This window comes from Pinus tabuliformis, chromosome 9 (assembly GCF_031772625.1).
Source record: "Pinus tabuliformis cultivar Carrire ecotype Pingquan chromosome 9, CPIR1, whole genome shotgun sequence".
NCBI classification, from domain to species: Eukaryota; Viridiplantae; Streptophyta; class Pinopsida; order Pinales; family Pinaceae; genus Pinus; species Pinus tabuliformis.
In genome coordinates this window covers 1,708,438,247-1,708,510,335 of record NC_142307.1, presented here as the reverse complement: position 1 = coordinate 1,708,510,335, position 72,089 = coordinate 1,708,438,247, and the positions used below count along the sequence as shown (strand labels likewise).

General features: G+C 39.3%; 2 protein-coding genes across 2 annotated transcripts; one reads left to right on the top strand and one right to left on the bottom strand.

The window, feature by feature from the left end:
- Positions 1-37,139: 37,139 nt before the first annotated feature.
- LOC149155494 (uncharacterized) lies at positions 37,140-68,556 on the top strand. The gene is made up of 9 exons (XM_089445650.1): positions 37,140-37,384; positions 37,794-37,936; positions 59,371-59,454; positions 59,642-59,730; positions 59,914-59,988; positions 60,092-60,153; positions 60,267-60,329; positions 60,414-60,551; positions 68,212-68,556. The coding sequence occupies exons 2-9, from the start codon at positions 37,814-37,816 to the stop codon at positions 68,307-68,309; spliced, it is 732 nt and encodes a 243-aa protein (XP_089301776.1). The 5' UTR covers positions 37,140-37,384; positions 37,794-37,813; the 3' UTR covers positions 68,310-68,556.
- On the bottom strand, positions 62,620-65,638 carry LOC149155495 (uncharacterized). Its single transcript, XM_089445649.1, has 2 exons — positions 63,047-65,638; positions 62,620-62,922 (listed from the first exon to the last, which is right to left on the bottom strand). Exons 1-2 carry the CDS (start codon positions 65,249-65,251, stop codon positions 62,728-62,730), a joined length of 2,400 nt encoding a protein of 799 aa, XP_089301775.1. The 5' UTR covers positions 65,252-65,638; the 3' UTR covers positions 62,620-62,727.
- Positions 68,557-72,089: the final 3,533 nt, after the last annotated feature.

Genomic DNA, 72,089 nt, shown 5'->3' with positions numbered 1-72,089 from the left:
AAAGGATGTCTATGCTTGATGGTTTCTCAGGGTACAATCAGATCCTTGTTCATCCAGATGATCAAGAGAAAACAGCCTTCACAATGCCATGGGGAACATTCATGTATGCCAAGATGCCTTTTGGTCTCATGAATGCAAGAGCCACTTTCCAGAGAGCAATGGATATTGCTTTTGCTGAAGAAAAGGACAAATCAGTGGTGGTTTATCTTGATGACATCACAGTTTTTTCAAAGAGAGAAGAAGATCATTTGAAGCACCTTGAAAGAGTTTTGCTGAAATGTAGAAGGTTTGGTATTTCTCTTAATCCAACTAAAAGTATTTTTGCTTTAACCTCTGGCAAACTTCTTGGTCATGTTATTTCTAAAGAAGGAATTAGAATTGATCCTAATAGAGTTAGTGCAATTCAAAATTTAGATCTGCCAAGAAGTAGGAAAGAAATTCAATCCTTCCTTGGAAAAGTCAATTTTGTTAGACGATTCATTCCTAACTTTGCTAAAGTTATCAAGAATATAACAAAGATGTTGAAAAAGGGAGTGGACTTTAAGTGGACAGCTGAAGCAAAGAAATCATTTGAGGAGATCAAGAAGGAACTCACACAAGCACCAGTACTTATCAGCCCAGATTTTACCAAAGAATTCCTTATTTTTACATTTGCTTCTGAGGATACAATTGTTGGAGTTCTGCTGCAAAAGGGAATTCAAGGTACTGAACAACCTATTTCTTTCTTTAGCAAGACATTAGAAAATGTTGAAGTGAAGTATAATATCCTTGAGAAGCAAGCCTATGCCTTGGTGAAAGCAATAAAGGATTTCAGGATCTATGTTTTTCATTCTCACATTGTTGCCTATGTTCCAAATACTGTTATAAAGGATATTCTAACACAAGCTGATCCACATGGAAAAAGGGGCAAGTGGATAGCAAAATTGTTAGAGTATGACATTGAGATTAAACCGACAAAGTTGGTAAAGGGTCAAGGATTAGCCAAGCTACTGACACAATCAAATTTGGACTGTCTTGACATTAACTTGAGTACAGAGATCTCAGAAATTTCTAAAAATGAAGAAGAGTTGGTCCAAATAAATGAAAATTTCTTGGTTTCAGAATGGTACAAGGATGTAGCATTTGTTTTTCAGCATAATAAAGCCCCTGCTAATCTTTCAAAATCCAAAGCCCGATTTGTCAAGCTGAAATCTTTAAGATATTATGTGTATGACCAAAATTTGTTTTGGAAAGATGCAGGAGGGATATTGTTAAATTGTCTCCTTGAAGAAGAAGTTGATAAAGTAATTGATGAATTTCACAAGGGAGATTGTGGAGGACATCACTATTGGAAAGCTACTGCAAACAAGATCTTGAGGGCTGGATATTTTTGGCCAACTATGTTTAGAGATATCTACAAAAAGGTAGCTACATGTCATGAATGTCAAATGTTTGAAAGAAAGAGGAAGCTTGTGCCATTGCCTTTGGTTCCTATATATGTTGAAGCGCCCTTCCAGCAATGGGTATTGGATTTTATAGGGGAAATTCATCCTCCTTCATCAAGTCAGCATCGCTGGATTCTCACAGCCATTGATTACTTTACCAAATGGATAGAAGCAATCCCAATAAGGCAAGCAAATGACTCAATGATTATCTCTTTCTTAGAAAATAATATATTATCAAGTTTTGGTTGCCCAATGAAGATTATAACTGACAATGCTCAAGCTTTTAAGTCCAAGAAGATGATTAATTTTTGCCATCAATATCACATTTCTCTTGGACACTCTACTGCTTATTATCCGCAAGGAAATGGCCTTGCTGAATCATCAAATAAAAGCCTTGTGAGGATCATCAAGAAGCTGCTGCAGGAAAATAAGAAAGCTTGGCATTTGAAATTGAAATATGCTTTGTGGGCTGACCGAATTTGTACAAAGAGATCCATTGGGACATTTCCATATGAGTTAGTATACGGTGCTGAAGCCATATTTCCAACATCCCTTGGAGTACCTGTAATGAAGCTGATTCAAGGATTAGAGGAGGAACCAAACGTTGTACAAAGAAGGATCAATCAGCTGATAGCCTTGCAGGAGAAAAGAAATGAGGTGTATGACAGTCATCAACAAAGTCAGAACAGAATCAAGAGAACATTTGATAAGAAGATCAAAGAAGTTACTTTTCAGATCCATGATAGAGTGTTGAAATGGGAAGCTAGAATTGAAGAAAAAGGTAAGCATGGAAAATTTTGAAAATTTGTGGAAAGGGCCATATCAAATTTCTGCTTTTCATGGAAACAACACTTACATTATGCAAGAGATTGATGGAAAACCATATGCTGGAGGACCTGTCAATGGCAGGTTTCTAAAGCATTATTATTGATCAAAATTCTGCCAGTTTCTCACAACATTGTATATACTCGTTTTATAAGTTTTTCTTTTGTTGCAAGTAATGACAAGCTGAACAGAAAGCTTAAGCCCGAGGTGAAGACCCAAGAAGCTGGAAAGAAATGCTCGTCAAGCAAATCTATGTTTATCATAAAATGGATAAAGCACTGGACCTGCGAGTTCTTAGTGTACTATAGGAGCACACTATTCCAAGTGGAGCCACTGTTATCACTTAAGAATTCTAAATCCAAAAGTTCTCACATTAGTTTGATGCTAAAGGTCGGTGCTAGGCTAAGTTTGATTTTTGTTTGCCTTAGAGTCTGAGTCTTAGGAGTCTTGAGTCAACTATGCATTCTCATTCATCACCGGTCATTCTCATTCATCACCGGTCTCATAACCATGTGTCAGTTTTGTTCAAAAGGTCAACTATGTGCCACAAAACTCTTTAGGTGATTTCGTAGCGCATGTAATTATTTTGAAGTGTTTTTGCAGCGCGTAAATCCTTTTTAGCAGTTTCGCAGCGCAACATGTTTTAGGTGATTTCATAGCGCATAATTCAAATTTTACACTGACTGCACTACGAAATCGGAGATTCGTGCAATCCGCAGCAAATCTTTCCTAACTGTCAAATCTGTCAAGTTCAGTTATGGTTACATCATTCACTGTCAGCTTATACACTCCACATATCATGTCCAACCTCTTATCTCCATCATTACAGCCGCTAGGTACATTGGTACACACGGATTGCAAGTTCCAAGAAAAGTTAGGTATTTACAGTCTTAATGATGATTGTATTCGTTGCATGAGGAACAATACTGCAAGTTTTCAATTTGAATCCATTGTTATCAAGCGAGGCAGTTATCAAGCGAGGCAGCCATTCAAGCGAGGTAGAAATTGAAGTTTGAGCAGCGCTAGCATTTCAAACCTCCATTACACTGAACCTTCATGGAGGGATCGGCAGAAAGAAAAGACCACAGATCAGGCAGGTGTTTGAGAAATGAACCTGAAGGAGTAGACATTATCTTGAAACACAAAGAAGTTGAGCATGCATTCAAGCAGGTTGGATGTTGGAATTTTTGTGAGAAACTACAGGGAGGTCATGCACAAATCACCAAGGAATTTGCTTTGAATTTCACAGGGCTGAATTCAAAGGTTGGGATGCTTGAATTGCAAGTCTCACCAGAGGTAATATCCACAGTTACTGAGATTCCAAGGGGACAAGAAAATTGGTTTAAGAATTTCAAATTTGATATGACTCCCTGCAAGGAGTTTCTGAAGCCAGAATACATTGACTCATATTTAAACAAGTCTGTGCCTAGAAATTATGTCAAAGACCCATATGCCAATCTACTTACCTGTATACAGAGGTACCTTACCTGTGAAGGCAGATATAACAAGGTGTATTCATATCATTTCAAGCTTCTGCTACATTTCACAAGAAAGATATCCATTGACCTACCTTTTTACTTATTCTGTAGCTTAAGTAAAATGTGTGATAAGGTGCAGCTAAGAAAAGAAGCCTGTGAGACTTCATTGTTTCACCACGGTTTAATTAAGTTGATTGTTTCGCATGAACTCCAGAGAGTAGGTAGGGACTGGCCCACATTCATATTCATGTCTGGTTTCAAGAACGAGACTGGTCTCAGTCCTCAAGCTGCAAAAGATTTTCCAACAACAACTGGTCATTAGGCAGAAACAAGATCCAGGAGGTTTTCAAAGTTGAAGGCTAGGGAACAAGTAAGAGAATCCACAAGCCACTAGCTATCCAGGATACACCCCAGCAATCCCTTAAAGAGAAAGCTCAGGTCAAAGAAGGTGCACATGAATCAAGCACAGGTGAAGGAGTTCAAAGAAGAAGGACTAGGAGCCAGGTAGCTAAAGAAAAAGGCAAGTCAGTGATTATTGAAGAAAGCCCTGTTTCAAAGGGAGACTTAAATGACTTATTGCAAGCCATTGACATTGAAGAATCTCCACTAGTTCAAGCAGATTTGATAGAGTCAGGAAAAGACAAGGCTAAGAGAGTCAAAGCCTCGAAAAAACTCAAGTTTGATGATCAAGTTGATCAATTTGTCTTTAAGCCCAGGAGACCCATAACGAGGAAGTTTAAACAAATACAGGAGGTACTGCCAAGAACGGATGAAATAGGGGAGGTGACACAGCCTCATGAAAGAAAGGATAAAGGCAAAGCAGTTACCATTCAAGAAGAAGATAGTGTGGAAGACTTGAAAAGGAGATTGGAATTGGCAAACTTTGAAATTGCTAGATTGAAGAAGGCCTCCAGGAAATTTGCAGTTAAGGAGGCTTATTTTAACCAAATGCAAGCTCGGTGGGAGGACAAAACATTTCAAATACTCGAGGTGGTTGATTTTAATGTTCAATTCCATCGCTGGACTGTCCCTGCGATAAAGGAAGCACAATTTATCAGAAAGGTCAATACAAACCTGATATCTAGGATCAAAGTCATGAAGAAACAAATTGAAGACTTAAAGATATAGTTAAGCCAGCAGAAAGAATTTTCTTAAGGCAGTCACGCATCAAGTAAGGTTTTGTTTCAAATTTTGATGGTTTTCCTTGTTATAATCCTTCTTGAAGAATCATACCTTTCCATTCAGTTTTGAAAAGCTTTGGAGCAATTGAAAAGGATGTTTAAATATCAAGAGGCTCAAAATAGCAAAATTTTGGTTGAAACTGTGTTTTTTGGAATTACACAGCAGTTTCGTAGCGTGCTATGAAACTGCTAAAGATGATGACTAACGCACAGCAGTTTCGTAGCGCGCTACGAAATTGCTGAAGCTACATAATATAAACTCAGTCAACTAATTTTGAAATACAAAGGGAAATTTTTTGAAAAGGAAATATCTTCAAGGGATCATCTAAAGGTATCAACTTTCAACAAGGTCAAGACAGGTGGAGGAAACATATATTCGAATCCAACTCTAAACTTTTTGTCACAAAGTGATCACATTTACTACAATCCAAGATATGTCAGACAGCTTGGAGGGGCTTTTGTCTTCACACATGGAAGTGATTGACAACACATCAAGGACGTGGCATTCTGATATATTTTGTATAATCAAAGATGAAGGGAATGGTTCATTGGATTTGAACATATTTGAGGAAAACCAAAGGCCGATAAACAGGGGTAGTTTCCTATTTTTCAGAGGCAATGGAGAAGATGTGACACTGAGGACCAGTATGGAGCTTTGAACATCCACCACAGCCAAACTAAAAAAGACCACTTGTCAAAGAACGAGAATCATTGTAATTAAGGCTATTATTAGCATAATATGGAGTTAGACTCCTATTTGACTTAGATCTCTAGAAAGTCTAGTAGCAGTTTGTTACATTTAATAGGCTAGGCAATTAAAATTTGAATAGGTGTCATTAGAAGTAGATTTCGAGTTCCCCTCATGCTTGAGGAGGAATCTTAGTTAGGTAAAAGAGCTCTATATATAGGAGAAAGAGCAATGCAAAGAGGGTTGGAAATTTATGAAAAAAAAGCTCTGATATTTGGCTTATGTAAAGACTCTGTTTTTTGGTAATACAGTACTGGCTTATGCTTCTCAAGAATCATAGAGAGTTCAATGTATGAGTTTCTTTTGCTGTCTTTTCATGTTATCTACAGTGTTATGAGTATTTGATTACTTAGAAATCGCTTACAGTGTTCTAATTTCCTTCATATACTCATAAACTGCCTTCTATGTGTTTGGTGTGTTCCACATATGTTGAAATCTGAATGCCTTGACTTTTATGCAAATCCAACCCTACTGTTAATATTGAATCTTATGTGACTCCATAAGCCCAATGGATACTTGTTAGTTGTGTTTCCACCATTTTCATTTTTCTTTGTTTCACAAGAGTTAGCCATCTTGATCATAATCAAAAACCTTTAATCCTTTGAGAGAGCCCTCTCAGGCTAAGGAGGCTAAGCCTTAGCTAAAAGATTGGTTTGAAACAGTTACTTGAAGTCTTCCTGGTCTGCAGCCTTCCAGGGCCTGATTTTGAGATAACACAACCAATCCTTAACGAGACCCCTACTAGTCATGACATGCATTTCATCAAACATATCATCAACATGTAACCTACAGGTGTAAATACCATATCTGAGCATGGGGGTCTCATACTTATCTAAGATTCTCTATGAGGCATTGTCTCCTTGTCACATTCGCTACATTTCAACCATTAGGTCATAGATACACTGATCATTCCATAAGAAGTAAGAACATGATGAGAGCCACTCATGGTTGTTGTCATAAAACATGTAAATAACCAACATAATAGGGACATAAATACCAATGAAATCACAACCATATAAACCACATATAATCCATCATAATGCTCATAGAGATACAAGGAGAAATAACCTTTCATTAATGATGCAAAATCCAAACCCGGGATGGGACTTCCACGTTCCACCCGACCATAGAATGGTTGAGCCAAATATCTCTTCAGCCATTCACCCCCGTGCCATATTCCAAGCATGAATGTGGGATCTCATAGAACACATCAATCAAAACTCATCCAGGGCTTCCAGAGGCCATCCACCTCAACCCATCAAATAGTGATTCCACCTCACGGTCAGACATCACAAAACCATCATCAAATCGATCTCTATCCCAACCTTTCAAGGCTCTAGAGTGTTTGTTCCAACCCAGCTCCCAGGACTAGTAACTCAACCCAAAGCTGTTGCTGGTCTCCAAAGCGTTTTTCCAACCAAGCCTCCAGGACTAGTAACTCAACCCATAACTTTTACCAGGCTCTAGAGCGTTTGTCCAACCAAGGCTACGAGACTAGTAACTCAACCCACCAAGGGCTCCAGAGCGTTTGTCCAACCAAGGCTCCACAATTAATAACTCAACCCAAGTTATTCCAAGGCTCCACAATTAATAACTCAACCCAAGTTATTCCAAGGCTCCAAAGTGTTTGTCCAACCAAGGCTACGGGACTAGTAACTCAACCCAAGCCATTACATGGCTCTAAAGCATTTGTCCAACCAAGGCTTCCAGGAACTAATAGCTCAACCCAAGCTAAGGAAACATGAGAACCAACCAAAACAAAGCAATGAAAGTAAACCCACAATAACCATGGCTATCCAGGAAATGACAAGGCTAGGCAATCCACTGTCAATCACGGCAATCCTCCATGCCAATGATAGATCACAACCAAGAAACCACATGCATGTGCCATGCACACCAAAACTAGGGAAGAAATCATACATGCAACTCGGTACCTGCAAGAAAATATGATGTAACTACTGATCTCGATGCCCTCTTACACTTTCCTTCTCTTCCTTTGCCTTCTTGCTCCAAGAATCCAAATATGCCACACCCTCCAAGAGTGCTCTAAGAAAACTCTAAGTATCCAAGAGTATGAGAGAGAGAGAGAAAGAATAATGAGATAGCTCCAAAACTGAACTGACTAAGTCCTGCCCACTGATCCTCAAAAGCCTTTTTATTAATGAGGCCTCTATTTTCTTCATTTTCCATTATTTTCCTTCAATTTCCTTCTCACATGCAACCTATGACCTTTCATCTTCCTTTTCTCCTAATTTCCATTATTTTCATAAATAAATGTGCCAAAATACCTTTTTGCCTCTTTAATGCCTTAGGCATTGCCTTTGCCAATTTCCTTATCCATAAACAACCAAATGAACACCCACTAGGATGTATTTCCCATCATTCAGCTTGGAATATGTGTCCCATCACCGTGGCCTTATATATTTTTACATGCGTTTTTAACCAAGGTTGTTACATAACCCTCCCCCTTGGGGGAACACCGTCTTCGGTGTCCAATCACACATATGCCTCAACAACCTGCTGAAACAAGACATATGGATTGTGGATCTTTATAACACAGATCATTACAATATTTACAATAACCACATTTGCACATACACATTTGCTTCAACTAGCAAATAATCATATTGTCTATGGAGCTTTATAAATCTAGCTCGATACAATATTTACAACAATATACGCATATACACATTTGCTCAATGAGCAAATAAAAAGATACGATGCCCACATCTGCAATAAGGGAATCCAGAGGTTCACATCTCCACCCTCAAGTAATACCAGGATTCACCTCCTTCCCAGGAAGTCTAGAATCCATTGCAAAGTCAGATATTCATCCAACGTCCAGCGTTATAATCTCGCACCACTTGTCCTCTCAATGAACAATTACCGACTCATTATTCTAGGGCACACTCCCAATATGCATCTAATTCCATATGGCAATGCTAATGACCAAAAAAAATCCATTTGTGACCTTCCCTTCTCTGCTACACAGTCCCTCGAGAATCCAGTCACCCCTTCCGTGTAGTCACTCACCTTCCAAGTTTCGTTGGCACCCCCATATCGGGAAGTCCATCCCTTGGCAAGGCTTCCTCACATCGGAACATACAAAAACCAGGGCATATACCTGCCTCAAAACCATCATACCGGTTGTAGCATGCTCATGGAAATAAATGGACACTATTAGGTATGAGTGTCCCACAATGGCCCTGCTCCTGAAGTACTCTACCAACATACTACTTCACGTTCCAATTTCTTTTTCTATTGCTGCTAATTCTTGCAGTCGATTTCAACCACCCAATCGAGCATGTTTATGCATTCTTGTACCAAGCACATAACTTCCATTAGATTTAAAATAAATTGAAATAAATTCATATCATACCTCATTGGTAGTTCATCCATAAGGTACAATCGCTATCATGTTATGTTCCTGTCACACCAAGGCAAACTAGCATATTTGACCAAAACATGTATAAAAATATCACATTAGGTTAGCTCAAAACATAACCATCAAAATCATAAATCACATGTAACCATCATAAAGCAGAATAATAAATCACATATAATCATCATATACCAGAGTCATAGATCACATGTATCATAAAGCTGAAATAAAATATCGATACTTATCCTTCATCGATCCTTACTTTTGCCTTTGTTCTTATTTCGTACACACACACCAGATCGGTTGCCACACCCAGCAAACACCTAGTGCCTTCTCCTCCACTAGGTGCACATATGCATAGTGTGCATCACACACATACAACCACACAGGCCATACAACACCATGCAAAGCATGCACCTATACCTGACATACAACACATACGCTTACACCTAGTGTATGTACGTATACATGAAAAATGTACATCAGAAGACATTCATTTTGCACATAACGTGCGACACCACAAAATGCATACACATACACCCAATATACAACACAACTCATACATCTATACATGATGTACAATGCCACACAATACATGTACCCAAACAAAGTACAACACAATGAATACACATGTCACGATACGACGACTACACAATGCACATACATAGTACCGCATGTACACAACACAACATGTACGACATGCACTCAATTCCACATGTACACCAGTACCACATGTACTAAGCACTACCTGCACAACGTGTGCACAACATCACATGTACATGGCACCACCTGCACAACATGTACAAAACACCACATGTACACTACACCACTTGTATAACGTGTACAAAATACCACATGTACATAGTACCACATGCTCAACATGTACGCAACACCACTTACACAACACCACATGCACGACATGTACACAACACCACATGCACATAACACCACTTGTACAACATGTACACAACACCACATGCACACAACATCACTTGTACGATCATGCACACCACGCCATATGTACATAGAACCACATGTACAACATGCATGCAACACCACATGTACATAGCACTGCATATTCAACATGTACATAACATCATCTATACACAACAACGCATATCCAACACGTGCAGAGCACCATATGCATACAATACTGCATATCCATCATGCACATAGTACAATATGTACACAACACCATATATCCAACATGTACATAGAACCATCTATACCCCGCACTCAATATGCAACATTCGTACAACAATATCTGCACTACACCATGTACATAACATTACATAATCAACATGCACACACATTAAATATACACCACAACGCATACACACAACATCATCGGTGCAACAAGTACAACATATACGACATATGCACAACAATCGTACCACACATCCAAAACCACACTGACTCTTTACCAAGCAACCTTGCTTCCAGTGTCTTATCCATGCTTGTCCCAACATGCTGCAGACCACATTGCTTTCACTTTGCTAATGTATCCCTCGGTATAACCTGTCCATAACATAAGCATAGGCATAATACAAGCATACAATATAAATTCATATTCACATGATATTGACCTCATATGTTTGTCATGACTACTCTTCCCACTTGATTCCTCATAGACCAGGAACCTCTTCATGTCATTTGCCTGTGTAAGCAATCATTCCTCCACAAGAATGATTCCTGATGACCCTATCAGACAGTGACATAGATACATGTACACATACATACATCCTAAAATAATAATGATCTCGTCAGTCAACGTCATACATACATACATATGTACATATAAACATTAGCATAAAATAATCATGATTCATGATCACCCTGTCAGACATGACATACATACACGCCTACATGTATACATATATAAACATCAACATAATCATGATCACAACAAAATTGCCAGATATTATAAGGTCAAGGTTAAGAGAACTTCCTTTATTCATGCAACACATGTGCAATATTGAGAACAATAGTCCCAACATAGCCAAGGCATCTGACACCTCAAATCCATTTACTTTACCTTTTCTTGATTACCTTTCCCATGACTATTGTATCATCGTCCATTTACCACAATGGACCCAACCAGTCCAACCAACTGTCATAGTCTTCCTTTCTGCTGCTTTTAGTCATGCACCGAGCTTCATCCAGGTCTTACATCATCTCTTGGGCACCACACAACTCTACCTGATCTCCATTAACTTTCCTCTTTCCCAACCAATTCCCAAGACTCAAAACATAAAAGGCAATACTAGAAACAATCAAGAAGAAAACAAGAGAAAACCATGGCAAAGCAATTAACAATATGACACCACGAACAAAGTGGAATAACTATGCATCAGTCACACGCAAAACCACAAATCAAGCGCAACCATCGCAAAAAGACCAAAAGCACAAGACTAACAACAAACACCATGACTCAATCCCCATGGTTCCCAAGGAAAGCTCGACCTGAGCCTTCTTCGAGATTTCATGGCAACCTCTCTTGCCATGCAACTCCCTACATCATGTTGTCATTAACACATAATTGTTAGTGCATAAATAAACATAACAATACACCATTTACCTCATCTTGTTGTGCCAAGCACATTGCTTGCAACTGAACAAATCTACTCCATCTCTCAAGGGACTCCAATCCTTTGACAGATCCACCTGTAACCAAAGACTAGCTAATATTCCTGTCAAGTGCATGTTCATGAATATAGCATGTATCCACATAATGTCAGACAAGATTAAGGTTAATAAGACTTCCTGTATGCAAAGCACTCATTTGTTTGGAATTAGGGTTTCCAAACATAACCAAAGGAATTATTACCCTAGTCCTTTCTTTTACCATTTATCTTGTTGCAATTGAGTCTTACTATGTACATCACATCACTCAACTGTTAGTTATATAGGAAAATCACTTATTACCTTGCCACACTAATACCAAGCATGTTTCCTGCAACTGTTCACACATGTTAACCACATGTTCCAAACATCAAGACAATCATATCTATCAATTTAAAATAAATCTATACCAAGACTAACAATCATGTCATAATCCATAGTCAACTCATATTCATTAGACATAATGCTACAACTGTCACCTACTATACTCAAGTACATATCAATTGTCTCAACACATATGTGTTAGTAAAACCATCTTAAAGCAAGACCATTGGAACACATACTCATATTATGCAATTCATCAAACATTCAACCAACTTGCAAACATACCATGTTAAATGAATCAGCCAGACGACGTAATAAACACCAAACATTCGAACACCAAATAGATGACATAATCAAACAATCAAGTAACAAATATATGACATAAGCGAACTCATACCTTAATGTATATCAGGGGAGGCTATCTTGTCTACACAATAAAGCTAGGTTAGCACAATACAACTTCACAACATATCAACTCAAACATAAATCATGATATCCATAACAATAACTAACTAACATGTCCACGTCATAAGCTCACAAGCATTTGTCGTTCATGCATAACAATCACATATGTACAATCAATCTAGATTAGTATGACATTATATCACAAATATGTTGGCTCATACCTGAATATCGCAACCATAACCATCTGCATAGGTCAAACCAGGTTAACGAAATACATATAACATTAAGATCTTCAATGCAATGAACATAACTATCACGCATATGACCAATCCAAATTACAACATCTAGATCTCAATGAAATAACCATAATCATCAAGTTAACTGTCATATAGCAACAACAAATCATCAACAACATATCATATAACATAATCATCAAGTTATCTAACATAAAACAAAAATAGCAATGCATACAACCACAAGTTACTACCATTCTTGACTATCTGACACATGTGCATATAACTACACTAATCAACTAACATCTATCATGAATGTAACCATAACATCAAAAGACGTGTACATAAACCTAATGTATATAACCCTGATGCATATAACAATCCTTAACCTACATACCTACATGCCCAACATACAAACTTGTATGATGACATGCTCTCGCCTCGAGGTCTAATGTTGCAACTTCACTTTGATGATTTGCATCTCCTGCTTTACTTCATTCAACACATTGGCATCATAACAACCAACAACATCATGATGACCTAAATTGCATACAATGAATTCACAAGGTATGTTTTACCTACTATTCAAACTATAACCAAGACCATACATGCATAACAATTGTATATAGACATATAACAAATGAGTACCAAACCATATACACACCATTCTAGCTATAGTCCAGCCATCAAGGCATAACCATATTCAACTACACAAATAATGACCTCATGCATGACAATAACAACCACCCCACATGCACTTGATAACATGTGAACACTGACGTGCGAACAATGCATAATCAACCATACACACATGAAGACATACTCCATGACCACACCTTCAACCTTCACATGGCGAGATCACTACAACCATGATCAACACCATGCAAATGCAATAAGAACATGGACGACATGCATAAGGAACACATATGCAACCAACATGAAAGCATGATCAATACACAACCCAAGGAGAGTGCAACCACACTCTGATACCACTCTGTAACACCCTCCTCCTACATCTACCCAAGCAACCGACAACTGGGGCAAACATGCAGCGAGAGGCCACTATGATATGATTCTACCTCCTAAGTCACATTAAGGAAGTGGAACCGATGGAAACACACTATACAAACATCCAACATCATTAACAGAACCCTCAAAAGACAAGTCATCCACTCAGACAACCTGTCCCTGGGTCCCACTGTTGTTTTAGGTCTCTTGGGCCACAGTCGCTCTCATGCTATGGGCAAGGGAGCGACCAAAGACCCAAAGTTGCTCTCATAGACCTGCATGCGAGCGACTGTGGAACAAACTTGCCAATTTTGTGCTAGCGACCCCAAGATTTAAGCTACTTTTTCAGGCCGAAAGCCCACGCCACTGCCCAAAATGGAATGAAAGCTTGAAATCAAGTAAAGTACAGGGAAACAATGAAGCAAAAGCAAATAACTCAACCAGACCTTAACTAGACACCTACTAGCCATGGCAGGCATTTCATCAAACATATCATCAACATGTAACCTACATGTGTAAATAACAAATTTGTGCACATGGGTCTCATACTTATCTGTGATTCGCTATGAAGCATTGCCTCCTTATCACATTAATTGCCATTTCATCAATTAGGTCATAGATACATTGATCGTTCCATAACAAGTAAGAACATGATGAGAGCCACTCATGGTTGTTGTCATAAAACATGTAAATAACCAACATAATAGGGACATAAATACCAATGAAATCACAGTCATATAAACCAGATATAATCCATCATAATGCTCATAAAGATACAAGGAGAAATAACCTTTCATTAATGATGCAAAATCCAAACCCGGGATAGGATTTCCACGTTCTACCCGATCGTAGAATGATTGAGCCAAATATCTCTTTAGTCATTCACCCATGTGCCATATTCCAAGCATGAATGTGGGATCCCATAGAACACATCAATCAAAACTCATCTAGGGATTCCAAAGGCCATCCACCTCAACCAATCAAATAGTGGTTCCACCTCACAATCAGACATCACAAAACCATCATCAGATCAGTCTCTATCCCAATCTTTTAGGGCTCTAGAGTGTTTGTTCCAACCCCGCTCCCAGGATTAGTAACTCAACCCACGGCTGTTGCTGGGCTCCAGAGCGTTTGTCCAACCAAGGCTCCAGGACTAGTAACTCAACCCACAACTTTTACGGGGCTCCAGAGCATTTCTCCAACCAAGGCTCCAGGACTAATAGCTCAACCTAAGTTGTTCCAGAGCTCCAAAGAATTTGTCCAACCAACTACGAGACTAGTAACTCAACCCAAGCCGTTACAGAGCTCCAGAGTGTTTGTCCAACCAAGGCTTCCATGAACTAATAGCTCAACCCAAGCTAAGGAAACACAAGAACTAACCAAAACAAAGCAATGAAAGTAAACTCACAATCACCATGGCTATCCAGGAAATGGCAAGGCTAGGCAACCCATTGTCAATCTCGACAATCCTCCATGCTAATGACAAATCATAACAAAGAAACCACATGCATGCCAAAACTAGGGAATAAATCATACATGCAACTCGGTACATGCAATAAAATATTGTGTAACTGCTGACCTCGATGGCCTCTTGCGCTTTCCTTCTCTTCCTTTGCCTTCTTGCTCTAAGAATCCAAATATGCCACACCCTCCAAGAGTGCTCCAAGAAAACTCTAAGTATCTAAGAGTACGAGAGAGAGAGAGAGAATAATGAGAGAGCTCCAAAATTAAACTGACCAAGTCCTGCCCACTGATCCTTAGAAGCCTTTTCATTAATGAGGCCTCTATTTTCTTAATTTCCATTATTTTCCTTCAATTTCCTCCTCACATGCAACCTATGACATTTCACCTTCCTTTTCTCCTAATTTATATTATTTTCATAAATAAATGTGCCAAAATATCTTTTTGCCTCTTTAATGCCTTAACCATTTCCTTTGCCAATTTCCTTAGCTATAAACAACCAAATGAACGCCCACTAGGATGTCCTGCCCACCATTCAACGTGGAATACGTGTCCCATCACCGTGGCCTTATATATTTTTACATGAGTTTTTAACCAGGGTTGTTACAGTCCAAGAGCTGATCCCTACAAGTATTAGTTGCTGCAAATTAATTCTGAAGGTGAAGAAACCCCTACAAGGTCTTCTTCATGCTCAACACCCTTAGAAAATGCTACCAATCCTTGTTTGATCCATACATCCCTTAGCATCCAACCTGCAAAAGGCCATCTAGATGTGCTCAAAACATAAAACAAAGGTCACCAATGGATTCATAGCATCCAAAAACCCCAAGGTAGCATGTTTCTGAGCTTAAATTGGTGGAAAACTCAAAAAGTTATGAGCTACAAGCTCATCCATGCACTTCATTATTAACCATCCTACAATTTCGCCCATCTGGCTAACGATTCTACAATTCTGCCCCGAAAATCACAAACTGAGCGACAAACTCGCCCTCTGCATGTGCAATTTGTTAGGTCATTAAATTGTCCTCTAATGCCTTTGTTAGGCCCCTATACTACTAGTGTAACCCCTTATTGTTATTAGTACAACCCACTTATTATATTGATGTACCCATTTAGTGCACATATTGTTACTATTGTGCCCCATAGAAGCCCACTATTGTTATTATTGTGCCCTTACATTATTATTGTTATGTCGGCTCTGATTATGTTATGACCCCTTAGACTCCTACGTATAGAAAGGAGGTCTTTTCATTTGTATCATCCAAGAATTATTCATTTATGTAATGTAAAGGAGGTTGCCCCCTCGAAGATACTGAATTCTAAGGCGTTGATCTATCTTTTCTATCTTTTCTTGAGCTGGTTTCATAACATTTGGTATCAGAGCTTTGGATTCTAGGGTTTCGCTGCTCCAAATAGGTGATCGTGGAATTTTCGCTATAACTTTTTTTTCTACGACGTTTCAAAAGCTAAAAAAAGAACCCATTTGAGAAGAAATCGCGCTGAACCTCGGGTCTGAATTTCAGAGCTTTTCGCACTATATTTGCGGAGATATGATTTGAGGAAGTTGGTCTTTTTGCAAACTCCTGAATTACATTCCAAACAGGTGACCTGGGGAAAATCGTCATAACTTTCTCTCTGAGCATCGGATTGAAATTTTGTAAGAAGGTACAGAAAGAGGAAGGACTGCAGTTTCTTGTATTTATTTTTCAGTGCCAAAGGTCGAAATAGTGACATGTGGCACTTCATACAAGTTTGCTCTTCTAGAAAGGTCTATAATCAGGTCATCTTGGGAGATTGTGCATAACTCTTTCTTGGAGAATCCAATTTGGATCAGACTAGTGGCATTGGAAAGAGGATGCAGAGGGCTACTACAGGTCGCAATTTCAGAACTTAAAGATCTGAAAGTACATAGTTACAGTCGTTTCAAGATCGAGCTCCTAAAATCAAGAAAAAGCAAGATGAGGAAGTTTGATGGCAAGGATCTGGTAAATTGGATACTTCAGATGGAGCAATATTTTGATCTACGTGGTGTACCACTGTTACAAAAGGTATGTATTGCATCTTCATATTTAGAACTGGATCAATTTTTACGGTATGAAGGGTTTTGTTCTCGTAAATAACTTATCATATAACATAATCATCAAGTTATCTAACATAAAACAAAAATAGCAATGCATACAACCACAAGTTACTACCATTCTTGACTATCTGACACATGTGCATATAACTACACTAATCAACTAACATCTATCATGAATGTAACCATAACATCAAAAGACGTGTACATAAACCTAATATATATAACCCTGATGCATATAACAATCCTTAACCTACATACCTACATGCCCAACATACAAACTTGTATGATGACATGCTCTCACCTCGAGGTCTAATGCTGCAACTTCACTTTGATGATTTGCATCTCCTGCTTTACTTCATTCAACACATTGGCATAATAACTACCAACAACATTATGATGACCTAACTTGCATATAATGACTTCACAAGGTATGTTTTACCTACTATTCAAACTATAACCAAGACCATACATGCATAACAATTGTATATAGACATATAACAAATGAGTACCAAACCATATACACACCATTCTAGCTATAGTCCAGCCATCAAGGCATAACCATATTCAACTACACAAATAATGACCTCATGCATGACAATAACAACCACCTCATGTGCACTTGATAACATGTGAACATTGACGTGCGAACAATGCATAATCAACCATACAAACATGAAGACATACTCCACGACCACACCTTCAACCTTCACATGGCGAGATCACTACAACCATGATCAACACCATGCAAATGCAATAAGAACATGGACTACATGCATAAGGAACACATATGCAACCAACATGAAAGCATGATCAACACACAACCCAAGGAGAGTGCAACCACACTCTGATACCACTCTGTAACACCCTCCTCCCACATCTACCCAAGCAACCGACAACTGGGGCAAACATGCAGCAAGAGGCCACTATGATATGATTCTACCTCCTAAGTCACATTAAGGAAGTGGAACCGATGGAAACACACCATACAAACATCCAACATCATTAACAGAACCCTCAGAAGACAAGTCATCCACTCAGACAACCTGTCCCTGGGTCCCACTGTTGTTTTAGGTCTCTTGGGCCATAGTCGCTCTCATGCTATGGGCAAGGGAGTGACCAAAGACCCAAAGTTGCTCTCATAGGCCTGCATGTGAGCGACTGTGGACCAAACTTGCCAGTTTTGTGCCAGCGACCCCAGGATTTAAGCTACTTTTTCAGGCCGAAAGCCCATGCCACTGCCCAAAATGGAATGAAAGCTTGAAATCAAGTAAAGTATAGGGAAACAATGAAGCAAAAGCAAATAACTCAACCAGACCTTAATTAGACACCTACTAGCCATGGCAGGCATTTCATCAAACATATCATCAACATGTAACCTACATGTGTAAATAACAAATTTGTGCACCTGGGTCTCATACTTATTTGCGATTCGCTATGAAGCATTGTCTCCTTATCACATTAACTGCCATTTCATCAATTAGGTCACAGATACATTGATCATTCCATAACAAGTAAGAACATGATGAGAGCCACTCATGGTTGTTGTCATAAAACATGTAAATAACCAACATAATAGGGACATAAATACCAATGAAATCACAGTCATATAAACCAGATATAATCCATCATAATGCTCATAAAGATACAAGGAGAAATAACCTTTCATTAATGATGCAAAATCCAAACCCGGGATGGGACTTGCACGTTCTAACCGATCATAGAATGATTGAGCCAAATATCTCTTTAGTCATTCACCCATGTGCCATATTCCAAGCATGAATGTGGGATCTCATAGAACACATCAATCAAAACTCATCTAGGGATTCCAAAGGCCATCCACCTCAACCAATCAAATAGTGGTTCCACCTCACAATCAGACATCACAAAACCATCATCAGATCAGTCTCTATCCCAATATTTTAGGGCTCTAGAGTGTTTGTTCCAACCCGGCTCCTAGGATTAGTAACTCAACCCACAGCTGTTGCTGGGCTCCAGAGCGTTTGTCCAACCAAGGCTCCAGGACTAGTAACTCAACCCACAACTTTTACGGGGCTCCAGAGCATTTCTCCAACCAAGGCTCCAGGACTAATAACTCAACCTAAGTTGTTCCAGAGCTCCAAAGCATTTGTCCAACCAACTACGAGACTAGTAACTCAACCCAAGCTGTTACAGAGCTCCAGAGCGTTTGTCCAACCAAGGCTTCCATGAACTAATAGCTCAACCCAAGCTAAGGAAACACAAGAACTAACCAAAACAAAGTAATGAAAGTAAACTCACAATCACCATGGTTATCCAGGAAATGGCAAGGCTAGGCAACCCATTGTCAATCTCGACAATCCTCCATGCCAATGACAAATCATAACAAAGAAACCACATGCATGTGCCATGCATGCCAAAACTAGGGAATAAATCATACATGCAACTCGGTACATGCAATAAAATATTGTGTAACTGCTGACCTCAATGGCCTCTTGCGCTTTCCTTCTCTTCCTTTGCCTTCTTGCTCTAAGAATCCAAATATGCCATACCCTCCAAGAGTGCTCCAAGAAAACTCTAAGTATCTAAGAGTACGAGAGAGAGAGAGAATAATGAGAGAGCTCCAAAATTAAACTGACGAAGTCCTGCCCACTGATCCTTAGAAGCCTTTTCATTAATGAGGCCTCTATTTTCTTAATTTCCATTATTTTCCTTCAATTTCCTCCTCAGATGCAACCTATGACATTTCACCTTCCTTTTCTCCTAATTTATATTATTTTCATAAATAAATGTGCCAAAATATCTTTTTGCCTCTTTAATGCCTTAACCATTTCCTTTGCCAATTTCCTTAGCTATAAACAACCAAATGAACACCCACTAGGATGTCCTGCCCACCATTCAACGTGGAATACGTGTCCCATCACCGTGGCCTTATATATTTTTACATTAGTTTTTAACGAGGGTTGTTACAGTCCAAGAGCTGATCCCTGCAAGTATTAGTTGCTGCAAATTAATTCTGAAGGTGAAGAAACCCCTACAAGGTCTTCTTCATGCTCAACACCCTTAGAAAATGCTACCAATCCTTGTTTGATCCATACATCCCTTAGCATCCAACCTGCAAAAGGCCATCTAGATGTGCTCAAAACATAAAACAAAGGTCACCAATGGATTCATAGCATCCAAAACCCTAAGGTAGCATGTTTCTGAGCTTAAATTGGTGGAAAACTCAAAAAGTTATGAGCTACAAGCTCATCCATGCACTTCACTATTAACCATCCTACAATTTCGCCCATCTGGCTAACGATTCTACAATTCCACCCTGAAAATCGCAAACTGAGCGACAAAATCGCCCTTTGCATGTGCAATTTGTTAGGTCATTAAATTGTCCTCTAATGCCTTTGTTAGGCCCCTATACTACTAGTGTCACACCTTATTGTTATTAGTACAACCCACTTATTATATTGATTTACCCATGTAGTGCCCATATTGTTCCTATTGTGCCCCATAGAAGCCCACTATTTTCATTATTATGCCCTTACATTATTATTGTTATGTCGGCTCTGATTATGTTATGACCCCTTAGACTCCTATATATAGAAAGGAGGTCCTTTCATTTGTATCATCCAAGAATTGTTCATTTATGTAATGTAAAGGAGGTTTCCCCCTCGAAGAGGCTGAATTCTAAGGTGTTGATATATCTTTTCTATCTTTTCTTGAGTTGGTTTCATAACATTTGGTATGAGAGCTTTGGATTCTAGGGTTTCGCTGCTCCAAATAGGTGATCATGGAATTTTCGCTATAACTTTTTTTCTACGACGTTTCAAAAGCTAAAAAAAAAAACTTATTTGAGTAGAAATCGCACTCAACCTCAGGTACGAATTTCAGAGCTTTTCGCACTATATTTGCGGAGATATGATTTGAGTAAGTTGGTCTTTTTGTAGACTCCTGAATTACATTCCAAACAGGTCACCTGGGGGAAATCGTCATAACTTTCTCTCTGAGCATCGGATTGAAATTTTGTAAGAAGGTACAGAAAGAGGAAGGACTGTAGTTTCTTGTATTTATTTTTCAGTGCCAAAGGTCGAAACTGTGACACGTGGCACTTCATACAAGTTTGCTCTTCTATAAAGGTCTATAATCAGGTCATCTTGGGAGATTGTGCATAACTCTTTCTTGGAGAATCCAATTTGGATCAGACTAGTGGCATTGGAAAGAGGATGCAGAGGGCTACTACAGGTCGCAATTTCAGAACTTAAAGATTTGAAACTACATAGTTACAGTCGTTTCAAGATCGAGCTCCTAAAATCACGAAAAAGCAAGATGAGGAAGTTTGATGGCAAGGATCTGGTAAATTGGATACTTCAGATGGAGCAATATTTTGATCTACATGGTGTACCACTGTTACAAAAGGTATGTATTGCATCTTCATATTTAGAACTGGATCAATTTTTATGGTATGAAGGGCTTTGTTCTCGTAAACAACTTGTTACATGGTCAATTTTCACGGAGGAAATGGTAGCACATTATGAGGATACAAAGAGCAACACCTTCTTTAGAGCAACACCACAACAATTGGAAATGATAAAAGGGATTTGTGACATAGTGGAAAGCAAAATTATGGAAACCAGGAAGCATACCCCTCACAACTATAAAGATGGAAGTGTTGTTTCTCCTAGCCTTCCACAACCTACAAGGGTTACACCACAACAATTGGAAGAAAAAGAGAAAAAGGGCTTTGTTACAATTGTGATAGCAAATGCACTAAAGGTCACAAGTGTGTTGAGAATAAATTATTTTACATAGAATATGAAGAGGAGGAAGAAAAGGATCAAGAAACATCAAAAGAAGAGGATATATGCCAGGACCCCACCCCAGAGAAAGAAGAAATGAACTAGACCATATCTTGTAAAGCATTGGCAAGAATTACCGCTCCTCAAACTCTCAAGATAGAAGGACATATCAAGAAGAAAAAGGTGCAAGAAGTGAAAGATCACATCGAGAAAGAAGAAATAAATCCAACCATATCTTGTAATTCATTGGTCGAAATTACCACTCCTCAAACTATCAAGATAGAAGGGCATATCAAGAAGAAAAATGTTCAAGAAGTGAAAGATCACATCGAGCATCAAGAAATGAATCCGACCATATCTTGTAAAGGATTGGAAGAAATTGCCACTCCTCAAACTCTAGAGATAGAAGGACATATCAAGAAGAAAAAGGTTCAAGCAGTGAAAGATCACATCGAGCATCAACAACAAGTTCTCCAACTTTTAAAGGATAACGCCACTTCGGTGCAAAATCAAACGAAACAACAGGTAGATCAACATCGTAGTGAAAAATGTTTTGATGTAGGTGATTGGGTATTTTTACTGCTACATCTCAAGCAAGTTATTTATGAGAAGGAAATGTTGGCAATACTACATGCACTTAAAAAATGGCGACCTTATCAAATGGGAAGAGTCTTCAAGGATGAGGATGTGGAAGCATTGTTTTGTACTATTTCTATTATCCAACCAGATTGGATAAATGAAACAAGGGATGAATGGAAGAAGGACGAAGAAGTATGGCCACTTATTCAAAAGTTGCAAAAGATCCCAATTCAAACAATATTGCTAGAAATTGAAGAGGAAGGAAAAATCATATTGGAACCTGGAGCAGTCACAAAAACAAGAACCCGACAACTACGAAATCGATCAATTTCAGAGTATCTCATCAAGTGGAAGAACTTATCCGCTGAAGATTCCACATGGGAGGACAAGAATTTTATACAGAAGCATCAAGAACTACTCAAGCGTTGAGGACAACGCTTTTTAAAGGAGAGGGGCATGTTAGTCCCCTATACTACTAGTGTAACCCCTTATTGTTATTAGTACAACCCACTTATTATATTGATGTACCCATGTAGTGCCCATATTGTTACTATTGTGCCCCATAGAAGCCCACTATTGTTATTATTGTGCCCTTATATTATTATTGTTATGTCGGCTCTGATTATGTTATGACCCCTTAGACTCCTATATATAGAAAGGAGGTCTTTTCATTTGTATCATCCAAGAATTGTTCATTTATGTAATGTAAAGGAGGTTGCCCCCTCGAAGAGGCTGAATTCTAAGGCGTTGATCTATATTTTCTATCTTTTCTTGAGCTGGTTTCATAACAGCCTTGGGGCCGAAATTTGTGGCCATATGGAGACATAAGGCCGAGGGTTGGGCCTTAACACCTACCCCTGTTGGCCTAGCCCCTTAGAAGTCAGGCTTCAGGTCATATTGCGCCACAGGTCCATGAGTTGGGCCTTAACGCTCGCCCTACCCATCGGAGCCATTTTCTTCTGTCGCCAAGTTCACACATAGTCCACGAGACCTATGGCTGACCCCCCTTCTTTGGCGCCTTCCGCATCTGCGCGTAGGGTCATGTGAATGGTCATTTGACTTGGGCTGAGGCCTTCCCTTAGCTCCTTCGGTTTGGCACCTTTGTTAACCTCCGTCGTGGGCATATGAGAGTGGTTGTGACCTTGGGAAGGCCCTTACCTCCGCCCTCTGAACCGTTCGCGCTGAGGAATGAAACATGGTCCTGTGGTGTTTATCATGGACGTTGAGATTGTGGGTTGGTGCTAAGCCCTAGCCCTAGGCTCCCTTTGCCACGGTCTTATGGTGTGGGGTGTGGTTGGGAGTTAGGGCTTAGCCCTGGCCCCTTTCCCCAAATATGCACCACATACCCTTTAAATAAATGCGCTCCTCTATACTTTACAAGGAACATAGTGGGGTGTAATGGTTAGGCCTATGGTTGCTTGGTGGGAGGTCATGAGTTCAATTGTCGTGGGGTGGCTTAACCCTTAACCAATATTTTTAACCTGTGTGGGGAGGCCACATGGCTACCTCCCATTGGCCCACGTGGCTCCCTGTTATTGGTCCACCCAATACACAACATCCACCAATGGAAAACCTGCACAACTTTGACCAATGGAGAGAGGCCAAGTGGCAGTGTTTCACTGGTCCTCAAAAACCCAAAAAGTAGTCAAAACCTAAGTTTTGCCATTTTTTTCCCTATTTAGGAAAACGGTCAACAAGCAATAACTTGAGCTCTCGATGTCAGATTGAGGTGAAACAAACGTTGTTGGATTTAGAATGACAGACACTTCGATTTGGCGCTAGTTGCAACAAGTTTTGTGCACTTTCATTTTCGAGCATAAATTTGATCACTTGATTGCTCCTCCCCACTAGGAACTTTTGGACTCCAAAAGTTTACTTCCCTAGTTCATATAAAGAGGTTGAAACTCAAAAATACCCAAAAAATCAAACCAAATTGCAAAATTTTCAATTGGTGCCCTTCAAGCCCCAATCAAGGCACCTCACTTATCATCCTCATGAAGACTTGTTGCCCTGTCAAGAATCGAGGCAACATTCTTATTGTTGTTGCAGGAGCAAAATATTGATGAGTGGAATCTGAACATTCTCTTTAATATCATCTTTGTACGTCTCCAAAACACTTCATCTTGAAGTAAAAAATTGTTGAAGACAAACTTGATTCCATCTTGGAATTCATAAGCAAAATGAATATGCTTTAACGTCCTCAAACTAAGCTTGCACATGAAAAGTACATTGCTGCAAAAGAGTTATTATGCAAATGAATGGAAGGAGTAGTACTTGAGATACTGATTACCTCTTTAAACTTGTCATGCATCCTTTCTGCTTTTGATGATGACGATGACGACCAACTTGTAGATGAATCTAACCATCCACTCTTATCCACTGCCATAGGGTGTGCTTCTTGGAGATGCTTGCAAAACTCACATGCATCATCTTCTACATATGGTCCAAAACCACTATTTGAACCATGAGCACATACTGGCTTCATCTTAGAGGTCTCTTTTGCTGGTGCAGGAGTAGCACTTTCTGCAACTTGCTCATCAAGCACTTGTTGCAACACAAAGTGCATGTGCCTCTTCTCCTCTTTAGCTATCTCCAACATCCTTCTCAACTCTATATTCTCCATTCGAAGAGCCAAATTTTGCTCTTCAAGCTCTTGGATACTCTTTTTGTTGCCCATCTTGCAACTTGGTCAACTTGTGCTCTGATACCAAACTAATCTGAAAGTGGAATAGGTGATTTCTGCCTCTCTTTCCAAAATCAAATGAAACAAAAACTAGGATTGTGTTGACGCTTTGAAAGCATGAAAATGGGTCTTCATAAGCAACATGTTTGTTTAGTGTCCCTTCAAGCATGAATTAGTTTTTATGTGCAAGTTATTCATAATGAAAATAACACGTATAATTCATGTAGGCATAGAGAAGAGCAACACAAGGTTTGATGACGGAGTTCACCCCTCCTGGCTACATCTTTGGGTTTGTCAACATGACTAAATCACTCATATTTTACTGTTAAAATGAAGTACATAGAGTATGCTAATGACCATGTGGCTATTTCCCCTTCAAGAAAATGTTCTCCTCTAGAGAACTCTCACATAAAAACACCATGACAACCTGCAATCACCATGTAAACTACAACAATACAAGGAGTCTTATGCAAAGACCCTAGACCTCATATGAAAAAAAGCATACATGCAAAAATAAGGACATAATCCAAACTTCCCTCATCTTGACATATAGAGAAAAATGTCCAATGCTTGACCCCTGCAAGTATCATCTGCTGCAAATGAATTTTGAAGATGAAGAAACCCCTACAAAGTCTTCTTCATGCTCAACACCCTAAAAAAATGCTATCAATCCTCGTTTGATCCATACATCCCTTAGCCTCTAACCTGCAAAAAGGCCATCTAGATGTGCTCAAAACATAAAACAAAGGTCACCAATGGATTCAAAACATCCAACAACCCCCAGCTAGTCTCTTATGAGCTCAAATTGGTGAAAAACTCAAAAAGTTAGGAGCTACAAACTCATCCATGAACTTCACCGTTAACCATCCTACAATTTCGCCCTTTTGGCTAACGATTCTACAATTCCGCCCTGAAAATTGCTAACTAAGCTACAAATTCTCCCTCCACAGGTGCAATTTGTTGGGCCATTAAATTGTCCTTAACGCCTCGAGACCGAAATTTGTGGCCATATGGATGGATAAGGCCGAAGACTAGGTCTTAATTTCCGCCCTCATTGACCTAGCCCCTTAGAAGTTGGGCTTAGGGTCATACTGCGCCATGGGTCCATGGGTTGGGCCTTAATGCCCACCTAACCCGTCGGAGCCCTTTTCTTCTGTCGCTGGGGTCACATGCAGTTCATGTGTTATGGAACCAGCTCAAGAAAAGATAGAAAATATAGATCAACGCCTTAGAATTCAGCCTCTTCGAGGGGGCAACCTCCTTTACATTACATAAATGAACAATTCTTGAATGGTTCAAATGACAAAACCTCCTTTCTATATATAGGAGTCTAAGGAGTCACAATATAATCCAGCCGACCTAATAATAATATAAAGCCACAAAAATAACAATAGAGGGATTCTATGGGCACAGAAATAACAATATGGGGGTAATAGGGGCACAACAATATAAATAAGGGGTATAACTACAATAGTAATGGGGTAATCACTAGTATTATAGGGACCCAACATGCCCCTCTCCTTCAAAAAAGTGTTGTCCTCAACGCTTGAGTAGTTCTGGATACTTCTGCATAAAATTCTCATCCTCCCATGTGGAATCTTCAGCGGATAAGTTCTTCCACTTGATAAGATACTCTGAAATTGATCGATTTCGTAGCTGTCGAGTTCTTGTTTCTGTGACTGCTTCTGGTTCCAATATAATTTTTCCTTCCTCGTCAAGTTCTGGCAATATTGTTTGAATTGGGAGCTTGTCGCCTATAACCTTCTTTAAACATGAAACATGGAAAACTGGGTGCAATCGAGAAGCTGCAGGAAGCTCCAATTTGTATGCCATAGTACCAATCTTTTGCAACACCTTGTACGGACCATAATACTTTGGTGATAATTTATTATCCTTCTTAGCTTGCTTTAGGGACATTTGCTTATATGGTTGTAGCCGTAGGAATACCCAATCACCTACATCAAAACTTCTTTCACTGCGATGTTGATCTGCCTGTTGTTTCATTCTATTTTGTGCCAACACGAGGTTATCCTTTAAGAGTTGGAGGACTTGTTGTTGATGTTCGATGTGATGTTCCACTGCCTGAACCTTAGAATTTTCTCTTAAATATGATGTGATGGATGGTGGTTGATACCCATAAAGTGCCATAAATGGGGTCATTTTTGTTGCTGTATGGAAGGAAGTGTTATACCACCATTCAGCCAGAGGCAACCATTTGACCCATTGTGTCTGTTTATCAGATACAAAGCAACGAAGATATCCTTCCAAACATTTGTTTACTATCTCAGTTTGCCCATCAGATTGAGGATGATAAGATGAGCTATGAGCTAACTGAGTACCAAGACAAGAAAATAATTCTGTCCAAAAATTTCCAGTGAAAATGGGATCTCTGTCACTTACAATAATCTTTGGGTTTCCATGTAGCTTTTGAACTGTTTCCATAAATGCAGTAGAAACTGTACTGGCTTTAAATGGATGTGATAATGCACAAAAGTGTGCATACTTGGTAAGTCTGTCAACTACCACCATGATGACACTCTTTCCCTCAGACTTGGGTAAACCTGTGATAAAATCCATTGAAACCTCCTCCCAACGTTGGCTTGGAATGGATAAAGGTTGTAATAGACCCGGTGTCTTAATTGTTTCAACTTTATTTTGTTGGCAAACCAAACATTCCGCCACAAACTTTTGAATATCTGATTTAAGGCCATCCCAAAAAAATTCCTTCTTAACCCTGTGGTAAGTTTTTAAAAATCCTGAGTGCCCTCCTAAGGGAGAAGTGTGCAATTCCATAAGAATCTTTTGTTTTAGCTGGGAATTCTTACAGAGGTATAAGCGATCTTTGTACCATAACGAATCATTTTGCCAGCTAAATGTATCAGAAGTACTGGAATCTTGTTGTAGCTTTCGAATAAGTGCCCACACTTCTTCGTCATTCTTCCATTCCTCCCTTGCTTCGTTTATCCAATCTGGTTGGATAATAGAAATGGCACACAACAATGCTTCCACATCCTCATCCTTTCTTGAGAGTGCATCTGCCACCACATTTTGCTTCCCTTTTTTGTAGATGATTTCAAAGTCATAACCCAACATCTTTGTGACCCACTTTTGTTGCTCTTCAGAGGATAATCTTTGTTCTAAAAAGTATTTAAGGCTATCATGATCCGTTTTTACCTTGAAGTGTCTTCCCATTAGGTAGGGTCGCCATTTCTTAAGTGCATGGAGTATTGCCAACATTTCCTTCTCATAAATAGCTTTGCTTAAAAACTTTCCCTTGATTGGACGACTTTCAAAAGCAATGGGTCTTTCATCTTGCATTAGAACAACACCAATTCCATTTCCTGAAGCATCACATTCCACAATAAAGGTTTTTGTGAAGTCCGGTGTAGCTAAGACCGGTGCTTGGCACATTGCCTCTTTAAGATGTTCAAAGGCCTTTGTTGCTTCCGGAGTCCATGAAAATGAATCTTTCTTCAATAATGTTGTTAGAGGTGCTGCTATTCTCCCATAATTCTTAACAAACTTGCGATAATACCCTGTCAACCCAAGAAATCCTCGCAGATGCTTTATGGATGTGGGGATTTTCCATTCCTTAATGGCTTTAATTTTGCTAGGGTCTACCTTAACTCCTTCATGAGATACAATATGACCCAAATATTCCACCTCCTGGACTCCAAAGAAACATTTGGATCTTTTTGCATATAATTGTTTCTCCTCCAATAGTTGTAGCACCCTGTCAACATGTTCAACATGATCCTTCCAAGACTTGCTGTAGATTAGTATATCATCAAAAAATACTAACACAAATTTTCTAAGGAATGGTTTGAAAATTGAATTCATCAAACCTTGAAATGTTGAAGGTGCATTGGTAAGGCCAAAAGGCATGACCAAAAATTCATAATGACCCTCATGAGTTCTAAATGCCGTTTTCGGAATGTCTTCAATCTTCATTCTGATTTGATGATATCCCGAACGAAGATCCAACTTGGTGAAGTAAATTGATCCATGCAATTCATCCAGTAATTCATCAATGACAGGAATGGGGAACTTATCTTTAATAGTGAGCTTGTTGAGCTCCCTATAATCCGGACACATGCGCCATGATCCATCCTTCTTGTGCACCAATACTACTGGAGCTGAGAAAGAACTTTGACTCGGTTGAATTATACCAGCCTCTAGCATTTCTGCAACCATACGTTCAATTTCACTTTTTTGGACATAGGGATATCTGTACGGCCTGATGTTTGGAGGAACACTTCCTGGAATCAGATGAATAGCATGATCATGATCACGCATAGGTGGGAGACCTTTGGGAGTCTCAAATACCTTGGAATGATTGTCCAGGACTTTTTGGAGATCTGGAGAAATAGATGATTCCAATGTGGAAACATCTAGCGAACATAATTGTGCAATTACACCTCTTTGCTCCTTTTTTAGAAGCTTTGTCATGCCATTAGAGCTGATTATCTTTCCTGGTTTCCCTGCAATACCCCTTAATTCAACTTCCTTTCCTTCCGTAGAAAATTTGATGAAAAGTTCTTGAAAATTAAAAGCTATTGTACCCAAGGATTGTAGCCATTGGACTCCTAGTACAACATCAGCACCTCCCATTGGAATGGAAAGCATTGGGCTAGTCAATACATATTCTCCCATGGATAGCTTGATATTATGGCACTTTCCAGAGCAATTTATTGTTCCTCCATTTGCAATCATCACTTGACACTCTGGTGCTGGATATAGGAAGCAATTCAATTCTTTTGCTACCCTACAATGAATAAAATTGTGGGTGCTTCCTGAATCAATCAACACTATTACCTTTTTCTTCTTGATTTGTCCTTCTATCTTGATGGTTTGAGGAGTGGTAATTCCCGCCAATGCATTACAAGATATGGTCGGATTTATTTTTTCTTCATCTAGGCTTTGTTCCTGGAGTATATCCTCTTCTTTTGACCTTTCTTGCTCCTTTTCTTCTTCCTCTTCACAATCTATGTAGAATAATTTCTTCTCAGCACACTTATGACCTTTTGTGTATTTGCTATCACAATTGTAACAAAGCCCTTTTGCTCTTTTTTCTTCCAATTGTTGTGGTGTCAACCTTGTAGGTTGTGGAAGACTAGGGGCAACAACACTTCCGTCTTTATAGTTGTGAGTGGTATGCTTCCTAGTTGCCATAATTTTGCTTTCCATTTTTCTTGCTAACCTGAATGCCTTCTCTAATGAATCAGGTTCCCAAAGGCGAACATCATGTTGGATATTATCCTTTAAAGACCCTATGAACACATCAATCCTATGCTCCTCTGGAATATCTTTTACCCTTATGTTCAATTTTTGGAACTCCTCAATGTGCTCCATTATTGAACCCTTTTGTTTGAGACTTATCAATTGGCTAAAAAAAGTGTTGCTTTTTGTATCCTCATAATGTGCTATCAATTCTTCCGTAAAAATTGCCCAAGTGATAAATTGTTTACGAGAACAAAGCCATTGATACCATACAAACTGATTTGGTTCCAAATATACAGTTGCCATACGTACCTTTTGTGTGTTTTGCACATTATTGAGATCGAAGAATTGCTCCATCTGTAATATCCATGTGGCGGGATCCTTGCCATCAAACTTCCTCATATCGATTTTTGGAACATGGTGAGTCTTCGATCCAACATTAGAGTCTATGGAATCATGATTAACATTTCTTTTGTTCTCATCATGAGTTTCCTTTAGTACCCTTTCACCCTTAGTGACCATTTCTTGTAGCAACTTATTCATATTTATCTTCAATTCTTCCATCTTATCATCCATGCCATCAATTTTAGCGTCCATGCCACTCACCTTAGCTTCCGTGCCATCCATCTTAGCTTCTACACCTTTCTTTAAACCATCCATCTTAGCTTCTACATCTTTCCTTAAACCATCCATTTTAGATTACATTGCTTTTTGTGCAAGTGACACTCGTTGCACTTGTTCTTGTAATTTTGATATATCATATAGCATTTCTTCTTCTTCTTCATGAGTCATGCTAGAGCTTTCAGGTTCCTTACTAGGTGTTTGCATTTTCTTTCCTCGGGGCATCAGTTACCGATAATAATGCTCTACTATGCCCTTTGAATTCCTTCAAAATAAATTTTCAAACCAAGCTTAATAAAAAATTTAAGAAAATCTACACACCTTTTTTCACTTTGTAGGAGCTCAATATTGCCTCTGATGTATCTCTGTACTTTCGATCATCTAGTTCTGAATTTGTGACCTGCAGTAGCCCTCTGTGTCCTCTTTCCAATGCCACAAGTCTGACCCAAATTGGATTCTCCAAGGAAGAGTTATGCACAATCTCCCAGGATGACCTGATTATAGACCTTTCCAGAAGAGCGAACTTGTATGAAGTGCCACGTGTCACTGTTTTGACCTTTGGATCTGAAAAAGATATACAAAAAACTACAATCTGTCCTCTTTCTGTACCTTCTTACGAAATTTCAATCCGATCCCCAGAGAGAAAGTTATGACGATTTTCCCCAGGTCACCTGTTTGGAATGTAATTCAGGAGTCTGCAAAAAGACCAACTTCCTCAGATCATATCTCCACAAATATCACGCGAAAAGCTCTGAAATTCGGACCCAAGGTTCAGTGCGATTTCTTCTCAAATGGGTTTTTTTTGTGACTTCTGAAATGTCACAGCAAAAAAGTTATAGCGAAAATGCCACGATGACCTGTTTGGAGCAGCGAAACCCTAGAATCCAAAGCTCTGATACCAAATGTTATGAAACCAGCTCAAGAAAAGATAGAAAATATAGATCAACGCCTTAGAATTCAGCCTCTTCGAGGGGCAACCTCCTTTACATTACATAAATGAACAATTCTTGGATGATTCAAATGACAAAATCTCCTTTCTATATATAGGAGTCTAAGGAGTCACAATATAATCCAGCCGACCTAATAATAATATAAAGCCACAAAAATAACAATAGAGGGATTCTATGGGCACAGAAATAACAATATGGGGGTAATAGGGGCACAACAATATAAATAAGGGGTATAACTACAATAGTAATGGGGTAATCACTAGTATTATAGGGACCCAACATCATGAGACCTGTGGTTGGCTCCCCTTCTTTGCCGCCTTCCGCAAGCGCCTTTCGCATCCACGCATAGGGTCATACAACCTGGGCTGAGGCCTTCCCTTAGCGCCTCTAGGCTGGCACCTTTGCTAACCTCCACTGCGGGCATATGAGAGCGGTTATGACCTTGGGCTAAGGCTCTTACCTCTACCCTTCGAACTGTTCGCGTTGGGGAATGAAACATGGTCTTGTGGTGTTTCTCGTGGACACCGAGACTGTGGGCCAGGGATAAGCCCCAACCCTAGGCTCCCTTTGCCATGGTTCTATGGTGTGGGGTGTGGTCGGGGGCTAGGGCTCAGTGGCCCCTTTCCCCAAATATGCGCCACATACCCTTTAAATAAATGTGCTCCTCTATACTTTACAAGGAACATATTACGGTGTAATGGTTAGGCCTGTGGTTGCTTGGTGGGAGGTCACGAGTTCAACTCCCATGGTGTGGCTTAACCCTCAACCAATATTTTGACCTATGTGGGGAGGCCACGTGGATGCCTCCCATTGGCCCATGTGGCTCCCTGCTATTGGTCCACCCTATACACAACATCCACCAATTGAAAACCAACACAACTTCAAGCAATGGAGAGAGGCCAAGTTGCAATTTGTCACTGGTCCTCAAAAACCCAAAAAACATAGTCAAAACCCAAATTTTGCCATTTTTGGCTTGTTTGGGAAAACGGTCAGCGGGCCCGGTGTCAAATTTAGGTGAAACGAACATTGTTGGATTCAGAACGACAGACACTTAGATTTGGCGCTAGTTGCAACAAGTTTTGGGCACTTTCATTTTCGAGCATAAATTTGATGATCATTGATAATTTACTTGTGAATTATGTTGGCTTCTTTTACTTATTTGTTATATTATCTTTTATCAAGCAATTACCAAATTATGTGTGCATGAAGATCACAAAAACACAAGACACAAGATGTAGGCACTCTGTGAGGGAAAAACCCCTATCTAGGGGAAAACCCAGTAAAAAATCTCTTCCTTCAATAGTTTTCCTTGAGACTCTTCTACCTAGACAAAGACCTCCTCCACACCAAGCCAACCTCTCCTTCTTCGATCCCACCTTCGACCTAACAATAGCAACACTTCGACCCTAGAACTTCGACTTGACATATTTTGGCATCGACAACAGCTTCGACCTAGATTAGGAGACTTCGATCTCCTAAACCAACCCACACGAGAGAGAGAGAGGCACCAAAATTTCGATTTTCTTCTTCTCCTTCACCTAGACCAAACTCGCACTCCTTTTGGACCCTTCCTTCAACTTCACACTTCTTCCCAGCTTCCAAAGATCGAACTATGCTTGAGAGAGTGAGATGCCCAAATGAAGTCGAACTACTTTGTATATATAGCCTTCCTTGAGGTCGAATTGCCTTCCTTGAGGCCGACTTGCTGTGGAGGTTACATAATTTATTTTTGACTAAAAAATAATTCTTTTTACATTGTTCGAAAGCCCAAGAAGGGTCTCATAAAATATACAATGACTCTATTGATTCTTTATTAATCCTAGGAGTCCTCATTGGGGAATTTGACTAATAAAATGATAACCCAAGCATGAAACCCATGCTTTAATAAATCATTGTAACAATAAAAAAATTATTTTTACAAATACATTTTATGACCTAACCTTGTTACATTTTTCAACATTTAGACCATTGTAGATAATTAAGTTGAAAGCACCACACAATGTGAGCAACTCCTCTCCAAAATGATTGTTAACTTTGTCATCTTTTGAACATCTCAACCATTGGGGATTCTCCTCTTCAATGAGTTAGATAGGATTGTGATCCTCTTTGCAACAAAGAATACTAGCTCGTTGATTTGTTGTTCTAACATTGAAATCTCCCACTAAAAGAACTTCTCCTTGCTGAAAATATGCAACAATATCTTGCTTTAAAGTTGCATATGGGTCTTTGCTGTCTAGCCCCTTATTTTTGTAAGTTTTCGAGACTTGAGGTGCAAAATAACATGCTGCAATTCTTATGTAGTTTTTATTCTTTGTTATTTTGAACCATAAATATTGTTTATTTGTATCTTCTTTCACTAATTGAACGTGAAGGCCTTCTTTTTCTTTCACTAAAGCCAATATTCCTTCGTACCCTTTGCCATTTTCTGCTGCCTCGTTCCGAATTGCTAATTTCGAATAACCACCAAACATAGGAGTTTTACAACCATCATTGATCCAGATCTTGAGGGGAGGCCCCCAAGATCTAAAAGATTGAAATGGATCTTGGGAGGAGAGACCCCCAAGATCTAAAAACTTGCGATTTCCACAAGAAAAATAAGGAGAATGCCCAATAAAAAAAACCACAAAGAAACTTTTATTTAAATAAATAATGAAAATAAACCAGCTAGGGCGATGGTAGCTTATCTCTGAGAAGAGATGTGTGGCTACATGCCTTTGAACTGTAAAGGCTACATTGTGGCGGACAATCTATCCTTTTACAAAATGTGACTTGTTACTTATAGTTTTTTTCAGTTACAATACCACGGGTCAATTCTATGGGTGAATGAATACCATGGGTGGATTTTACAATACTACGGGCAGATGCCATTTACAATACCATGGGTAAATTCCATGGGTAAATGAATACCATGGGCGGATTTTACAATACCACGGGCATATGCCATTTATAATACCATGGGTAAATTCCATGGGTCAATGAATAATATAGGTGGATGAGTACCATGGGTTGATGCCATTTTCCATTTGGATCATTCCTCCCTCCTTAAGAAGCAATGGTCCCCATTGCGTAAAGTTCCCTCCTGCGAAGCCTTTGTTGAATATGAAGAGCCACTGAAGATAAGGGTTTGATGTGGTTAACCCAAAACCCTGATAAACGAAGATCCGAGGATAGAGATACCCTGTAATGCTTGTGACCAACTGTGATTCTGACAGTGTGCGGCCTAGCAAATGGACTTCGATGACAAGGATTTTATGCAGTTGACCCATAACCATGATGTTGGTTGCTGATGAAGTAGCAGGTGTCTACATAGCCTGGGGTGGGAGGGCACGTCTCCAAATAACCCAAGCCAAATGCTGCTATGTTGAAACTGATGAATGTGAAGCAGGTGCCTACTAAAGTGGGGTGGGAGGGCACGTCTCCAATGGGAACCCACTTCGAATGCTGCTCCAGAATTAAAATGGACATAACTCAGTCAATATAACTCAGAATATTTATTATAACCTGTTTTTGGAAGCAGAAGGATCATTTTGCATCTTCCCATGAGTTGGAAATCCTTATCTGGACACTCTGAGATCTTAGATTCGCGCTGCAACAGTTCCGCCGTCACAAAAATTCTGATAAAATAGCTGATTTTAAATCAGCGATATCTCCCACATCCGGACTCCGATTTGACCCTTTTTTTTTTTTTTGTAATTGGGTGATTTTTCGAGAGGAATCCAGATCTGGTATTTTATTTTTTGTAAATTTTGTACCAAATGTTTCAGATCTGATCTGCAAAGTCGCCGCCCAAAAAAAATCCTGCAAAAAAATGAAAAAAGAAAAATTCTTCCTGCTTGACCCAAGAAAGTGCTCTGTGGAGGTTGTAGCACATGCCTGAAGTTTGTTGAATATTGCTGCAAAATTTGAAACTGAAATATGCATCAAACCCTCATTCCCATGGAATCATAACCTGCTCTGATACCACTGATCCAGATCTTGAGGGGAGGCCCCCAAGATCTAAAAGATTGAAATGGATCTTGGGAGGAGAGACCCCCAAGATCTAAAAACTTGCAATTTCCACAAGAAAAATAAGGAGAACGCCCAATAAAAAAACCACAAAGAAACTTTTATTTAAAATAATAATGAAAATAAACCAGCTAGGGCGATGGTAGCTTATTTCTGAGAAGAGATGTGTGGCTACATGCCTTTGAACTGTAAAGGCTGCATTGTGGCGGACAATCTGTCATTTTACAAAATGTGACTTGTTACTTATAGTTTTTTTCAGTTACAATACCACGGGTCAATTCCATGGGTGAATGAATACCATGGGTGGATTTTACAATACTACGGGCAGATGCCATTTACAATACCATGGGTAAATGAATACCATGGGTGGATTTTACAATACCACGGGCATATGCCATTTATAATACCATGGGTAAATTCCATGGGTCAATGAATAATATAGGTGGATGAGTACCATGGGTTGATGCCATTTTCCATTTGGATCAATCATATTCATGAGTTTTTGTGAAACAAATTATGTCTTTTCATTTTGCAATAGGCCCTATCCCAAGTCCCCTCCTCCAAGGGTAGTCTCTACAGTTCCAACAAACTAGACTTAGGTAGACCCGGGTAGGATTTGATTGCTACACAGTTTGACACACAAGACTCAAACTTGAGTCTTCACCCCTTTTCATCCATGTTGATCTTGTTGTTTTCTTCCCTATTATAGAATTAACTATTTTTTCTTTACTAACAACTTGCTGCCCTGCTTTGTCATGAGGCCTAAACACTACAATAACTGCTTTACCATTGTAAAACCATGCTCTTTTCCCTTCATTTCTCGCTGCTCTAATTTTTTCCACTTCTTCTCTTCTCTCCTCTTGTTGTTTGCTAATTAAATCTTCCTCTAAGAAAAAGTGCGAGCCTTTCAAGAATTTCTTTTTGCTTAAATGATAATATTTGTCTTGCACACTTATCATGATAACTTTTATGAGTAGAAGCCTCTCTTCACATGTCTTTCCCACCCTCCTTGCTTGCTTTCCCTCTTCAATATAATTTTCTCATGCAAAAAATCCCCGGGTCAAAACCATATATCTTTAAAAACGTATAGCTTTCATGTTGTTTACAATGACATCTCTCCAATCCCAATGGAAAGTTCGTTCGACAGCAATACTCCTTTTCATGCTCATTTCCTTGTTTTCGTGGAGAAAACCCTATCCTCGTGTTGAGGTAGGTTCCCCGTCCATGTGACCAGCGCTTGCTTGTAGCTTCCCTCCTCTCTAAAACCCGAGATATGAGCCGCGGGGAAATTAGTCTTCCGAGCTGAACAGATAAAAAAACACGGAGAAGAAGAAGAAAAACCCTCTTGATCATCTGTACCTCTGCACGGCCTGTTTGATCAAAACTCAGGTAACTCGCCATTTCATTTCATCTCATCTCATGCAGAGTTTTTAAAACCGAGATCATTTAATAGGATGCCGAGTTATGCTGCTTAAAATACAGAGCTCAGGCTTTCACGTTTAGAACTTCTCAACTGTTTTTTGAAGTGCTTTAGTATACTTATTTTTTCACGTCACATGGTTTTATCGCAGATCCGGTTCCAATAGATTTTGCGCATAATAATATTTGCCTTTTCTAGGGCTTTTCCAATTAGAAAGGTTTTTTCTTTTGTTCATCAGGTTTTCAAAGAACGGGTTACTGTGGAAGATTTTGTCTGATAATACTATTATGCCTTTTCTTAAGGTTCTGGGTTTTATTTATTTGTTTATTTTTTTGATAAAACGAATACTGATATGGGTAACGGAAATATTTGGGCCAGTGAGCTGCAGTGAAAACGCCATGGATCGGTACCAGAGAGTCGAGAAACCTCGACCGGAGACCCCAATAAATGAAAATGAAATCCGGATAACTACCCAAGGGAAAATGCGGAATTACATCACATATGCAACCAGCCTTCTTCAGGTCAGTAAGAGTTGATTTTTTTGATTTACCATGGTTAGCTCGTTAAAATTTTAAGATTTATTTTCGCCTATTGGAGGCCCCTTTTCCGGATAGAGGGACAATGAAAAACATGGTAACAACATCCGGGTACAGCAATCAATGCATAAACACAGTTCCTTCCTAAGTCACATTAACTCTCTTTTTTGGTGATGTGTTCAATTTTTCAATGTCGCACACCTAAATATTAGGGACGTTCATTCTCTTAGTGTCGACATTCACAGAACACATGCTCTGAATAGAGCACACGCGCTCCGGCTTTAGGTGTCCTGACGTTTGCCTATGGTCAATGTCCTGTGCGTTGGCATTCGTCAATTATTTTTAAGCCAAAATTTGGATCTTAATGTGCTTGTGCTAGAGCCTCTCACTTTTGATGGTGGCGATCCTCTCGAGGGGTCGTCTACCTTTTCAACGTCAACCACAACAACATATGCAACACTTGGAATGGATATGTTGGAGGAGGGATTAACATGGTCGCATTGGTAGCGTCAGTGTCATTGTTCGCAATATTGTTGATTTGATAATGAGATTTAGGAGGATGATATATGAGATTCTTCTACCCTAGTTTGTGTTTGCTTTCTATCTTCTTCACCCATGTAATTTATTTTCATAACATTGAAAGAGAAAATTACCTAGCATTGAATGAGAAAACTACAGTTCTATATGTATGATCTATGTTGTATTATTGTGTGTCTAATTGATTGCAGTTCTTGTTTTTTAAATATCAAAAGTTTTACAAGAAAAAGTAATTATTTCTATTCCAGTATAGAAGAAAATCATACTCCTCATGGGCACGAGGCATGTTACATACTTCGAGAATTACTCTTCTTCCCATGAGATAAAACACATCTTCATTGCCTGCTACTCCAAAATACTGAGGTAAACTGCTAGTGGCTGCAAATTAACACTATACATTTTATTTTCGCCTTTCATCCACTTAATAACCATCATTGGATCCCTAATGACTTGACGTTTACACAAGGGAAATTTTAAAAGGGTCCTTAATGGCATCATCTTTGTGTAGTTGTTTATAATGTTTGTAATATATATATATATATATATATATATATATTCCCAAATGAAAACCTTGCAAGACCCCCTTCTCTTCCTTAGAATATCCAAATAGATGACAACTCAACCTCCAATCGGAATTTCAGCTTGTAACCCAATGGGCCTTGGTTGGACCAATGTTAACATAACTGGATTGGTCATTGAACTGATCAAACTCAAAGTTGGAAATTGGACAAAAAATACACAAATGTAAGAATATATATATATATATATATCTATCTATCTATCTATCTATCTATATATATATATATTCTGATGTGCATCCATATGTATCCAAACCATTATACACAAATATGCATATTTTCTCATATATATAGCCGAAATAGCACCATTTGTAATCCATCTATGAGTCAACAATCATCAAGAAAGAGGCTCCATATGGCTTCCAGAGTCCCAAAAAATCATGCTACAAGGAATACCTACATATCATCAAAATCATAGCATGCATTGGGATTCATCATCAATATCACCCTCTGGCATGAAAATAAGATAGGAAAAGCTTGACATGTCAAATTAGGATTTTCTTGAGTGATGGGCTGCTAATTTTAGGTTACAATGGTATGCTTAATGCTTAAGAGCAATTTACTTCAATTTTTTTCTTATTAGCCCAATAGCAATTTCTAGATTAGCAATCACATTAACATGACAGTAAATGCAGATAGAACATAAATAAAAACAGTAGAAGACAAGCCAAAACAAGAGTACACAAGATGTGGCGCATGCAAGGGACAAACCCCAATGTGGGGAAACCCTTTGATCAATTCTTCTTATTATTCTTCAAAATTTCAGCACAGAGAGAGAGTACAATATAAAAAATTCACTTGTCCAATCAAAGTGAAATATGTTCAGGCAAACAACAGCCACATGAAGCCCTAACCAGAAAGTTAACGCTGGTCAATGGGGCAAAATTTGTCCTCCAAAACAGCTCGGTCAAACCCAGTCAACTCAGCGTCCAACAGTGATCCGAATCAGCCCAAAACAGTCCCGAATAACTCAGTCAAACTTTGTCAACATAGAGTCAAACTTGCGGTCAAACCCTCCTGTAGTCAACGCTGGTCAAACAACTTGGATTGCCTCGATTTTTGTGCCCAAAAATGTTGCCTACCCAAACAGAAATATCCTCAAGAAAAACGCAGTCAAATCAAGTCAACAGCTGCCTAGTCAACGTTGGTCAAACCCTCTTGCAATTCGGTCAATGCCCAAATAGAAAATTACAGTCTTCTTCTTCGCACGTGTGGAGAGAGAGGCTGCCCAGAAATCTGTACCCAATCAGATGAGGAGAGAGAGATGTGTGTGAAGATGAGTGAGCAAATGAGGAAGAGGCTCCTATTTATATGCAACGTTGAGGATGAAAAGACATGTCTTGTGGGCTTGTGAGCCTACATTAGTTTGTTGGCCGACCTTGACAATTTGTCCATAATAGAAATAAATTCATAATTCCATTTGTACATGTCAGAATGAGATGATCTTTAGATCAATCCTACACCTCTCGGAAAGAGGAATCCAATAAAAATATCAGCTGCATCATATGAGTTGTCCAAGGTGGAGTTTGGCCCTAGTTGCCAAATTTAACACTCCCTCTCAACTAGGAAGAACTCCACCTGCCAAACCATCTGACAATCTGTACCATCCCTGTCATCCCTGCTCTGCTCTGTTGAACCATGAAGAAATAATGAAGAAGAAATGATCGAGAATGTATCATACCATTCTCCACTGACCTGAAGTCAGTCTCCAATAATCGAGAGTGTATCATACTACTCTACACTGACCCGAAGTTAGTCTCCATTGATCTCAGATCAATATCAAACATCCTAGCATAGGGAGTATAGTAGTACACAATGCATCCATCGATAGTACTATGATCCCTATCCTCATTTCTGTACTCATTGGTTAGATGAGAAGTACTTCCCATGAGTCCCAGACTGCATGCGTAGGATGTATCGATAGGAGAAGGTGAACAACTCATCCTGCTCATATGCCATAGGAGAAGGTGAACTACTCATCCTATGCATATCTCAACCATCATGGGGTATCACAGGGGAAGGTGAACCACTCACCCTGTACATCGTGCACCACTAGGGGAAGGTGAACCACTCACCCTATGGTCGCTCATCGCTCCAATAAGTCCCCCAAGCCCCCTTGGAGCTCTCAAAGCTCAATATCCAAATCAAATAGGACCCTCAGAAGAGGGTCTCTCCACGACTCCAAGTCGTTCACGGAAGGTTAAGAATTTGACCTTCCCCATGGGCTTCGTAAGAATATCTGCAACCTGATCATCAGTCCCAAAATGACGGAGCCTTATTGCTCCCCGTTGTACCATATCCCGAATAAAGTGGTACTTGATATCAATATGATTGGAGAAGTCATGAAACATGAGATTCTCAGAAAGACGAATCCCACTTTGGTTGTCTTAGAAGATCATGGTGGTATCCAACACATGTGCAAACAACTCAGTAAAGAGCTTCCTCAACCAAAAAACTTCACAGGAGGTCATACTAACAGTGATATATTCGGCCTCAACGGTGCTCAAAGCAACCGACTTCTGCTTCCTGCTCATCTAGGATCGAAGCAAAACCTAGAGCGAAGCAACATCCCGATGTGCTTTTACGATCCACCACGCTGCTAGTGTTGGAAATAATACTGAGAGGGGGGGGGGGTGAATCAGTATTATCAAGTTCTTTTAACAAATCTTCGTTATTTATTCTTTAAATTATTTTTGCATGTCAGTACCATAAAATAATGAGCATGAACAAAGAAAACAGATAGTCACACCAAAGAACACAAGATGTAAGGTGGAAACCCAATGTGGGTGAAAACCACTTGCTGCAATATGTCTCTATCTTCTTTCAAATTAGAAACTCCTTTTACAATGGTTTTGTACTGGTGCAGTCCTTTACCAGTACGCAGGCTGCAACCTGCAGAGAGCTACAACTCTCTCTCGTTTTCCAGTCTCTCCTGGAAGGGAGCTACAACCCCCTACTTCTTTTCTTTCAAGGACCACTTTTCATAAATTTTCAAACTGGAACCAAGAACATCAAAAACCCATCAACTACACTTGCATCATCAATCTCTGATTTCACCAAAGCCAACCCGCATACAGATCTGCAAATATTTCCTTATAACTTTGTAGTTGTTACATCAGACATACCCAGATCATAACATGTGTAAAATTAAACATGCATCAATAATTCAGACCCAGATTATTAGATCTATAGATCAAGCGTAGGCCACATATCACAGATCAAAATCATATAGAGATACCACTATTCCAGCCTTAAGATTTTGACCCATCAATAGAACTTATCCTTCTCCTTACGCTCAGGTTCCTTCTTCATTCAGATCCAGATCTGCACCAAAACCCAATCACAATATTCCAGATCTAGCACTTTATCAGATATTCGATAATTTAGAAGATGCTTTGCCAAATGATCTCCTTCCTCTTTTATAGTCTTAGGCCTTTTACAATACCACGGGCCAAAACTATAGGATCAAAAAACTGTTGGACTAATACCATGAACCAACCATGAAAGTACGTGAGATCAACACTTTTGGATGCAATACCACGGGCCAAAACCATAGGATAAAAAACTGTCGGACTAATACCATGAACCAACCATGAAATTGCGTGAGATCAACACTTTTGACGAGGTACCATGGTCCAAAACCATAGGTTCAAATACCAAGGACTAACTACCATGGACCAAAGGTAAGTTCTCCAACATATACGCGCTTTTCCTTGCATGAAAGTGCGTACCATGGTCCAAAACCATAGGTTCAAATACCAAGGACTAACTACCATGGACCAAAGGTAAGTTCTCCAACATATACGCGCTTTTCCTCATAGGTTCAAATACCAAGGACTAACTACCATGGACCAAAGGTAAGTTCTCCAACATATACGCGCTTTTCCTTGCATGAAAAAGTGTGAACTTTTTCTCTACATGAAATAAACTTTTCTCTGCATAAAAGTGCGTGAACTTTTCTCTACATGAAATAAACTTTTCTCTGCATAAAAGTGCGTGAACTTTTCTCTACATGAAATAAACTTTTTTCTGCATATAAGTGCGTGAACTTTTCTCTACACTATAATTTATTATCTGAGATGAGTGGGTTGCCATCAAGTACAACAAATGTATCATAATGCCAACAATCTCCCCCTTTGGACTTGATGGCAACAACAACCAATCACTCTCCCCCTTTGACATCAAGGGCAAAGGGTTATGCTCCCCCTAAGAACATGCTCCGCCTGACTATAAACCAGATCTGCAAAGAAGAACCATAATCCATGACCATGAAAGAGATAAAGACGTATTGCAGCAATATTCAGACCAGCATCCATGATCTCCTTCTGTTAAATTGGCAACTAGGGCCAAACTCCATGTGGGTTAGCTTATTTATGGCAGCTAATATTTTTATTGGATCCCTCTCGTCGAGAGGTGTAGGATTGATCCAAAGATCATCCGATTCCAATAAGTATTTATGGAGATATGAATTTATTTTGTTTATGTAATTATAGTCAAGCCGACCAGCACATATGTAGGCTCTAGAAGCCCAACCGACGTGTCTATTCAACCTCTACACTTTTAGTATAAATAGATGAGGATTTGAAGTAATTTGCACATGTATTCTTGAGGTGATCTCCTCTCCACGTCTGGGTTTTTGGAAGGAGAGAACCTAAAGATACGCTGGCCCAAGGGTGATGCCCTAACCGCAGGAAGCCGCAAGCATATGAGGATGAGCAGCAGACAAAGACCTAATACGAGGCACGCAGGCCCTAATCTACGCAGTCAATGGAGTCTCCTTCAATGTAGCAATGACAACATATATTCACATCTATAGAGATATATACATGCTGTAGCATTATACGCTAATCATAAATATATACGCAGAACAGTTATGTTATACGCATATTCCGCAGTAAGGTTAAGGCAGCCGCAGTCATATAAGGAACAACCGCAGTAAGGTTAACGTAGCCGCAGTCAAGCCGCAGTCATGTCTTACAAGGAGGTCTGGACGCAGTGCAAAAGGAGACCTGTAGCTGTCAAGAGGAGTACTAATATGCAGTATGAAGGTGGCCATAATCCGCTGTCCCAAGGTCCTTATTACGCAGCCCTAATCTGCTGTTAAGAGGCCCATTCATAGTCTTGTGAAGGCTCCTATTTGCTGTCATGAAAGAGACTCCTTATCTGCAGCAAAAGATGGCACTTATTCACAGTATAAGGAGGTCTGAAAGGACAGCATATAAATTTGGATTGCTGTAGGTGACAGCATGATCAGTGAAGACATTTAAGACATGCCTTAAGGACTGTGTGAAAGGTTGGTAAGCCACTGCTACATAATGAAGGAATGCGTTGAAGAAATCTGCCCTAGATCAGCTTATGTAAACAGTTGGATGTTGGAAAGGGCTGACAGCAGAGTCAAGTCCTTATAGGATAAAGTATTGCTGCATTGATGGTGCTTGGATGCTGTTTGATAAAGGACTGGAGGCCTAACTTGTTGCTCGGCTAGGCCGCAGGCCATAGCTAGCAACAAAGGCTGTTCTCAGGATTTCCAATTAGACCTGGACAGCAGTGCAGTGGTGGAGTCTCTACTTAGTTCATCACAGCCTTAGAAGGCCTGCCTTATTGACCATATGGAGAATGGAGGATGATGTCCTATCTTATGAAACAGGGACAGCTTATGCAGCAAGAAGACTACAGCGTTCTGGGAATTATATTGAGTCAAGGCTTGACTATGTTTGACTCTGTGTGATGAGCTTCCTGTTGATGATACTTGGATGAAAGAGTCTGTCCAGTTTGACCAGCATTGACTTCTCTGGTCAAGGGTTTTCTACTGCTGTAACAAAATCTCAGATTTGTATATTTGTACTATCTCTCTCTGCTGAACTTTGAAGAACATAAAAGAAGAATTGATCAAGGGTTTCCCCACACATTGTGGGGTTTGTCCCTGGCTTGTGCCACATCCTGTGTCCTCTTGTCTTGGCTTGTTTTCTGCGTTTTATATTTATGTTCTATCTGCAGTTTATCGTAATGCTGATGTGATTGCTAACTGTGAAAATTTAAATAAATTGCTCTAGCATAGAACATACCACAAATTAACATGGTATCAGAGCTAAGGCGAAGACAATGCCCAAGCAAGAGTGAAAAAGCAATCACCGAAGACAGTTGGGACAAGACAGAAGGATCAATGGGGTGAAGTCAAAGCAGAGAATGTTATTAGAATGGTGCAGCAAAACTTCTGATGGCATCACTTCATTAGGAAGTTCAGATCTAAGGGTAGGAAGGAAAGGTAGATGTGTTGGTTATGAGTTCGGCCCTTATGCGAAGGAGTGCCCGAATGACAGAGATGCGGGTCATCAAAGACAATGGTCGACTTTTCCACGAAAGCAAGGAACCCCAAATCTCTTTTATGTACCTGATCGAACCTGATGTCCATCTCAGAAATGGAAGTCAAAGGTTGCAGGGTGGCACTTATCGATATAAAGGTACGTGTTTGAAAATAGATCTTTTAAAGATGTTTTTGAGTTCAGGGTTGTATCAAGTTGCAGGAAGTTCACTAGGGACCATGTCCATTGACTCAAGGTCTGTGAGTCAAATGGTGACTAGGATGCCTGTATTCAAAAGAAGCATGCAGGTACATGTCTGAAATGTACCGAAGGAAAATATTATAAGGGGACCATTCCCCTCATACAGCTGGTTCACAGGTTTGGAACAACTCGAGGAGTTTGAGAATCATGATTAAGGAATCTCATGTATACAGGCGGAAAAAAGCCCTCTATGGCTTGAAGGAAAACACCTCGGGCATAGTATGAGAGGATTGATAGCTTTCCAATGCAGCTGAGATTCACTAGGAGTGAAACCATTACTCGAAGGTTGTGGATGATAAACCTCTCGTACCGGCACCTATGTCTGACAGGTGCAGACCCTCTCATTCATAGGAGACAGAGGGAGTTGGATTCTGAATGTGGGAAGATAAGATGCAAGCTTGTGACTGCCTCGATGATCTTAACTTTCAGAAGTTATATGGTAATGATGCCGGACCAGATTTGGGAAATGCCTCTGAGTTTCATAAACTCATTCGCATTGATGTTCTTGGAGAAGCTCCGTCCGGACATCTGTGTTGCAGTTAGCATGGTGAGCTCATATTTGGTTGAGCCTCACTAGATTGGTGCCAAGAATCTTCTAAGATATCTTCAAGGCACAATCTCTCATTAATTGAGATACACTGCCGGAAATATGAAACCACATGATTATTCGAATGATGAGTGGGCAGGCAGTATGGAGGATCACTAGAGCACTTCTCAGTGCTGTTTGCCTCGATATCCTGAAAGAGCAGAGGAAGCAGAAGTCGGTGACTCTGAGCACCACCATGCTGATAGTATGGCCTTCTGTGAGGCAGTCTGGTTGTTGAAGCTCTTCAGTGAGCTGTTTGTACACATGATGAATACCATTGTGAATCTCTGTGACAACCAGAGATGGGATTCGATTATTGAGGAATCCCGTATTTGACAATTGCTCCAGCAGATAGACATCAATTACTGCCTTATCTGGGATATGGTAAGTCGATGATCAAGGAGGCTCCATCACACTGAGATGATGTACAGGACAGAGCCCTGAGAAAAGATCAAATTAGTGATTTTCCTGAACGACTTGGAGTCGTCGAGAGACCTTTGTAAAAGGGTCCTGCATGTTGCATACATTGAGCTCTGGGAGCTCTGAGGGCTTGCGGTTATTACTGGAGCAACATACGACCACAGGGTGACTCACCCTCCCCTGGTGGTGCGCACTGAAACAAGATGATTCGCTCTCTTGTGGGACAAGATGATTCGCTCTCTTGTGTAGCAGGATTGATGTGTTCTCCTGTGAGGCCTGGATTGATGTGTTCTCCATGGCGGTTGTAGCAGGATTGATGTGTTCTCCTGTGAGGCCTGGATTGATGTGTTCTCCATGGCAGCCTGGATTGATGTGTTCTCCATGGCGATTGTAGCAGGATTGATGTGTTCTCCTGTGAGGACAAGATTGATTAAGTTCTCCTGTCGAGGCTTCCTACCCATGCAGTCTGGGACTCATGGGAAGTACCTCTCATCTGATCAATGAGCAGGGAAATGAAGTTAGGGACCATAGTAATACCGATGGACGCATCGTTGTATCTACCGTACTCCCTACGCTAGGATGTCCTCCATTGATCTGGGATCAATGATACTGGTCTGGGACCAGTGGTAGGAGTTGTACACGCTATGACGCTGACTTCGGGTCGGCTGAGACTGGTCTGGGACCAGTGGTACATACTCCGAGACTGACTTCGTGTCAGTGCAGGACTGGTCTGGGACCAGTGAGAGTCGTACATACTATGACGCTGACTTCGGGTCGGTTGAGACTGGTCTGGGACCAGTAGTACACTCTCTGAGCCTGCGATACTGGTCTGGGACCAGTGGTAGGAGTGGTACCTACTATGACGCTGACTTTGGGTCAGTTGAGACTGGTCTGGGACCAGAGGTATGCACTCTGAGTCTGACTTCGGGTCAGTGGAGAATGGTATGAGACATTCTCGATCAATTCTTCTTCCTCATAGTTCAGCAGAGCAGAGCTAGCAGAGCCAGCAGAGCAGAGCCAGCAGAGCTGAGCAGAGCAAAGCAAAGCCAGCAGAGCTGAGCAGAGCCAGCAGAGCTGAGCAAAGATGGGCAGAGCAGTGCAGGGCACTGATGGCAGAGATAGTACAGTCGGACTTATGGATCAATGGATGGAGTTCTCCCTAGTTGAGAGGGAGTGTTAAATTGGCAACTAGGGCCAAACTCCATGTGGGTTAGCTTATTTATGGCAGCTAATATTTTTATTGGATCCCTCTCGTCGAGAGGTGTAGGATTGATCCAAAGATCATCCGATTCCAATAAGTATTTATGGAGATATGAATTTATTTTGTTTATGTAATTATAGTCAAGCCGACCAGCACATATGTAGGCTCTAGAAGCCCAACCGACGTGTCTATTCAACCTCTACACTTTTAGTATAAATAGATGAGGATTTGAAGTAATTTGCACATGTATTCTTGAGGTGATCTCCTCTCCACGTCTGGGTTTTTGGAAGGAGAGAACCTAAAGATACGCTGGCCCAAGGGTGATGCCCTAACCGCAGGAAGCCGCAAGCATATGAGGATGAGCAGCAGACAAAGACCTAATACGAGGCACGCAGGCCCTAATCTACGCAGTCAATGGAGTCTCCTTCAATGTAGCAATGACAACATATATTCACATCTATAGAGATATATACATGCTGTAGCATTATACGCTAATCATAAATATATACGCAGAACAGTTATGTTATACGCATATTCCGCAGTAAGGTTAAGGCAGCCGCAGTCATATAAGGAACAACCGCAGTAAGGTTAACGTAGCCGCAGTCAAGCCGCAGTCATGTCTTACAAGGAGGTCTGGACGCAGTGCAAAAGGAGACCTGTAGCTGTCAAGAGGAGTACTAATATGTAGTATGAAGGTGGCCATAATCCGCTGTCCCAAGGTCCTTATTACGCAGCCCTAATCTGCTGTTAAGAGGCCCATTCATAGTCTTGTGAAGGCTCCTATTTGCTGTCATGAAAGAGACTCCTTATCTGCAGCAAAAGATGGCACTTATTCACAGTATAAGGAGGTCTGAAAGGACAGCATATAAATTTGGATTGCTGTAGGTGACAGCATGATCAGTGAAGACATTTAAGACATGCCTTAAGGACTGTGTGAAAGGTTGGTAAGCCACTGCTACATAATGAAGGAATGCGTTGAAGAAATCTGCCCTAGATCAGCTTATGTAAACAGTTGGATGTTGGAAAGGGCTGACAGCAGAGTCAAGTCCTTATAGGATAAAGTATTGCTGCATTGATGGTGCTTGGATGCTGTTTGATAAAGGACTGGAGGCCTAACTTGTTGCTCGGCTAGGCCGCAGGCCATAGCTAGCAACAAAGGCTGTTCTCAGGATTTCCAATTAGACCTGGACAGCAGTGCAGTGGTGGAGTCTCTACTTAGTTCATCACAGCCTTAGAAGGCCTGCCTTATTGACCATATGGAGAATGGAGGATGATGTCCTATCTTATGAAACAGGGACAGCTTATGCAGCAAGAAGACTACAGCGTTCTGGGAATTATATTGAGTCAAGGCTTGACTATGTTTGACTCTGTGTGATGAGCTTCCTGTTGATGATACTTGGATGAAAGAGTCTGTCCAGTTTGACCAGCATTGACTTCTCTGGTCAAGGGTTTTCTACTGCTGTAACAAAATCTCAGATTTGTATATTTGTACTATCTCTCTCTGCTGAACTTTGAAGAACATAAAAGAAGAATTGATCAAGGGTTTCCCCACACATTGTGGGGTTTGTCCCTGGCTTGTGCCACATCCTGTGTCCTCTTGTCTTGGCTTGTTTTCTGCGTTTTATATTTATGTTCTATCTGCAGTTTATCGTAATGCTGATGTGATTGCTAACTGTGAAAATTTAAATAAATTGCTCTAGCATAGAACATACCACAAATTAACACCTTCTGTACTTCCTCCATAATGCCAACAATGCATGATATGCTCCCCCTGAACCTGTGCCATTCGATCTTTGACCAATCCGCAACCCAGCACATGTACGCATATACTTCAGATGAACCTTGCGTACAACCAACAATCAGAAGAGATTCAACAACAAGATGATGCATCAACAACCCCCAGCTTTTGCCTGAGGTATTCAAAGGTCTCCCTAGGCAATGGTTTGGTGAGTATATCAGCAACCTGTTCCTTAGAAGGAACATACTCCAACTTGACCTTTTGTTCAAGCACTTGTTCCCGGAGAAAGTGATACTTGATTGGTATGTGCTTGGTTTTTGAATGCATGACTGGGTTCTTTGAAATGCTGATTGCACTTGTATTATCACATAAGATGGAGATGGGTGGTGTACAAGTGATTTGAAAATCCTGCAAGGTCTGCATCATCCAAAGGAGTTGAGTGCAGCAAGATGCAGCAGCAACATATTCTGTTTCAGCTGTAGACAAGGCAATCGAACTCTGTTTCTTGCTGAACCAAGACAAAGCTTTGACTCATAGCTTCTTCATTGCTGCCAAAGATAATGTCATCTACATACACAACAAGTATCAGCAATTTGTCATTTTCAACTTTTATATAAAGATTGCTGTCTGCTGATCCTTTTGAAAAACCTTGTTGATGAAGATATTTGTCCAAACGATAGTACCAAGCCCTTGGAGCTTGTTTGAGGCCATAGAGAGCCTTTTTCAATCTGCATACAAGATTTGGATCATTTCCAAGAATGAAACCATCTGGCTGCTCAATGTATACTTCTTCTTCCAAGTCTCCATTCAGAAAGGCTGATTTCACGTCCATTTGAAATACTTTGAAGTTTTGAAAGCTTGAGAGAGCAAGGAACATTCGGATGGCCTCAAGTCTTGCAACAGGAGCAAAAGTTTCTTCAAAATCTATTCCTTCTTGCTGCGCATATCTTTTACAAACAAGTCTGGCCTTGTTTCTAATTACTTCTCCATTTTCATTCAATTTATTTTTGAAGACCCATTTTGTTCCTATAACATTCTTATCCTTTGGTCTAGGAACCAGCTCCCAAGTGTTGTTCTTCTCGATCTGCTCAAGTTCTTCATCCATTGCTTTGACCCAACATTCATCTTTGCATGCCTCTTTCACATTTTGTGGTTCAGTGGAAGAGAGTAATGCCAAATAGCTTGAAGCTTCTGCAATTGTTCTTCTTGTTTGTACACCTGCTTCTTTCTGTCCCAAAATCTGAGATTCTGGATGATTCTTCTGAACATATCTGGATGGAGTCTTCTCTTCTATCCTTATCTGCTCCTCTGGTTCTTCTTGAGGTTCTTCTTCTTCATCATTCTGTCTTTGAGGATGGCCTTCATCTTCTTCGATGTCTTCATGATTTACTTGCCTAGGAATGTATCCCTTCTCATCAACCACTACATCAATGCTGTCAACAATTCTTCCAAGTCTTTTATTATAGCACTTGTATGCTTTGCTGTGTGGAGAATAACCAAGAAGGATGCCTTCATCTGCTCTAGGTTCAAGTTTGCCAAGTTGCTCATCAGTATTTTTAATATAGCATTTGCTCCCAAAGATTTTGAAGTGCTTTACCGAAGGAGTCTCACCATACCAGAGCTCATGAGGGGTTTGAGTGCTGTTCACTCGGACATTTGTTTTGTTGAGAATAATAACCGCAGCATGTGCTGCTTCACCCCAGAAAGTTGCGGGAGTTCCAGATTCATCAAGCATAGCACGAGCCATTTGTTGGACAATTCTGTTCATTCTTTCCACCACTCCATTTTGCTGAGGAGTTCTAGCTGTAGAGAATTCTCTTCTTATCCCATGTTCTTCACAGAAATCGAAAAATTCATTTGAGGTAAACTCCCCACCTCTGTCGGATCTAAGACACTTAATTTTGTATCTTGATTCATTTTCAACCAAGGCTTTAAAGGATTTGAATTTTTCGAATGCTTCATCTTTGTGCTTCATAAGTCCTAACCAGACAAACCTGGAGAAATCGTCAATGAATAATATCAAGTATTCTTCTCCTCGAGGTGTCCTTTTCCTAAATGGATCACATGTATCTGTATGTACTAGCTCAAGAGGCATGCTAGCTGATCCTTCCTTTTCCGGAAAGATAGTTCTGGTTTGCTTTCCAAACTGACATGATTTGCATATGGTGTTGTCCGGAACTTTGATATCTGGAAGACCACGAACTACCTGATATTTGCATGCTTTCCTTATTTGTGAAAAGCTTAGATGCCCCAACCTCCGGTGCCATAACCAGTGCTCATCATCCTTGCTCAGATAGCATTGTTGTTGTCCTTCTTCAAATATGTATAGATTATTTGGAGTTCTTTTACCTTTGATCACTGTTTTACCTGTATCAAGATCATGAACAAGACATCCATTTGATCTGAATATCACCTCGGTTCTTTGATCACACATCTGGCTGACACTTAGAAGATTATGTTTCAATCCATCAACATACAAAACATTTCCAGCTTTGACCTTTTCTTTTAACTGAGCAGTGCCTTTTCCTTTTATAGTTACAGGAGTATCATTTCCAAAAGAAACTTTCTTTCCTTTTTCTAGAGCAGAATATGATTCAAGTTTTTCTTTATCCCCTGTCATATGCTTCGAACATCCACTGTCAATGTACCATAGATTTTCCCGTCCCTCTGCATAAAATGCTATCCCACATCTTTCTGTTTGTGGTTCCTTTATTCTCCATGTTTTGGTGCTTGAGGCTTGTTCCTTTGTCTGCTGAAACCTGCTCCTGCATTCAGAATCTTCATGACCAAAGTTATTGCAAATAGAACATTCAACTTCATTTTCAAGAACCAAAAAGTTGTTATAGGTCCCTTTTGTAATCCCGGTCATACTTCTTTGTTTTTGAGCTTCTCTAATCATGATCGTTTTATATGCAACACATTGAGCTGCTTTGTGACCAAAGTTATGGCAAGAAAAGCATTGTCCATTGAAGAAATTTCTGCGGTTATCAAATCTTCCGCCCAAACGATTGTAATTTCTATTGTCATTCATTCTTGAAGCAAACTGAGAGGATTTTACCTGTGGCTGGTTGTAGCTTTTGTTCATCCTTAAGACAGATTGCCCTTGATTTGCCTGATAGTCTTTGTTTGTAATTGGTCCCTGCTTTACTTGGTGATCTCCATTGTGCTTTTGCTCATTCCTTCTTGCTGCATCAAGATAACTCTTTGAGGTGGATGCTTGAGAAGTTTCTCCATTATAGCCCAGACCTGTCTTGTTTAGAGGAGAGCGCTGTACATTGATGATCTCATCCAGAGTTTCAGATCCTTTGACAAACTTAAGATTAATAGCCTTTGTTTTCTCAATCTCTTTTCTAAGACCAACAATTTCACCTTCTAACTTTTCAAGATATTTTTCTTTTTCATCAATTTGAAGTTGTAGAGTATCAATGATCCTATTCTTTTCTTCTATACATGTCTTGAGTCTAGAAATTTCTTCACAAAAGCTATCCACATCTATAGCATCCATGTAATCATCATCTTCAAATGCCATTAAGAGTTTATAGTCATTACCTCGTTCATCTTCGTCACTATTTGATAGACCATCACTATCTTCATGAGTGTAGTAGCTTTTCTTATTTGCAATCTGTTTCTTGTTCCATCTAGCAGGTTCCTTTCCTTTATCTTTATGAGGACATTTTGCAGCATAATGACCTACTCTTCCACAAGCAAAGCATTTAAAAGGTAACTTACCTCTGAACCTTCTGGTTCCCCTTTGAAGATTTCTGACAAAATTTGATTCTTCTTCTTCTTCTTGTGGCACGTGACTTGCTTCATAATAGTCTCCTTTGCCTGAAGCCTTGAAAGCAGCTTCTCTTCTGTATGATGGACCTCCCTTTCTCATTTCATAAGCAGTTAGAATTCCGTGTAGCTGAGACATAGTAAGAATTCGTAGATTTTCCTTTTCTTCTATTGCAGACACTTTAGATTCAAACTTGGGGGACAATGATCTTAGAACTTTTTCAACCACAATAGCCTCTTTTATTTCTTCACCCAAGTTTTTCATGCAATTAACAATCTCATCTACCCGAAGGAAATAGTTAGCCACACTTTCATCATTATACATTCTGAGATTCTCATACTGAATCCTGAGGGTTTGAAGTTTAGCACGCTTTACTTGTTCATCTCCTTCGTAGCTCAAGACAATCTTGTCCCATATTTCTTTTGCGGATTTATATTGCATAACCTTCACGAATTCTGTTTGAGATAAGCATCCCAACAGAGTATTGACTGCTTTAGCATTTGTTTCATATTTCTTCTTTTCTGCCGTATCTGTAGGAGTAGTTGAAGGAAAAGTGTAGCCTGTATCTATGATATCCCAAACTTCTGTACCAAGAGATTGAAGATAGGCAGTAACTCTTACCTTCCAATAATTGAAGTTTGTCCCATCAAAAATTGGTGGCCTGATTGATGCTTCCCTCTCGTAGTTGCTCATGATGAATGATCTTCCTTCAAGCGATCAAGCTTCTCTGAAGGACCTGCTCTGATACCAATTGTTGGAAATAATACTGAGAGGGGGGGGGTGAATCAGTATTATCAAGTTCTTTTAATAAATCTTTCTTATTTATTCTTTGAATTATTTTTGCATGTCAGTACCATAAAATAATGAGCATGAACAAAGAAAACATATAGTCACACCAAAAAACACAAGATGTAAGGTGGAAACCCAATGTGGGTGAAAACCACCTGCTGCAATATGTCTCTATCTTCTTTCAAATTAGAAACTCCTTTTACAATGGTTTTGTACTGGTGCAGTCCTTTACCAGTACGCAGGCTGCAACCTGCAGAGAGCTACAACTCTCTCTCGTTTTCCAGTCTCTCCTGGAAGGGAGCTACAACCCCCTACTTCTTTTCTTTCAAGGACCACTTTTCATAAATTTTCAAACTGGATCCAAGAACATCAAAAACCCATCAACTACACTTGCATCATCAATCTCTGATTTCACCAAAGCCAACCCGCATACAGATCTGCAAATATTTCCTTATAACTTTGTAGTTGTTACATCAGACATACCCAGATCATAACATGTGTAAAATAAAACATGCATCAATAATTCAGACCCAGATTATTAGATTTATAGATCAAGCGTAGGCCACATATCACAGATCAAAATCATATAGAGATACCACTATTCCAGCCTTAAGATTTTGATCCATCAATAGAACTTATCCTTCTCCTTACGCTCAGGTTCCTTCTTCATTCAGATCCAGATCTGCACCAAAACCCAATCACAATATTCCAGATCTAGCACTTTATCAGATATTCAATAATTCAGAAGATGCTTTGCCAAATTATCTCCTTCCTCTTTTATAGTCTTAGGCCTTTCACAATACCACGGGCCAAAACCATAGGATCAAAAAACTGTTGGACTAATACCATGAACCAACCATGAAAGTACGTGAGATCAACACTTTTGGATGCAATACCATGGGCCAAAACCATAGGATCAAAAACTGTCGGACTAATACCATGAACCAACCATGAAATTGCGTGAGATCAACACTTTTGACGAGGTACCATGGTCCAAAACCATAGGTTCAAATACCAAGGACTAACTACCATGGACCAAAGGTAAGTTCTCCAACATATACGCGCTTTTCCTTGCATGAAAGTGCGTACCATGGTCCAAAACCATAGGTTCAAATACCAAGGACTAACTACCATGGGCCAAAGGTAAGTTCTCCAACATATACGTGCTTTTCCTCATAGGTTCAAATACCAAGGACTAACTACCATGGACCAAAGGTAAGTTCTCCAACATATACGCGCTTTTCCTCATAGGTTCAAATACCAAGGACTAACTACCATGGACCAAAGGTAAGTTCTCCAACATATACGCGCTTTTCCTCATAGGTTCAAATACCAAGGACTAACTACCATGGACCAAAGGTAAGTTCTCCAACATATACGCACTTTTCCTTGCATGAAAGTGCGTGAACTTTTTCTCTACATGAAATAAACTTTTCTCTGCATAAAAGTGCGTGAACTTTTCTCTACATGAAATAAACTTTTCTCTGCATAAAAGTGCGTGAACTTTTCTCTACATGAAATAAACTTTTCTCTGCATATAAGTGCGTGAACTTTTCTCTACACTATAATTTATTATCTGAGATGAGTGGGTTGCCATCAAGTACAACAAATGTATCATAATGCCAACAGCTAGCCCAATCAACATCAGCGTAATCATGGAGCCTTACATTTCCGGCAGTGTATCTCAGTCCATAGGTGATTGTGACCCGAAGATATCTCAAGAGATTCTTGGTAGCAATCCAATGTATGTGATGAGGCTCGACCAATGTTGCAGGAAACGTCCCCCCCCCCGATCTAACCCCCGAAACGTGGTCCGTATGGATACGTCCAGGAAGCGCCTCTTGAAACACGGTTCCGAAATTCCAAAACGCGTTTTGGATTGAGAATGACGCTTCCTGGAAATTTCGGAAGCGTCCTTCTGAAACGCGTTTCGGAATCTCCGAAGCACGTTTTGTACGACGCTTCCGCCGTACGAAGTGCGGCGCTTCGGAGGCCGGATCGTACGGTTCCCGTACGGTTCCATACGCACTTCGGAAAGTGTGCCGCGCAGCCTAAAAAAATCTGTTTTTGTTGTTGTTGTTGTTTTTTGGTGAGTTTGCTTGTTGGGGGTGGGTCCACCTTGGGTTAGGGTTGAGGAATGAAGGGAATAAAGTCCCCATTCATCTCTCATGGTAATGTTAAAGGAGAATGTCACTTTTACTTATATTTTTAACATTACCATGAAATGACTCAGGATGTTTGAGAGTGGTTCCAGCCTCATTGGACTTCATATGGAGAAAATAGAATTTCATATCCTATTCAAAAATCAGCAGACTTAACAGTTTTCAGGAATTCAGGATCAATGGGATTGTGGCATTTCATCAGATTATATCAAGTATGAAGGTATGCGATTAGCATTTAATCAAGAGCACCAAGCCCTATATGTACTCTAGTGTTGGTGGTGTTAATTGTTGAACTCCTTTGTCATGCCCTTAGCAAAAAATTACCTTTCAATCAAGCCAAAATCATCGATCAAGCATGTTAAGCTTTTTCTACCACATTTTAAGTCTTGGATTAGGTAGTTTGATCAAAATTGGGCAATGTTGACTAATATCCCTAGACAATTGAGGTAGAGGCAAAGGCTAGACAAGGGGAGAAGAATCTAGATTCTAGATGGTTGATGCATCTAAATGGTTGGTGCTCGAATAATTAATCATTAATGTACAATGGATGCTGTATCTATCTTGATTTATGCAAAATTATGCATGTTTTCATGTCTTCTACAACTAATTTGGTATTTGGGATGTTTGTTTTGAGTATAAATGCAAATATATATATATATATATATATATAGCAGACGCTTTGCTTCCTATATTTTTGGAAAATGATGCTTCTGCATCCCCGCTTCCAAAAAACGTCCCCGTTTCGTCCCCGCTTCGTGCAACATTGCTGATGACAAAGGCAAGGTCTTGATGGTGAAGATGAGGTAAGGATGAAGGTGAATGCATGATCTTGCCTTTCACCATGGAAGGCAGCCATCTCATCGTCTCCAACTCTGCACAACAGGGATGGTCATCATGTCCAAAAATGCTAATGTCTCACTTAGGCTAATACTCATCCAGCTGTCAAAAAGGTGGTGAAGTTAACTTACTTATCCATCCAAAGTGTGGTTAAACAGGTGCATGATGGGTGCATTGTCGAACCCATAAGATGGCTGCTAAGAGTTCTGGACTTCTGATCAAGCTATCAAAGCTGGAACTGGAAATGGAACCAGTCAAGGGTCAGATCAGGGCCTGACTGGAACTGTTAGGAGAACTGGTTTGAAGAACTGGTCTACTTAAAATACATGGCATATGCAAAATTCAATAAAACAAAATACGGTCACATAAATCAATGCAAATCAAACCATTAGACATGAAATATAAAAAGTTTTCTCGGGTGTATAACATGTAAGGCAAAATGGCAGTGTGATACAAACGAAACAAAATACATAAACATCGAGGATCTGAACGGCCTCTAGAGTCCAAAAAACATATAATACAACAAATAATTACATATAATCAAAATTATCACCTATACTGGGATCCTTTGCCTTCTCTGGCCTCTGTCTCGATTCTCTAGGGACATCAACACTGGTTCTTGGTGCTACCTGTGGATCCAAGTCCGTCCACCATGTTGCTGCTCAAGTCAACACCCTCCAATTTTAATGAAATCAGCTATAATCCAATGATTAAAATGAGGCATAAAGCTGAACTTTCCCAATCATTGGTTTTGAGTTGAGTGAAGGGTACATTTTATTTTTTTCACCAAGATCTCAACAGTCAACACCAACATCAGGATATGTAGAGGGCTTGGTGCTCTCAATTATATTGCAACCCCATACTTTTAAAATTTTTATTACCAAGATCTTAACAGTCAACACCATGCCATCACCAACATCAGGATATGTAGAGGGCTTGGTGCTCTCAAAGATATTGCAATTCCATAACTTTGTACATGACAGAATCCAGTCCTGCGATGCTGCAATTGCCAGTCCTGGAAACAGAAAATGTTGAAATTCCGAAACCTGTTAAGTATGCTGAATTCTGAACTGGATATGAAATTCTACTTTCTTGCTATGAACTCAAATGAGGTTGGAAACACTTTGAAAAAATGTGGAGCTATAAATGGGATGGAAAAGGAATATGAAGGACAAGTTAATAATAGCATTTATGGCTGATTTTTTTCATCTTTTTGGTCTTTCTATTTTGTTTTTTTCCCCAAAGCTGGCGTGCTGGTGTATCCATGGTTGGGGACTGGTGGCCGGAACTGGCATAGTTGTCCCGTTTACTGGCTGGTTAGGGTGTTGACTGTTGCGTATCAGCTGGTTCAGGTACAGTCCACTGGATTTGATACCACAGTTTCTGAATAGTAGCATAGTGCAGCAACAAGTTAATGCCCATGTTTAATAAGTAAATATTCTTTTGCATAAACCTTAGATATTAGATGTTAAGTAGACAACAGATGGTTCTCTCATATTTCCAGTATTAACCTTTTGTGCCAGTTCCCAGTTTTATCACAAGGATGATTTTCTTTTTCTTTTTATCTTTTAATTTGCACCCAGTCTTTTATGTTCTATTCTCATAATTCACTACTAAAACCTCTGTTTTGTGTCAACCATGGGGTAATCATTTTATAGGGCCATCTCTGGGCTTTGGTTAAATCAGGTCAACTTGGAGGATAAAGCATGCTATGATTCCCTTGAGCTTTAAGCTCATCAAGGGAATTTGCTGCAACTTAGTGTCTGTAACATTGAGGACCGAGACTATGATGACCTACTCATCCCTTAAAATTAAAAATTCTCCGTTTCATGTGTTTCCCAACAATTATGTATTAAAATTTATAGATTCCTATGAATAGGATTAAAGCTGGGGTTCTGGTCTCCTAATAATCACCCCTTTTTTTAAACAAAAATGGAGGCATATTTTTATGTTGTGGGTCATTCAACTAAATACTCCGTTCCTGGAAGTGAGCACTGCTACAGGTATTTTAAAATATACATCTTGTATGTCATATTTTGCAGCTAGGTATTTTAAAATATACTTCCTGTCTGCCATATCTTGCAGCTGTGGGATGGACCAATTTCAAAACATGCAAGTTGGGTTACTTACAATTGTGAAATCTATGTACGGGCTTCAGTTCTTGTGTGCAATGCAGCAATAGATGTTTGGTGTTAACTAATGTTTATAATTCATTTTGGCCTTTCTATAGAAGGAAAAAGCCTCAGCTGAAATAATCCTAAAAGCTATGGGAAGGGCGATCAACAAGACTGTAACGATTGCAGAGATTATCAAGGTAAACACACTGGCAACCAGTCAATTGACCTTTCAGGGTATATGTATTCTTAAATTTTAAATGGATTTGTTGTTTCTTTTATACAAAGAGTGTGGACCCACTTGAATATTTGAAATCTAAGTTGTCCAGTTGGACAGATATGGTAATCTTTAAAAGAATTCACATAGGTACAGCTTGATCCTTGCAGAGAAGGATTGCTGGTCTGCATCAAATTACTAGTATTGGATCAATTGACATAACTGATTCATGGGAACCACTGGAGGAAGGCCTTCTTCCGTAAGTCATTCATAACTTTTGAAGTACTGTTTGAATTTCTGTACCTCTTTGTGAAACATCCATACTAAAAGTCTCTGCTAGTAGGATATGCGAGTGTTTGCGATGGTTATTAGGTATTTGCATTCAATACTATTTCTGTAAACATTAATAATAGTTTTAATACAATGTGTGATATAATTGCAGACTCGAAACCACTCGACATGTATCCATGATTACAATTACTTTATCTACCAAAGAGCTGGATCAAACTTCAACTGGGTAAATCACTTGTATTATCCATTATCAGGAATAATGTATAAGCCCTTTGATTCCTGGTGAATAAGTTTGTTGTAGAATGTTGCCTTATTTATCAGTGATGCAGGTATCAACCTCCATTGCCAGTGGATCAAGTTAAGCCATTGATTGAATTTGAATATGATGGAGGTAGTACTTTTTTGTGTATTTGCAAATACAACATTTTGTTTATTAAGTTATTTCATTTGGTTTGCTTTGTAGTATTTTTCATCAATCTAATTCTTCTCTCCTGAATGTTATAGAGGGCTCACCTATTGGTGGAAGGGGTAGAGGCCGTGGTGGTCGGAGTAGGGGTAGAGGAAGAGGTATTTCAACTTTGACTGGATTGTTGAGATGCTTTGTCTCATTTTGTCAAGCTCTAATCAATATATACTATCTTATCAACACAGGAAATTTTATGATGGGTGGTGATTATAATGGGGATGGGACCTATATAAGGGGTCGGGGTCGGGGGCGAGGAAGAGGTTGGGGTCGTGGTCGGGGGCGGGGAAGAGGTTACAGTACAATAGATACTAACCAGGAGGCAGGTAAATTTGACAAACCTGATGCGCCGGTCCTTCTTCTTGAAGGATGTGGTAATTCAATGATGGGTTGCACTTGATTTATGAGATTATGTTGTCTTTGCTTTTCTGTTACAATAAGCATGAAATTTGCTTTTTTCGTTCGGTAATAGGCAACCCTTTCATTCAATTGTTTCATCCCTTTGAATTATTTTCTTGCCTCATTTGTTGGAAAAATGTCAAATTCTTAAAGCTGGGGAAAAATAATGCTAATATGTATTAGTGTGTTGATATATACAATTATGTTGTACAAACTTGCTTTGTTGTGTCATGTGGTAAATATTTTTTCAAGCTTTGCAAGGCAACATTTAAGTTGTCATTTGTAGTTTATACAGTAGAGAAAATATTGGGCTAATTAGGATGCAGGTAAATATGACAAACCTGGTGGGCCAGTCATTCCTCAAAGGTATGGCCATTTGACAATGGATGTACAGATTTAGGAGATTGCACTGATTTTTCTTTTCTGTAACAAGAAGTATGAATTTTTAAGTATAGCCTTGTAAGTTTGGTTTTCATTCTCTTTGAACTGTATCCTATGGTTCACCTTGATTTGTTTGAAAGATGTCAATTTCCGAATGCGTTTGTTAATAGTACTGTCATATATTAGTGGGTTTTGACTTGCGGTTATATTGTACAATACTTGCTTTGTTATGATCGTGGGTGGCATATGGTAAAGGATTTCAGGCTTCCAAAGCAACATAAAGTTTTCAAGTTATACAAAAGATATAATTTGAAAGAAGATTATTTTGTACAATTAATAGGGTACATCCAACTTCTTACTACTATAAATACATCCTGCAATATTGTTGTTGATGTCCAGGAACATCTCTGTCCAATCCTAATTGTGTATGTAATTTTCTTATCTTTCTTTCCACAAGGAAAAAGCTTTATATTCATTATGAGTGAATATATAGATGGCTGTTCCATGACTTTGCTTCCATGGCTTTTTATGTCTGTTCAATTCAGACAAAAGTCTGAATGTCATTGACAATCTAGCAGTGTCCATACGAACACCGTAGCATATGACCAGGGCATTACATTGCTGTTCTTGACACATTATACTGCACAAAAACGCTCAGAAATACTGTTGATACATGCTGAAACATATTATATGACCTGAGAAAAACAGTGTATGGACAAAATATAACTATTCTGTACCAGAGTGCAAAGTTGTGCTGTGACAAAAAAACTGAAAAGGTTACAGAGCACTAGATATATTATATAGAACTGTCCCAAAAAGGAGAGAAGAAAAAGAGAACATTAGTTTTTCTGTAAATTAGTTATACGTGGAAGACCATCTGGTTGTGTTCCACTCCATCTGTCAGGTTAGAGATGACGAAGGTGCCTGTCATGAGCTTCAGAGCATCTTTGGAGAGTCACTAGAGTCCATTGGTAGTAGTGTTTAATTCATGCATAATGTGTGTAAGGTAGGTCCACTTAAAGGAGGCGAGAGTTTCCTTGACCATAGGATGGACTGAAGGTAAATGTTTTCAACCTGTGCTTTATTGTTTGCCCAGCTTATGACTAGTTTGGATTTGCCTGTCATCTGTAATCTCTTTACATTTTTCTCTGATGCAGTGTGTAGTACGACCAATGTTGCACGAAGCGGGAGCGAAGCGGAAGCGCGAAGCGCGGAAGAGTCATTTTCCAAAAATCTAGGGAGCGAAGCGTCCGCGGAAGCGTCTGCTATATATATATATATATTTTTATATATTTTTTTGCATTTATACTCAAAACAAACATCCCAAATACCAAATTAATTGTAGAAGACATGAAAACATGCATATTTTTGCATAAATCAAGATAGATATGGCATCCATGATTCCATTGTAGTTACTAGTATGTACAACAATCATCTATATTCTAGCTATTACAAACATACATCAAATTTTTAAGCATATTATAAAACATAAAACATTTAAGCATATTATAAAACATAAAACATAGAGCATATTATGATTTATCTAGCAAGTGAGCAACTGTCAACATTTGTCATGTCCAAAATTCAAATAATAATGTTTACAAAATATGTCACTTGGTCACCGCCAAGCCAAAAAGGTTCAAAATTCAAATTCACAAGTCTACAAGTCTAATGAGTAATCTATAGACTATGACAAAAAGAAGTAGATTGTGAATATATCTACTAATCTCTCCTCCTTCCACCACGAATAGAACGTGATGGCGTGCCTCCACGTGGTGGCAATGAAGAAAATGGTCCCTGTGTAAGTCGTGGCACTGGAACTGATGAAGAAGAACCCCCTGCTGTTGGTGTTGAACCATGGAACCTAGGACCAGATGGGGGTGGGGGTGGTGGCATATCAACACGGTCATCATCATCCTAGAATCGCTCAAAAAATTCATGCAAAAAAAAAAAAACACTAGTTAACAAAAAAATTAAAAACATGAATTAGAGAAATGCTTTATAAGGGAAAATTGGAAAATTCATACCACAATGGACATACCTGGATAAGAGCATCCTCTAATTGCTCTAGTTGCAACACTCCATCCTCCAAATTGGGCTCCTCTGGATGCTTGTCCCAAGTCAACAAGTCTTTATTAGACTTTGCATCTTCACAGTAATGGGACAACAATCGCAAGTTGTAATGAACATAAACCAAGCTCTCTGCCCGGTCTAAACTCAACCTGTTCCTTTTAACACTGTGGATGAAAGAATAAGAGCTCCAACACCTCTTTGCAGAAGAAGTGTTTACCACCTGTGATAGCACCCGCAATGCCAAACTCTGTAGAAGTGGAGTAGGCCCTCCATGCATGTTCCACCACTCAAGAGCAGAAAAATGCTCTCGATCTTCAATTGAATGCATGCTCCCAAATGGACCAGTGTTGAGCGTATAGTTGCTCACCTGTCTCCGTACCAATGCAGCCTCCTCATTATCAGGGATTAATCTACTCAATGCAGCCATATATTTTTCGTGAACCTCTTTATCTTGGTGTGGTTTTTTCCTGCTTCCCCCCCCAGGTGCTGGTTTTGAAAGCCATGATGGATGATAGTACCTAGGTGTCAAAACATATGCTAATGCATGCAATGGAACATTTAGCATATCCCATCGCTTTTCCACCTCTTCACGAATATAATTGTACAAGGTGGTATCTCTAGGCTCAACAATGTCTTTAATCTGCCCCAACATGCTATCCATTTGCTCATACACCTCCCCAATTACTGGTCGATCTGAATCTGCAAACTTGATCATGTAATAAATTGGTTTGGTGAATTGCAAAACATATTTAACCTGTGACCAAAAGTAAGTGTCAAGAACAGTGTCCTTGACTACATTAGCAGTAGCACCATCTGTACACTGGTTAATTTCATCCCATGTTTCAGCACACACCAGATTAGTTAAAGCTTGTCTCACCTTCACTAGCCGCCTAAAGGTGAGGTAATAACTAGCAAATCTTGTCTTTGCAATTTTAAGCAATTGCAACTTGGAGTAAGTGCCATAGAAGTAGTTTACCCTTGTATGCCCTGTGATGAATTTAATGAGCTGCTTCCCTTTCCTGTAAACCTCAGCAATCCACCCACATTCTTTGTGTTTCACAATATCATGCATCAAAAGGTTCAATGTGTGAACCAGGCACCCAGACCAAAAGATGTGTGGATGAGTACGCTCAATAATTTTTCCTGCTGCCTTACAATTTGCTGCATTATCTGTGATCACTTGAACCACATTATTCGGACCAACATCTTTGATTGATTTCAATAGGAGATCTGCAATGTTTTGTGCAGTTGCACTGATGGAGGAGGAGTCATGACATGCAATAAATACTGCACCCTTAGAAGAAACACCAAGAACATTTATCAAATGTTGGTTTCTAATATTTGTCCACCCATCTGATACAATGGATACCCCATAATCCACCCACTCATGTGTAAAACGTGTCAAAGCTCTTTGAACCTTAGCTTTTTCTCTTTCTAATAACACTGTTCTAGCTTTCTCATAGTTGGGGGCCTTGTATCCTTTTGGGGCTTCATTGATGGCCTTTACCATGTCATGCCAATAGGGAGAGCGAAGCACATTGAATGGTACACCGCAAGCACAAAGAAAACGGACTACCTTTCCATCCACATCATCCCTCCCAGCAACATTAAGGAAATCCCCTATTGTTTTTCTACCTCCAGAGGTTGCAGAAGTACCATGAGGAGATGGGCAACTACCAAATTTAGAGGTTGCACTTGATTCTGAATGAGTTTTTTGTTTCTTGTTTTTTTGTTGTGCAGCCATCTCTATTTTGATGTATTTTTGTCTTTGTTCACTTGAAATTTTTGGGCAAATGGCTACCCCCACAGAACCCTTTTTTTCATCACTCTCTAGCACCCCACAAAGATGCCTCCTCAGACGGGTATATGAACCCGTATATGGTTTTCCTCCATGACAATCATGAGGGCACATCCATTTGTAAGATCCACCACCCTTTCCCCCTTCAAGTTTGGTCACATAGTTCCACAAGGGATTTGATGTACCTTTCCCATCTTGTGCTTCAGTGTCCTCTTCAAGTTCATCCCCTTCCTCTTCAAACCCTTCCTCCTCATCATACATTGGGTCACTACTATTAGGACCAAGTTCATCCCCTTCCTCTTCCCCTCTATTCCTCACCCTTGCCATCATTAAAACCAAGAGTGGAATGATACATAGAAGCCAAAAGAACACCATCTTGGAATATGGATATAGGTGGTGGACAACCTGTAAATAAAGGAGCAAGTAGAAACAATGGGAAAGAGTAGGAGAGGGAGGAGAAAAATACAATTTTTTTTTCAAAAAAACAAGGGAGTTTGGGGTTTGAACTTACCTCTTTAGCTCTTGTAGATGAAGTCCTCCAAGCTCTTGCTCCAAGCTCCTCCTCCTTCTCCTAGCTCCTCCTTCTTCACTCCTCCAAGCTCTCCTCTCTTCTCCTCTCTTCTCCTCTCCTTTCCTCTCTTCTCTTCTCCTCTCCTCTCTTCTCTTCTCCAACTCTCATAAACTCAAAGTGAGAAAATGAGAAGAGAATGGGGGCTTTATTCTTTTCTAAACTCACCCTAAAGTGACCCTAACCCACCCCTAACCCACCCCCTCATGCTTAGTTAAGTTAGATTTTAAATGAAATTAAAAAAAAAAATTGATATGCGCGGGTTGCGCCCGGGTGGCGTGCGGGTGGCGTGCGCTTCCGGGCAGGTTGCGTGGCACCACCTCATGCCCGAACCGCATGCCGAAGCGCGATTCCGGGGGGGCGCAACCTCATTTGGCAGGAATCGTTTTAAAAATGCGGAAGCGCGCAACCTTAAAAACGGAATCGCGATTCCTCTATGGATTCCGGAACGCTTCCGCACGGGTCGCGGTTCCGGGTTAGGATCCGAGGGGGGGGGGGGCGATTCCTGCAACCCTGAGTACGACACAAAGTGCAATTACTCAGCCCTGTTGTTGGTTCCTTTCCCAGGTGCATATCTGACCTGTATGCTGTGTGATTGAGTGAGAAATAGAACAACACCAACATCGCAGTGTGGCGGATAGCCTTGTGAAGTGCTGTCAAAATACCCCTATGGAGTATCCAAAGTAAGGGTGGCATGATTGGGATATGTCGCTGCAGGGATTTTTGGTCAACGTTGTGCTCCATGCACAATCTTGTCACCAAGCCATTGGTAATCTCTGTAGGGATGAACCTGGAGTTAAAGATTGCTGTGTCCCTGGCCCACCATATACAATTAATCAGAATGCTTGGAAAGCCCTTGAAAGAGGAAACACCTTTGTTTTCGAGCCATGATTTTAGGCAATTTATCAGACTAGCTGATGCACATGTTCTGGTTATATGCAGCTCTGAGAATCCTGTGTATAACCTGCACTGTAGATGCACAGGATATAAAAGTGTGAGCAATGCCTTCTGGGGAAGATTTACATAATATGCAATAGCGGGTCCTTCCCATCCACGTTTGATGAGATTGTCCCATGTAAGTAGTTTGTTGTTTAATGCCAGCCATAGAGTGAGCTTGGAATTTAATGGAGCGTGGAGTTTCCACATATATTCCCACAACCATTTAGTTTCAATTGTGAAGAGATATATGACTCATATCCCAGTTTTGCTGTAAAATCTCCATTGTGTGGATTTTTTGACCAGACCAGGTCATCTTCTATCTCTTCCCGAAGTCTGATGAAGTTTGAGGTGAGGAGGTCAGCATGCAAAAAAATTGTTATCATATCTACTGGACCTCCTATCTCAGAACTTGGCATGTATTTTGTCATTTGCAGATGAAATAACTGTCCGTAAGCATATTGAAGAGATTTGATTATCCAACCTGATGATATGCCATTTTGTTTTGTTTTTTCTTTTTCTTTTTCTTTTATCCTCCTCTTAGTGGTTTGCTTCCTTTGCAAGAAGATGATCAAATCTTTCAATCAAATTTAAATATAACTTGGGTGTCTGTATCTATATACTGGCTTTCGAGCTTCAATATTTGTTGACTAGATATATATTTCTTTCAGCAGTCCTTTATATGAAAGAACTTTTTGTTTGTTGACCTGTTTCCCAAATCTGAATGGCGTACTGTTCAATTGGCTTCAAAAGGAACGGTAATCTGTAACTCAAACAGCCCAGTATTAGCAATTATGATTGGAGTCTGGATCATGAATGCTCTCCAACCAATCTGATCAGGTTCCTTTCTCGTAATGTTTATGATCATAACGATTGTTACCTAAAAGTTACATTTGAATTTATGTTGACATGATTCAAAAACTTATTTTCATTGCTACAGAAAATAAAATAAAGTTTACACTTGGTTCTGTTGTTTCACTTTAGTGACTGTTTCTTATTTAGCATACTTTAATGTCGTCTACATATTGTAATTTTTTGACTATGTTTGCCATCAAGTAGCTTGTATGTTTCCAAGATTACTAACTGATATAAGTTAGGATAGCTCACACATTTTTCTTGCTATAAAACATGTGTAGCAAACATATCTATTCTATGGAAGAGAAGACTCATCGTGAATTGGTAAAAATTGTTTTTAGTGCATCAAAATCTCTCTAATGCGTCTTCATATAATGTATCCTATTATTGCCCCTCTTAAACCAATTTGGCTTGGATCTTCATGATGATAAAGTAATATTCATTTCTGTCAACTGACTGGAATTCATGCCAGTAATTTACTTAAAACATATGTTGCCATGTCAATATCTTGTTATTGGCAACATTGGTGGTTGAGCAACCTTGCTCATTGGTGGAGAAATGTAGTTTTTTCACATCAAGACAACTTTGGTAATGTTATTTACACTGGCTTTAAAAATTAGAGCCTTTCATAAATACATCTTCCCTTCCATAACTGTCTCAATGGAAGAATTGGCACAGTATTATCAACTATGATGCATCTAAAACAAATGATTTAGAACAAACCTTTGATTTCTAGGTGCAGTTTACCATTTTGGTCTACTGCAAGAGATTTCTTACTGTGCTATTAAAAACACAGTTAAATTTTCATTTTTCAGATATTCTTGCTAGTGCTATTTAAGCACTACATACAGCTTATGCATTTCGGGAGGTACACAGGTGTAAAATCTTTGCTTTTATTTGTTGGCATGTCCGGAGAGGCTCGTGTAGGTAAGGGATACATCTGAGTAAGAAAGTATTTTAACTTTCATATTTACAGGACGGGATCGTGGCAGAGGCAGGGGTCGTGGAAGAGGCAGGGGTTACAGGTCAGATGGATCAATCCAGGTTGCTGCTGGGCCAGTAACTGCAGAATAGATGGCATTCAATGTGGGCCTAGAGCATAGTCTCATCAAGGTTTATAAATTTGTGTATTTTAGTTTTTATTCAAGGTACATCCATTGTGAATTGAATGTTGTGTTCTTGTGGATATCCCATTCATTTAACTCTAGATTTTAGAAATTCAAAGTGTATTTTTAAAAGAACAGTGCATTCTTTTATATTCGGACATTTTATATACCTTGTTAATTCTAACAGTTTATTTGGACGTTGGTGGGTTTGTTTATACGATGGACGTCCTTCCTACTTGTTTGGAAAGATGGGATTTAATGTAACTCTCATTTATAATTTGTCTACATGAATTTTATGAGATTTCTTGAAGAGTAATAAATATACGCATTTGATTCATTTCAACACGTCAGTACATCGCCTGATTATTGTTTCGCCAAGTTTTGGCTTTACTATATCTAATTGCAGTTAAAGATTCCTTTTTAAATTACCATATGTTATTTTAGCCATGGTGGATATGTGGTGCACTGAAACTTTGAATTTTATCAGTCTGGATTAAAATGCAAAAATTTTGTTAAATGAGGCGTGTCTCAAATGTGAGGTGAAATGGATGTCATGGATGTAGATCATCATTTTAACAGTTCAAACAGTAACAATTACAGTACTTAATCTTATGTAACTTACACTGTTACCATTGACCTAGATTTGCTTTATTTCATAGTGATACACTCTGGGCTCCTTTGGTGAAGCTATGTCATGTTTGGGACCAAATAATGCCAGAGATTTACTGGTAAATACCATTATGAGAATGCACTTGTTGCTTAAAATTTCTTTCTATAACTGGACTTACTGTGATATTGAATGGTGTTTTTTGAGAGGATTCAATGCAGTTGTATTGTCTGGGCTCAACAAGTAAAACCTTGCAGCTGTGTATGTTAGGGACTGTTATGCTACTGGCACCGAGAGTATTTATAAATTTGATTCATTGTCATGTGGGATCATGGAAGGTTATGGTTGTATCAGGAGGGATCATTTAAGACTGGTTGTTCAAGAAAATATTTGATTACCGTTGCCATTGCATTTCAATACACTAAGGAGGGTTAACTGATAGAATGTCAGACATAGTCAATCGATTATGCATATCATGCTTCTTGAACCTCTTCTCTTATGAGTAGAAGATGAGAATTGAACTGTGATAGGTCATATTGATATAATGTGAGAAAAGCTGGAAGGCTATGGTCTTATTGCTGGTTATTAAATCTTAGTCTGGCTGTCGAGAATGCAGTTGTGGCTTAAAATCTCTCTAACTGGACTTACTGTGATATTGAAAGGTGTGTTTTTGTGTGGTTTTGCTTAAAAAAACCAATCACGCTACATCAAATTCCAATGCGATTGTTGTGAAACAATTATCTAGTCAAAATGTGCAAAAGTAGTTTAGGAAGCTTGTCCATGTGAGCTACCTATGGTGCGTGAGGTACAGGAGATGTGTGTTTTTAAGTTAAAATACGAAAAGTCAATGACTAGTGAGATGTGTGTTTTTATTTAAAATGTGAAAAATCAATGACTAGTGAGGAGTCACGCATGTTTACTTTGTCCATGTTATATTATATTGTATTGGTAAGAGTATAGATGTCATAGAAGTTGTTTAAATCGGGTGAATTATTTTCCAAAACAACTTCGTTAATGGGGAGGTCAAATGTGTGATTGTGCTGGTGTATTGAAGCGCTTTTTATTTAGATGTATTTTGGGGTGGGTATCTTGCCAGGTTTTTCTTGGAAAATATAAGACTAGTGGTGAGCTCAACTGGTTTGGATAGTGTTCTGAGGTGGATTTCACCAGAACGTGGTAATGTTGAAGTTCGAGTTGAATCGAGTTAAATAAGAATGATTTTGTGCTTCAATTGGGTAACCCATTATTTCTAAGGAATGGGTTTGGTAACAGAGAAGGCATGCAAGGATGGTGCAGATAGCATTAAAAGGGATCTTGGCAAGGCGTTGGGAGGTGAGGAAAAGGTAGAACAAAAGGACATTTGAAGATGGAATACTAGAGTGGTTGTGGAAAATGGTTTGATGAGTAGTTTAAAAGCCATTAAGGATTTAAAAATATGTTTATTACAATGTTGATTTCAAGACAAACCCTTCGTGTCACTTTTGTGGAAAATGGCTTGATGAGTAGTTTAAAAGCCATCAAGGATTTAAAAATATGTTTATTACAATGTTGATTTCAACACAAACCCTTGTGTCATTTTTGTTATCAAACTTGGCCATAATATCTAAAAAAATGCATTAACGTCGATATATCAACATCTATAAACACCAGATTATAGATGATCATTGTGTTTGTTTATTTGAATCATCACCGCTATTGCCATTATTTGAACTATTTACTTGAGCTTTAGTTTATCTATTTTAAAACATTGACTTATCACATGTTCATATTTAATATGTCAATTCATTTACATCCATGTCAAAATTAGAGAACAAACCTACATGGGTTCACTTCTAGCTTAAGGTCGAGAAAAAAACATTTTCCTCTACATGAAAAAACATAATTAAGATGGAATTATGAATAAAAGAATAAGGATGATGTTCAATATCACTCTTACAAACCTAACATATTAATTTGTTGAACTTATTCCAACTTATCTAACTAAGCTAACCCATTACAATGAAACCATCTATAAAATGAATTGGTTCATTTGGTCTTCTCACAATGCACACATTAATTTGTTGAACTTATTCCAACTTATCTAACTAAGCTAACCCATTACAATGAAACCATCTATAAAATGAATTGGTTCATTTGGTCTTCTCACAATGCACACTTAAATATTTGAGCATCAAGGTTTTTTGGTTTGTTCATTCAAAATGCATTAAGGTTTCCTACATTTCTTAATATTCTAGTTAATCTTTTTAATGCTTGTATTTTATATATTATTTGATCCACTTCATAATAATTAATTTCATTTGAACTCTAGTTTTTTAATTGAAGACTAACACCTTTTTGCAGTTCAAACTTTAATAATGATGAATGTCCTTTTTTTCTAACTTAATATTCTTTTAATAGTAATAACAATTTAACATTGTGACTTTAAATTAAAATTATATATATATATATATATATATTTTTTTTTTTTCCTTGGAAAATTTTGGGCATTGGGTACTACCCAGGAAGAAAGTCAATCTCTCTCTTAGCATGAAGGTAAGAGAGGTTATTTTTACTAGGCCAACCCTTAGTATAGACTCACTTAGGATTAACATGTCAACTCACAAGGGGAGGATAACAACTGTTTGACTCAACAACCCAAGATAAACTTAACAGACCAAAATTTTGGACATTGGATACTGCCCGAGGAGGAAATTCAACTTCTCTTGGCTCGAAGGCAAGAGAGAGGTTGTTGGTATTAGGTCAACCCTTAGTATAGACTCACTTAAGAGTGCAACAAAGTTACACTAATTCAGAGCGTCAACATGTCAACTTATAATACTTGACCTTGAGCAGGGATGATAAAAACTATTCCACTCAACCACCTTGTAAATCCTTCGATAATTATTTCCACATAGAAATATATAACTTATCATTCACGTAAAGATATATTTGTATTTATTTGGTTTTTCCATATTTTGCAAATACCATGGATTGCTAAAAATATGAACTTGTAAACAACCAATAGAAATTGAGGAATCAAGATTGTCTTATCTACACTTTCTTTTCTTATATGTAATTTTGCAGATATTTGGAAAAATTCTCTTTTTATTTTCACATACAATTTTTTAACAATAGTTCAAAACTTTTTTATATATACCAAAG

What these genes read in the sequence shown, in the direction of transcription:
- LOC149155494 (XM_089445650.1), top strand. Translation starts at nt 37,814, where the DNA reads ATGGATCGGTACCAGAGAGTCGAGAAACCTCGACCGGAGACCCCAATA. An exon ending in CGATTGCAGAGATTATCAAG is followed by an intron (nt 59,455 to 59,641) that starts GTAAACACACTG and finishes TGATCCTTGCAG; the next exon opens with AGAAGGATTGCTGGTCTGCA. An exon ending in AGATACTAACCAGGAGGCAG is followed by an intron (nt 60,552 to 68,211) that starts GTAAATTTGACA and finishes TCATATTTACAG; the next exon opens with GACGGGATCGTGGCAGAGGC.
- LOC149155495 (XM_089445649.1), bottom strand. Translation starts at nt 65,251, where the DNA reads ATGGTGTTCTTTTGGCTTCTATGTATCATTCCACTCTTGGTTTTAATG. An exon ending in TAGAGGATGCTCTTATCCAG is followed by an intron (nt 62,923 to 63,046) that starts GTATGTCCATTG and finishes GAGCGATTCTAG; the next exon opens with GATGATGATGACCGTGTTGA.